Raw genomic sequence first — 51,455 nt, 5'->3', positions numbered from 1 at the left:
ACCCTCTGTGATCTTACTTCTTATATCCCACAGAAAAAAACACAGTTGATGTCTACTCATGGCGCCATCTACCGGACAGTGAGACAAACAATGAGAAAATTGATACGTATATATTTATGATGACAATAGAGGGTTGTTTAAATGGCAAGACCAATTATGTCTGAATATATTATACAACACCGGCGACATTTTCGAACGGCGACATTTTGGCCGCGACATTTTGTCCCGCGACATTACGGTGGCGACATTTTGACCCCAAACCCATTAAAGCACTGTTGAAAGAAGAAAAAAAATTTTTCTGCATGATACCAAAAGAATGCCATCTTGAAATTTTGAATAAATGTTGCTAACAAAAGTAACATATTTTTTTCAAGAAAATTAAAAATTTCGATTTTGAATTTTTACAAATTAAAAAAAACTTTTTTAATAAAAAAATTATAAAAAAATTTTTTTAGCAACTGGGCTTTGTTATATATTTTTGAAAACCTCATAAAAGACTGAACAAAACAGCACCAATTGTAAACTTCTAAGTCAAATAGTACTCTAATAATAGCCCTCTTAAGATTTTAATCAATGCAAAATTTTAAATTCCTCCAAAATTTAAAAAATGTATAACTTTGCAAAGAATTGTTGAAAAAAATTGAAACTTCAGTTTTTTCAACCTGGAGGTAAGTATAATAAACAGACAAAAAATCATAACAATCCAAAACATTGACCTTCAAAATTTATTTTTTATTGGTTAATTTGATATGGAATGACCCATTGAAGTCTTTACCTCTCTACTTTGCTTAGAACTGCAAAAAAAAAAAGATTAATTCTCCATCAAATTACAGCAACTAAACGAAAATACGCTACACTTTCTGATTAAAGTGAGGTATTTCAAGGCTACAATGGCGCCTCTTCATCAATGCAAGAAGCTCTCCAACACAACCAAAAGTCGTGAGAGAACTAACAGCCACATAGACACCAGTATTTATTCTAAAGAGGGCCAACCTTTCTATTAGAGAAAAAAAACAGTGATTGATTCCATTAAAAAAGGAGGAAAGAAAAAAATATTGTCAAGGAGTTTGGTATTCCACGCGAACATCACTTATTCGACAATTCTTAAAGATACTGTTCTCAAGAATTTCGATTATAAACAAGGGGATCAGAAAAATTAAAGCCCGTAAAGATAGAAAAAAAATCGAAAAAAACCAAGATGCTTTACTGGAGTTAAATCATTCCCCTTGGATTATGAAGTGAACACAAAATCAGGGGTGAGTGACTTGTTTGAAAAATGGCTGAAAAATTTGGACCGTAAAATGTCTTGTCAAAAGCGCAAGATTGTCATATTTATTGACTACTGTACAGCCCATTTAAGCTCAATTACACAAAGTTGCACTCTATAAAACTAGAGTTCCTGTTGCCAAATACAGGACATTATTGGAAGAGATACTAAAAACAGAGACGAAACACCTCAGCTGTAGTTTTAGGTATTAGCTCTCGTGTATTCGTATGCAGCCTAGCAGTTGGTGCAATTTGCCCATTGTTATTCTGTTTAAGGGATTTTCGGTACTTATACAATGTCATTTTAATTTTTTGGTTTTTTAACCATAAGATTTTTTATTTCTTTAACACGCTATTATATATTTAAACATGTATGTATATTATATATACATAACGTTTTAAAGAAACGAACAATGTAAATTGAACCAAAATTATTCGTATTTTTGAAAATATTTTTTTATCTATTACATATAGATTAAAATATAGTCTAATTTTATGACATTTGATAAATGTCTGAAAAACATATTTCTTTGTAATGTTCAATTTTTCTCAAAAAAATATAATAATTTCTTTTTTTTTTTTGGCCAACCCGTTGTTGATTGAATTGCATTACATCATTGGCATTAACCAACTAGCTAATATTATCATAAACTGAAACATTTACAAACCAAACAAATTAAATTAATTAATAAATAAGGAAACAAAACTCACTGCGATGAAATGTTAAATTCTTTTCACATGTTATCACCATAAACTCACTTCAACAATTTCTTTGCTTTGCAGGCTTTGCGCAGTCCTTTTAAATGTTACAAAGTTACAGTTAAAATAATGCATTCATTAGAGGAAACGTAGATTTGATTTTGTAAAATTAGATTTTTTTTGCGGAATATGTGTCAACAATTTCTGCATTACTTTAATATCCATTTATACTAAGGTAAACTATGGCGTAAGAAATTAAGAATCGATATATTCGATATCGTAGTTTCGTTTTTGATTAACAAGATTTCTAAGCTGTGAGATTCAGACATGGTTAGAGAATTATTTTGAATTTCGGACTATAGTAAACTCAATTTTATGTATTATCACATTCCTTCTTTAGTGTTTATAAATTGCTTAGTTCTCTCAAAAATATACTTAATTACCAAGCTTGACTTGTTTCAGACTGAAAACAAATTGTTCTAAACCTTTTCCAAACTTGTAAAAGCACGATTTATTTCTGTCTATTCTTGACATTTGCCAAGTTGGATTCCCTAGTAGCAATTTTTTATTATGATTCAAAAACTTTATTCTGCTGTTTTGTAGTTATGGCTGATAGAAGAAAGCTTCAAGGTTAGTTTATTAAAGTTTTAATTGCAATTAATATGCAGTTATGTTCTTGTGTGTATCATTTTTCTATCATAAAGAGACCTAAAATTATTTTATAATTAAATTTCAACTAAAAAATTTTTGAAACGTAGTTCCTGCATCAAAATTTCACTGAATTCCAAAGTGCTACAGTTTTTTCAGCTTTGAATTTTTAAATTTTAGCATTTAAAGTTGGTGTGAAGGATGAATGTTAACTTTTTGTATAGCCAAAAATTAACACTTTTCCTTCAACAAAATGTGATTTTTCCGCATAAGGTGACTAAATGAATTGAATTAGTAAAATGATAAGTTTTCATCATCAGTTGAAGCAAGGTTAGTCTGGGCACATTAGCTGGGTTACTACTTTTCGTTTTTTATCACATCAAATGAACAGTTAGAATTTATACCATAGGTTTCATTACATTTTTCTTATCATCTCAAATTTTATTAAAAATTTTCAATGCATTGATTTCTTTTAGATTAGTTTTTTAACAGAACTATGTAAAAAGCAAACCAATGCCAGGGTACATTGCTTAGCAAAGCAAACAACTTAGGTTTCAATTTTAGTGATAAGAAGTATCAAATGTTGTAACAAAGTTTTTATAGTTATTAATTATTTTTTGTGTTTAGTTTAGAATGAAAAACATTAAGTTTAATGATCAATTTAACATATTAAATTAGCTGTATTTGATACGGCATCTCTAATTTTAAAAGTATAAGTAATCACCATTAGCAGATGTCTACACTGCCCCCCTTCTCTCCTACACAATTACTTAATATTTATTAAAAAAATAGTGCCTTAAAGCGAGCAAAAGACGTATTAAGTGACATCTATAGCTGTAAAAGTCGATTACTTATTGAGCAAACACTGGATTCTCAAAGTAAATAACACATAATGTCACTTTTATGCACATTCACATCATCAACATTTGGTGGGAAAAAGAGCAGTTTTTTCCTCCATTGTGTCTCATGAAAGGAATTACAAATTACAATTTATCTTTTTTAAGTCACTAATTATAAATAATGTACTATATTGCTTTTCCAATTTCAAATTTTACCATTGTGCGTTGATCAATTTTTAATTAGTTGCTACCTTAGTTGCTTTACTTAGATGCTAGGATCATCTATATTTTTGCAAAAATCAGCATAACTTGGATCTTCATTAACTTAACTGGCAGCTATTACTAGAATATTTCTTTTCTAAATAGCCAAAATATATATATATATATATATATATATATATATATTTACAATGGAACTAAAAACAAATTTTTGCTATTCATAGAAAAATGTTTTTGAAAAAAATTTTTAAAGGTAAATCATAAGCTGAAAGAAGTCTGAAATTTGCATAGTGTGAAAATTCTTGTTACCAAAGCTAAGTTATTGAAATATTATACTTAATATTTGTGTACTTTTGCGTAGTGTACTTCTGCTCTCATTTTAAATACATATTTTTAAATTTATTTTAGAAAATTATTGAAAACCTGATAATTTCCACAATTCAATTGTCGTACACTTTAAACATTTTGGTCAGAATAATTAGTACTGATATGTATTTAGGAGAAATTGAAAGATGTCTGAAAAAAGTATCTGAAGGTGTGGAAACATTTGAAGATACTTGGCAGAAGGTAAGGTTTTGGTACATTTATAGCAAATCTTTTTCATTTCAAATTAAGTTTTAAAATGTTTTCTTACAATAAGCTTTTAAAATATTATCTTGTATTTTAAACAAATAATTTATTTATTTCACAAATGCCGGGTACATTGGCCATTAGGCCATAAAACCGTGGGCTCTCCAATATTTCTCGACAACACAATTAAAATTAGTGCAGAGCAGTCGTCCAGATGAGTAGCGTCCATGACTTGTCCAGAGTTGCATAAAGTGCAGGTCGGGGAATCCTTCAGTTGAAAGCGGAACAAATAGGCATTAAGACAATCGTGCCCTGTTAAAAGTCTAAAAGCAGCCACAGCAGTAGCTCGAGGAGAATTTGGGATACAGTGAGACTCAATGCACAGTCTCCCCCAGGGTTAACCTTCAGCAGCCCGGGAAGCAACACAACGAAACGCATCCCTATACACCCTCTTGATCTCCAATCAAGCAGAGTGGGGCGGCAAGAGTCCACGAGACCTTTGGAGAACATTGCATTCCTTCTTGGCCAAGAAGTCGACTTTCTCATTTCCGGTCAGACCACAGTGGGATGGTACCCACTGAAAAGCCACAGTTTTCTCAATATCCCTCAGGAGTTTTTTACAGCTCTGAATACAAGACCCCTTACTTTCATGGTTATTACTAGACAAAGCCTGTAAAGCAGAAGTCTAGTCTGAAAGTATTTCTGCTTTTTGGAATGGATACAGATGTGAAGCAAGTTGTTGTAATGCCACTTGAATGGCTTCAAGTTCTCCATCGAAATAGGTTGTGAAAGATCCAACATGTTGATAAAAAGAAAAATAGTCACAAAATATTCCAGCGCCGGCACCCCGGGAAAAATTCAACAGGGACCCATCAGTATAGATGTGAAGCCATTCGTCAGGAGGGAAACAAGTGTTAATTGTTTCCAAGGCAATAGCGCAAAGTTCAGTAGGATTTAGGTCGCGTTTTTTTGCGTCCAGAACCAAGTCTAGTCTGACATCGAATTCCAAATGGCTCAGTGGGTTCGCGAAAGACAGAAGTTCAATGGGAGCATCATTAATGTCATTGTATTGGGAGTTCTCACGAACACATAGAATGAAACCTCTCTGGGTCTTTAGATTACGAATTACACAATGACTGGAATCTCTCCAGCAATTGTTTGAGAGTCTAGTTAATCTATTATATAGAATGGCTGCATTCCTCTATTAAATTAGTCATTGGTTGTTGGTTACAAAGTAATTGCATGGAAAGCACAGGAGTAGTTGTGAACAAATAATTTAATTTTAGCTTTTTGCATTGTAAAAATTTATTTAAAATGTCATTTTTTAGTTCCTTTAAATTCCAGTGCCTGGACGACCAAACCTCGCTCGGCTTTAAAAGATTTTTTTTGTCAACTCGTGTTTTTCTAAGATTCAATACGTTTTCAAATATACTTGAAAAGCATCATGTTAACGAAATATTAATGTTTTCGCCAGTTATTGTATATGCTTCCGAGAAACGAGAGATATACATGTAAACACTTCATCAGCATCATAATCATTTCAGCTATAAGAAGCTTACTACTGAATATAGACTTCCCCTCCCCCACAGACCTAGGGAAACTCTGAGCTGGTTGTCTATAAATATTTAATGCACGTAGCATAGACTCTTTAAATAATTTTCTTATTTATAACTTGAAATGTGTGCTAAAAAAACCTCTTGGAATAAATGAATTTAAAAAAAACCTTATCAAATCTTGTAATTAATTCATCTCATCTAGATTTATTAAAAATCTTGTAATTTATTCCAATGATCATTGATCATGTTAGTAAGTTACATTGTCGTTTCTGTATTAATATGCATCCATTTTTGTGCTTTTTTACTTCCTTTTACAAAAAAGGAAGTATTGTATTTATAAAAAAATTTTCACTCAAAAATGGACCTTAATTTTCATTTTGCTCACCCTCAAATGAATGTTGAGTTTTATTTTCCACCCGACCACATGTGCATATATACCTAAGAACGTTTAGACACCCGAAATATCCATTTTGACGATTCCTGAGTTAGTTACAACAAGTTTTCTCGTGATGTCTGTATGTGCGTATGTATGTCGCATAACTCAAGGACGGTACGTCCTAGAAAGTTGAAATTTGGTAGGTAGACTCCTAGTGGGGTCTAGTTGTGCACCTTCCCTTTTGGTTGCATTCGGGTGTTTCTAAAGGAGTCTTTTGCCCCTTTTTGGTGGAAAATCACTGTTAATTTCGATGTAAACTTAAGTGGTGTTATAATTTGGCGGAAACTTGGCAATATATCACCATTATTTTGGTCGCCAAGCGACAAATTTGGCGATTTTTTTTTTCTTTTTGAATCTGGTTTCAATTTGGCCATTGTGGGTGATAATTAGACAGTATACTATTGAATCAGATTAAAAATGCCAATAATGGGGAAATTACATTAAATTGGAGTAAAAGGAAGTCCTTTGATGCACACATCAGCTCATTTTATGTTTTATGTTCAGCTTATTTTTAACTAGTTCTAGAGGACATTAATTTTCAACAAAAATATTTAATTAATATTATTAAATTATATATAGTGTTATATTTTTGAATGCAAATTTTTTATTAGATTATAAAAAGTTTGGCAGATTCAAAATATCTGCCGTGTCTTGATTTTGTTTAAAATTTTGTTTTTTTTTTTTATTGTGTTACAAAACTTTTTTTATAGCTACTAACAAAGTTTTAAGCATATTGATGTGGTTTCTACCACATCAATATGCTTAAAACTTTGATTTTGATTTTTAATTGGATTCTGAAAGAATTGAAGTTTTTGGCAATTAAAATTTGAAAACTCTTTATTAAAGAGTTTTCAAATTTTACCTTTCAACCCTTGATGTGTAGTTGTTAGATTTCATTTAAAACTTGAATGTCAAGCTTTATGTTTATTGGACTCGGTTTGGAATATTAGACTAGGTTTTTTCCTTTCTTTTTCTGAGGAGCTGGACGATTTGTTTTGGGCCTTCACTAGCTCAGACCTTTCGAACATGCCAAAGCAAAGGCACCAGTTTGGTTGCCAGGCCCTTCTGCCCCTTAAAACTTATTGTTACGTTTTTCTATATTTAATGTGCAGAAAAAGGTATTGGATTCGTGAAAATTTTTGAATTTTGACGAATTTGCATGTTTTGAGGTTGCGGTTTTTTATTTCTTGTGACTGCTATATCTGAAGAAGTAATGAATGGATTTAATTGAAAATTGGTCGTCAATAGCTCCAAGATGGGTGGTGCAAAAGGACATTCTTTCTTGTGCATTGCGCTGCAATAACTCAAAAAATAATGCTATGGTTTTGGAGGAATTAAGAATAAATATGAACCTACATGGAAATAAGAGCTGATTCAATTTTGGCACCCATCGCTCCAAGGGGGCTTTTTTTTAGTCACCTTTTGTGAATGTTGTGCAGCTAAATTAAATCAAGAATGTGAAAGGTAAGTCATGGTAGAAGTTTTCCCTTTCAATTGTCAGAAAAACCTTTCACACGATTTAGCTGCTGCTGAAAACCAGAGAAATCTCAATGATTTAAAATTTTATCTGTTGTCAGCTCCTATTTGTTAACAAATAAAATGCTTGTTATTAATTTAAGTAAGGATTTTTAAATAATTTTCAGTTTTCATTCTTTGATTCTGCTTTTGCCAGTAACAAAACTTAGTATAAGCAATTATACAAAAGAGTCAAGAACTCGTAAGAAAAATGTAGAAGAAAGTTTTGTAATGACCATAAAATACAAATTTTTTGTCTGAACTCAACACAATCATTTGGTTTATGTTTTCAATTTCGATACTCGGATGTTAAAAGAAAAATATTTTTTTTAATAATTTTTCTTTTAAAAGCTCATCATCAACCCCCATACTATTCCCATTAATATGTCAATCTCTCACTTTATAGCGATCGCCCTCCAAGATTTGCATTATTAGAATTATGCAATGAATAATGTGCAACAAATGATTTTTAAAAGATTTTTTATTTAATCTATTTTTTTCCTAGGTTTACAGTGCAACAAATGCAAATCAAAAAGAGAAATATGAAGCAGATCTCAAAAAGGAAATTAAAAAGCTTCAGGTTAGTTAAATGCAATTAGCAACAACAATTTTAAAAATAAGGCGGATCATGGGACACCCGTCTTGAAAGTGATATCTAAAATCCATACCTGAAATATAAATACTGAAATCCCTTTTTATTTTAAATTGAAATTATTTAATCAAATGTTAAAAAGAAGTTCATCAAAAAAAAAAAAAAAAAAAAAAAAAATCATTTTCTTGCCTTTTTTTTTTTTTTTTTTGAATTTTTTCAGTCCAGACAAAAACATCGTCTCCTGATGGCCCAAGAATATCTAAGGCTCATTTTTTATAACTACAGGATTTGTTTCTTTTTTCTTTAGAACCTTTTGGAGCATTTATAATTGTGAGGTATGTTTAAAACGTTCATTTGTAGATATGTGGTGAACATTTTTTCCTTTGTTTAAGCCAAGAAACTGGATACAAAACATCCAGCGCAGGTGCGACAATTTTATCTCATTGTTAAGACCTAATTTAAAACTTAAAATACAAGTAAACCTTCAGCTTGTACTGAAATTAATCGGAAACAATGTGACTGTAATCAACTCTAATATTTGTGTATGTTTTGAAAAACAGAAAAAAATTAGTAAACATTTTTTAAACATGCTCTTTTAATGTTTTTCTTGGCCTGTAATGTAATTTTCAACCATTTCATTTTTTTTCTTTCTTTTTCTTTACAATGATTCCATATTTTATGTCATCCGATATTTTAATTACTTATTTTTAAATCATGTTAATAATTGAACATATATTTTGAAAATCTTATATGGCTGTTGAAGATTTTAATATTTTATTTGAGAAAGCAACAAGGCATAGTTTCCAAATATTCACAAGCCTCTTCAAATTTTGGCACCACTGCTAGTACAGGGCATAAAACTGGTCAGTAAAAGTCTGTAAATATCAGTATTCTTCAACTTAGTCTGTTTTTGTTGGTATTTTCGGAATTAGTTGGTATTTTTGTGCAAATCTACTAAGAAATTCATCTTACAAAAAGAAAAATAAATAAATCAGCATCTTTATTTTTCCTATTTTCCATTTAACTTTGAAAAATGCTAAAAACGTAAGAAATCGGGAGCACAACAATCTAAGTTTACCAACCTGGTACAGTGCATTACTTGAAAAGAATCCTTTGTTATTCTTTTATTGGAAAAAAATGGGAATCTTCTTTTTTTTTTTGACAAACGTAGCTTTTTTTAGGATACTTTCCACAATGTTTTTCATAAAAAAAATTAACTTGTGAATATAAAGCTTAATAGTATAAAAGGAATGCTTAATATTGTAAAAGTCTTACATCAATTAATCTTGCAAAATACACATTTGGAAGAAAGATATTAAAATGGGGAAATATGTATCTGTTGGTATGTCTGTTCCCCCTCCCCCCGCAAATTCCATAACTTTGGAGTCAAAAGAGTAGGTATATGTTGAAAGCTTTTTTTTTTTTTCAAGAAATTTAAAAAGCTTATATTTAATTATTGAAATGTATCTCCACGTAGACTTTAAGTATGTTTGAATAGAGCAAAGAATTTGGGCGGTCAATTTGAAGACGCTAGTGGTTAGGGTCCATAGAATGTTTTCATATACGATCAGCTAACCGGTAGCTCTATTAGAACTTTCCTGACATGTCACATGAGCAACCAGGTTAACTAGTTGCTCTTTTCAAGCATACCTGTAACAACGTTGATAAAATTTTGAGATTGATTTGCTGAAGCAAATAGTACAGAGTAAAATTAGACCAAAAAATGGCCAAACCCAAAAATCCAAAAAAAAAAAAAAAAAGTTTAAACCCGTTGCAAATTTATATAACTGTTTAGAGTGCTGGAGTGATATCTAAAACTAAATCCCTGTGCAGCTCAAAAAAAGTCTAAATTGACTGATTTTTCCCACCTTCTTCTTAATTGCTTTACTTCAGCTTTTCTTCAATCTTTTGCCATCACCGTAGGGGTTGATAAACCGAAATTGACAGCAATGCTGCAAGTCTGTACCCTCTAAGTCAGTGGAGGTTCTCAGTTGCAAACACCAAGCTGCCTCTCTTTTACGCAGCCGGTTATGTGAATTACGCATCTGGTTATGTGAATTACACTAAATATGAACACATATATTTGAAACACTGTCTGAAATTTTTGAGTACATTATGCGATTAAAAAATTTTAATAAAGGTCCAATCAAGTTTCCCAGTGACCCAACGCAGTGACCAATTTTGGTGGTCCAGAACCTGTAGTGATTCAACAATGGAACAAGTCTTGATGAGAGCGATGAGCAATACAACGGTAGAATGCTAAATATTTACGCCTTTAGTCTCCCAGTTTGGAGATCACAATCCATTTCTAAAGCCACCAGAAGTTTCTTCCCTCTCTACCGGTATTGACTAAAGTTGGTAGTGGTATTGCTCACTGATACTGGTTGGTCGCTAATTATAAGGTGAGTTGAGGCCTTTAACATTGGGGTAGTAACATAAAATGATATTGGTGACAAAAAATTTTGTGGCATTTCTTTATAAAGGAAGCATGCGGTTAAGTCTCTAGCTTCTGCTACAAGAGTAGTTGCTATCTGCAAAGATGTGTAAACCAGTGGTGATGTGTAAACCATTCGGTGTAAATCCTTTACACCGAAGAGTAGGGGATACAGTAAGGGTGGAATAAACAAATTGCTGAAAACTTCTAGTAACAGTTATGGGCTGATTCTCCATCAGTATTTGATGATTCTGGTTTCATAAGGAAAGAAATCCTGTATCATTAAAGTTTTATTACTTGAAGCAAAAGATCCATTCACCATCACAAAACAAACAGCTGGTATCATATATGTTAGAGATAGAAGATACCTTCTCCATCGTGTTTTTTCGGTAATGATCTGCAAGCTTCTAGGAAATATGCCAGCAATGCTGTGTATATGTCACTTATAAATATGAAAAAGCTAGTGTCGTTTTTGATGGGCACAAAGAAGGAGGAAGCACCACCGAAATATCATCTGCGTCCTATTACAACAGCCAAGCCTTCTGCTCTAGATGTCTCTGTACCTCATATCTCGTGCTTGCTCTGAGGGATTCATTGAAAATAGTGGATGTTTAAAAAGTCTGAAAGTAGGCTGAAGTGCTCAACTATGTGTACAAACTGTGTTAAACATAGCTGCAACAATAACGATTTCACCAAGGATCTGGATACCAAAAAAGATCTTAATAACGAAGTCTGTGTGTTACAAACTTATGAGAAATAATTTGAAAATTCCAGTTCTGATGGAGAGTACATCTCAATCTGATCACGTATTTGGGGCATGCATGCATATATAATACAAACTAAAAATTTTGATTTCAAATACTGCAAAAAAGCAATATATCAAAAGGAAAAAAAAAAAACCAGTTCAGCGTATTTTTTTTTTTTTTGACCATTAAATCAAATGTGTCACTAGTGAAGGGGGGGAGGGGTTTATCTTTAAGTATATTATTTCGCTTTGGGAGGTGAGCCACTGTTCCTGTGGGATGGACAGTCCTGATTTAATGTATTTTAAATTTGCATGAAATTCTTCTGCTTGAAATGAAAAGCAAGGGGGGGGGGGGGGTGTTATTTTATTGGGGGAGGGGGTGCTGTAGTTTTGGGAGGAGGTGAACCTTCTTTTTTGGAGGATGGACACACTTGATTTCTAACTTTAACTTTGCATGAAATAATATTTACACTTGAAATGTATGGAGGGAAGTTCGAGGGCACTGCTTCATTTTGCGGGGGGGGGGGGGGGGGGGGGGGGGCTCTGTAGCATTGTGGGTTGTGTCATTCCTCTTAGTGGTGAAGACCTTCAATTTAATGCTTTTAAATTTAGTATGACATAATATTCCGGCTTGAAATGCACTCTAAAAGTTCCGAATATATACCCAAAATAGCAATTTTTACAAGCTCCCTATTCCAAAACCCGACGCACAATGGGGGTGGGACTTTGTGTACATACAAAGGGTAAGGGGTTGGGGGTAGGGGGGGTAATTGGGAGGGTAATAAACACTTTGCAATTGGTTTAAAATTTCTTTTTTTGGATGTTTGGATCCGACCCCTATTTTTACTGTACTAAAAATGAAGTAAATTCAAATCATGAGAAAGCTGTAAATGATTCTTTTTTGAAAAATAAGTGAGCTTATGGATGAGAAAATGTCTGACAAAAGCTGAAGGCCCTTTTGTTGGATGTGCAAAAGAAGTAAGCTTATGTCAGTCTATAAGCTCAACTGTTTCACACTAAAAAATAAATAAAATGGTTCGTCATTACCAGGGGTGCGGAGTCGGAATTAAAATGGCCTACTCCCACTACTGGATTTTGAAACTCCGACTCCGGCTTTTTTATTTATTTATTTATTTTTTCAAATCCCCCCTCATGGGAAGGGGGTAAAAATCCATAAACAAATATTCAAATATTATAAATCCTTTTTATGAAATTTTCGCGATGTATTTTATTGTAAACCTAAGATGCATAGAAGTTAGAAATTCAATTTGAAAATCAAATTGCAGAAAGTTCGAAAAAAAATCAAGCCAGCTGGTTGTCACAATGACAGTTATTTTCTTATTAGTAGGCCCTATTACATGTTAAAAAAAATGTTTGGTTGTCAGTTTTTTAAAAAATGCAAGCAGAGTCTGAAAATTAAAGAAAAGAAGCCCGGAGTCGGCATGTTTTCGAACGACTCCAACTCCTTTACCCCCAAATCAGTCCAACTGACTCCGACTCCACAGCCCTCGTTATTACCCCAAAATATCTGTCTGGAGTTTCCTTCAAATTTGTGCGCAATGATCATATTTTTATCTGCTATGGACCTTGATTCTATTTATTGCGAGTGACATGAATACAAGGGTGGATCTAGAAATGTCTCAAGAAGGGGGTGATTTTTTTTTCTTTTTTTTTAACCTTGCCTCTTATGGTGTATCTGATTGACACCTGCTTGGGGGGGGGGGTGCTAACACATTATTTTTATTTAAAGAGACTAAAATATTGAGAGTTCGCAATGAAGATTCCCCACGCTATTCTTTTTCTTTTCCGTTCAATTTCTTAATAATTCCGAGGAAATGTTTCGAAACCTGCTCTCTCTATCATCCTTGACGGTCCATTCCTTCTTGTATACCTAACCGAGATGTCTAAAATCACGTTTTTAAAACGTAAATTTTCAAAAATGCCGGGGGAAGTCCTCCAAACTCCTCCTTCTAAAATCACCAAAGATGAAAAGTGTCTTAGATTCGAACCTGGTTCCTTTCCATAACGGCACATGAAGAGTGGCCTACTCTTTCGTTTTAGGACCTCAATTCAGAAAAATTGCTGGTCCAGGGTTCCTCAAGGATACAAGGGAGGGGCGATCGCCCCTCCCTTGTATCCGTCCTTGCATGAATACCAATTATAAAAAAGCATTAAGATCTGTTACTTTTTTCTTTTTCTCCCTTTACTTTTTACTTTTCGAGGTAATAAGATTGTTAAATATGTGCAGTGAAGTATTAGTATATCCACCTGAAAGCTGTGCGATTTTTTGCTTTATGTTCAACATGAATTTTAATATTCGTCTAGGCAGGCTTTAAGTCGGAGTGTTATGTCTGCCCAAAAAAATCTCTATCCTTGACCAAAAACTATGATAGACCCCAAAAAGTGAGAGGAATCTCCCCAAACATTTCAATAGTGTAGAGTTTATCCTTATCCAGAGTTACAAGTAAATGGATTGAGTGAAGCCTTTTTATGTTTTCGCATCAGATCTCTTTATTTTATGTTACGCTCTCTGATGTTCACATGTTTTGGTTCTGAAAAATTGAAAAGAAAGACAAAAATGCTTTAGAAAAAATTAAAATGATGCTTATGCGATGTGTGCATTTTTCTTAGAAGATATAAACATATTACAAATAGAGAGCACGGTCTACAATGTAAGCCCTTCCCCACCCCCTTGTAGGCACCTTGTTTATGGGTCTTTGGAAACTAAATTCAATATAATGTACCTGAAATATGTGTATATTTTGAAATAGTTTTAAAAAATTTAAGAGGAGGGTTTGAACCCTGCACCCCCCCCCCCCTTGCATATAACCTTGGTTGGATTATGTTTTGCTTATGTGTATTTTTTGGTTATATGCATTAGTATTCACTTGTTATTATCAGGGTTATTTCATATATTTAGATAATGAGAGTTAAAGGAACATGGTACTTTCTTTAAATGCTTTTCCAAATTATTGTCTTTGTCTTCTTTTTAGTCCTGTAATTTTTAAATTGTTTTCTCTTTCTTTAATGCTTTTTGTTTATTTTAGAGGTTACGAGACCAAATCAAGACTTGGTTAACATCAAGTGATATAAAAGATAAAAGAAGCTTACAGGATGCTAGGAAACTCATTGAAACTGTAAGATTATAAATATGTATATGTGTGTGTGTGTGAAGTCATTCTTATTCTGTACTGACCGAAACTTGGACCAATTAATTAGCTTTGCATTGTTGTTAATTTGGTTTTTGGCGTTTGGAACAAACAAGTTGGGAAGGGTTACTAAATCTATGTTTCATAACAAATACATCCTTTTTTAGAAATATGTTTTTGTTTTATTTATTCCTGTGTTAATTTATTATCTACGGAAGATGCTGTTCTATTATGCAATCATATAACATAAGGGTCTCCAATCTTTTTTTATTCAAGAGCCGCATTTTAAATTTTTGGATGTGAGGCAGTCAAACAATCCAACAATATTTCAGCTCAGATGGTCTAGTTGACATTAGCTCTTCCCCACGCACCCATATTTCTTTAATTAAGCACTCTGGTGTTTTTAAAGATTTTTTGAGCATAGTTTTTTAAAAACAATGCTTAAAAAGAAATTTGTTATAAAGAAAAAAAGCACTCATTGTGTAAGCTTTCTGCAGACCAGACAAGATCTGTTAGCGGTGAGATGTAGTCAGTGGGCTGAAGATTGAAGGCTCCAGATATAATGCATTAAAATAACTTTTTAGCAACTGAATGTTAAATTAGTTGAATTTTTAGCATTTAATGTTGTCTAAATTAATTTTTGATTGTATTATTAAGAAGGGATCTAATTTACGGAACAATGGAATGATAATTAAATGTACTATTAGTAAATCATTAAAGTATTGATATTGATACAGTAGTGGATCCAGACGATCCTTTTGGGAGGGGCAAATTACTAATTCATTATGGGGGGGGGGGGATTGGTGTGACTAATAAAAAAAATTTTAAAAAAAATTAAAAACTGAAGCATGATTTTTTTCCGAATAATGTATATGATTGATTCAAAGAGCTAGAATGATAGTTAAAAGTGTTTCAAGTACAAAGAATAAAAAATTGAAAATTTAAAAAAAAGAAAAAAAAGGGGGGGGGGGGATTTCTGTTAGTACTTTGCATCCATTATCCAAGTTAAACCCCTCAACTTTTGATTCATTTGAGGACTCATGACGTATTTTCAGTAGCCATTTAGGCTTTCAATTGCACTTTCACCTTACAAAAGAAACGTTACAGTATCAAGATGGAATCTCTTTTTATCAGTTTTTGTTCTGAACATAATGAAATAAAAAAATTGCATTTTAAATAAAATTTCAAGATAGTTATGGACTTGTTTGTCGATTGAGCTGTTTAATATTCTGGCATAAGTAGGTGTTTTGCGGGCTCTACCATGAATTTTTTTTAAAGGAACTCATTTTTAGACACTTTTTGGTGGTTAATAAGAAGGGAGGTTTGGGGGTTCCTTTCTGGAAAATTTTTGAAAATTAAGGGTATATTTTTGAAAATTAAGGGTATATTTTGTTTGCCATTTTTGGTGCCTTGAAGTTTCCTTTCAAGCCAGGAAAGGTGGCTTGATTGGCAAAAATTCCTGGATGAGATTCAGGAATTTTCACCAATCCTTTTTTGTTATTACAGCTCTAAAAATGCGATTTTAGAGATTTTTAATGATGCTAAAAACAAGGGAGTTTAGGTGCTTTCCCCCGGAAATTTTTTTGGAATTGAAATCCTAAAAACGCAATTATAGGCTATCTTTGATGACAAAGCAGAAGACATGGGGTTCAGAACTTTTTCCCAGAGATGTTTTTGACGTCGAAGTTACAAAAACGCAGTTTTAGACGATCTTTGAATGATGTTAAAAGATGAGGAAAGAAATTCTTGAGGGCTCCTCTCCGGAATTTTCAAAATTGAGGTCTTGAAAACGTTGTTGTAGGCCATTTTTTATGATGTTGGGGGAAGGAACGGGTTTTAGAACTTTCCACCAGAAATTGTTCGAAATTACAGTTTTGAAAATGATTGTTGAACATCTTTGAGTGTTAAGGGAATGGATGGGATCAGATGCTGTCCCTCAACTTTTGAAGATTCAAAACGCAATGTTAGAGGATCTTCATTGATGATAGGGGATGGGATCGGGCTCATGAGCTCATCCCCGGAGTTTTTTCGGAATTGAAGTCCTAAAAACAGAATTGAAAGCTCTCTTTAAAGACATTATACAAAGGAATGATGTTCAAAACTCACCCCGGGGAAACATGTTGATATTAATGTTTCGATTTAGGATTTTTTTGTGATGCTAGAAAAAGGGGAGGTTTTGTAGTCTCCCTGCGGAACTTTTTTGGAACTGTTGTCTTCAAAACGCGATTGTAGGATTACTTTGGTAACATTAGGTAAAGGAACGGGATTCAAGGAATCTTCCACGGCTATTTTTTTTTTAAATTGAAGCTCCAAAATTTCAAAACTTTTGACAATATTCGATGACATTGGAGAGCTCCCCTGGAAACTTTTTTACATAAAGTCGTAAAAATACAGTTATAGGCGATTTTTTTTTGTGATGTGCTGGAGTTGTAGGAGGGAGAGGTTTGGTGGTCTTCTCCTTTAATTTTTTGAATTTACAAGCCTTTGGGGGGGGGGGACTCCTCCCCCCCACTGTGGATTTGCAACTATATTGATATGTATTTTTAAAATATTGATAACTTTTTTGTCTGTTAAATGTTTATTAGAGTCTTAAAATGTTTCTTGAAATTATAACTGCATTTGCTAAGATACTGTTTCTCCTGTATTTGTAGCAAATGGAGAGGTTTAAAGTGGTTGAAAGAGAAACAAAAACGAAAGCATATTCAAAAGAGGGTTTGGGTGCAGCACAAAAACTAGATCCTGCCCAAAAGGAGAGAGATGAAATTACTTGTTGGCTTACTGTAAGAATAAAATTTTAATTGCAATTGTAGTTTTTGCGTGAAATTTAAAAGAGTAAAACACATGCACATAATCACAGAATTAGAAGAGTTTGTTCATTTATCTAATGTTTTTTTAAATGTATATTTGTATAACAGACTGTTTGCATTTGTATGTTTAATTATTCCCCCCCCCCCCGCTTCCTGAGCTCTAATTCTCCCCCTTCCTTATTCTTTAATTATTTTTTCTTTTTGCCCTATTTTTACCTATTTCACCCTTCAGCCTCTCATTTCACGTTTTGTGTTGATTTTTCTTCCTTGATTTTCCTCATCAAAATTTCTTCATGTTTCAATCTTGAAAATAAAGAATAAGTAGTTTATGCTGAAACGCAACAACTGCTCCAAAATGCATTTTTATGTTCAGTTGCAGCAAGAAAAAAGACAGTTTTCTCAGAATTTGTGCAATTTTTAATTTGGCTCATATTTTCCCTCTTGTTGTACTGTAAAGCAACAATAATGTTTTTTGTGTAATTGTATTTGTACTGCACTGTAAAAGCTTGCATTGTTTGATTCCCTCTTGTTTTCTTTAGTAAAATTTGCCTTCTCTAAATTTGCCACCCTAGAACTATTCTGCCTGTGTAAAAATTCGACTCTGGTTGCGTGGTGTGACTTCTATGTATTAAAACTGTTGTTATACTTTTTAATTCATTTATATAATTATGTATGAAGGCCAGTGCAAAAACCTTTATGTCATATATAACTTTAATATTTTTCTGTATTATTCATTTTTAAGCTGTTTTGTGATAACATTTCCTATAAATTATGTTTGGAAGGGTTTTATACTTTCTTACTAATTTATATAATCTTGTCTGCAAATTTAAATTTTTATTATTATTATTATTTTTTTTTTTTTTTCAGTCTTGTATAGAATGTTTAAACATACAAGTGGATAAGTTTGAATCTGAGATAGACACCATCAATTTTAGCTTAAAAAAGAAGAAGAATGATAAAGAGGTGCTTATTTTTACTGAAACATCCTTATGTAGTTAATAGAAGGATTGAACCAAAACTGTTTGTTACTTTCATATTATGTAATTTATTGTGGTTTGTTCTCAGTGTTTGTTAGCATTATTCAGGTTGAGACATTTTTCACTGGATTTTCGTAAATATTTCATGAAATGATAAATTTTACTGTCTTATATTTTTGAGTAATTTCTATAAGTCTAATGTATATGACCGATGTGGGCAGTTTAATTGTATTTTAATTGGCTCTGCAGAAGAGTCTTTATATTAATGATAAGATTGATAACTAAAACTTCATTAGTTAGCCATGGAAAGTCTTTATTTAAGAGTAAAATGTTTAATAGCAAAAATCTCAGTTCTAAAAGAGGGAAATGTGCAGTACTCTTTACTTTTAGAAGTTAAAAATTTTAAGTGCTGTAGATTCTTACGTTCTTTAACCCATTATTTTGTGAGAAAAACATACCAGATTTACTTCCTATTGCCGTTGCTTTTCGCAGATGCAGATATAGTTATGAGCTGTATTGAAAAAAAAGGGGGGGGGGGGCATTTTTTAAAATCTGACAAGTGTGAACTTAAAAAAAATAAAATTATGGTTCTCTTGGGAAAATTTATGTTCAAATGGCTAATGAAATATTTGTTAATTTATTAACTACAGAAGATGCTGTTAAAGAAAATGAAAAATTTTAAGTACAGAAATAAAATTAAATGGATAGGAATTTAAAAGTCCCTGGTCTTGTTAACCAATAGCTGCAAACCTCTGCACGCTTATAGTGGTTCATTCTTGTGTCCTGGAAAATTAAAAAGTAACTAAGGACAAAAGTTTGTGAAACAAAAATAGTATGACAAAAAGGAATCAATCACCATTTTAAGTTAATCTATAAAGCAAAGTAAATTTCTATACAAACATTATTTTAACCGAATCTTATCTGCTCCCCTACTTTTTTTACCTTTTCATTTTGACTTTTCACTACTCAGCTGCAAAAGCGTTCATTCTTTACCCCCTTTTCTGTTACGGTCAGCTGGGGAGGATGCTGAGGCTTAACCTGTTACTGGACACTGTGTGCAGACTTCAGCAAACAAGTTAATATCAACATCCTATAACATTGTGTTCTTTTGCTTCCTTCTGCTAAGATACCGAAAACAATCTCTAGCATGCACGGAAAAATTCTAATTTGTAAGTTTAAGAAAATATACCGATTCACAAGCCATCAATTTTTTGTCAGGGTCTGATTAATGCACAGTCCTGTGGGTCCGTGGACTGGGCACCATAATTTTAAGGGCACCAAAGGAGGGTGAATTTATTTCTACCCTTTTTTTTTAAACTTGTACTTTGATAACCTGCAGGTTTTATTGTGAGTGGGGCACCAAATTGAACTAAGACCTGGGTACCACTTTGGCTTGATCGGACCCTACTTATAAATACTTTTCAAGTTCTGGGAGGAAAAAAAATAGCCAAAGAACCATCCATGAGCCGTGACACACTTCAAATCCAAAGGCTGTTATTTTTCAAACTTCATTTGGAAAGGAAAATACATGCCTTCAAATGTTTTTTTTCATGAAAACATGCATTTATGCAGTTTTAGGGAAAACTAATTAAACCGCCACCCTCGACTTTCGCCATCTTTCGGTCCGTCACTAAGGTTGGTGGTTTAAAGAGGGTCGACTGTAGATATTATTGTAAAGGCTGTACAATGCGTAATTTTCATTCCTTAACTTTAATTTTCATGTAGAATAATACTCATTTTAGTTACAATGTGACAAAAATGAATATTTCTTCAAAATATGGCGTGTGACAAATGTAACCATGACAAACAAAACTGAAGTTATGTTCATTACAGTGAAGATTCGTTTAGTTTTTTAGGCCGTTACGTGTCGAAAAATATTAATAAGTAAGCACTGATACTTTGTTTTAAAATTATCACCTCTATTAACAAATTTTCAATATGAATTAAATAAATGCATTTTTGTTGACTTTGTGCAAAATTTATTTTTTTCTCCTCTGTTTTGAAGTGAATTTTTTTATGGGAGAGCTTTGAATTTCTGATTCCCAACCTTCTTGTGTGACGGAAGTGACATAGTTGTTTTTTAATTGTTGCGAGAAATAATGTAAAATGATATTATTTGTAAATTTAGTTTTGTTAATAAAATTAACAATTTAATTTTAAGGCCTAAGTAAACATATATTTGTGGATTTTGGTCACTTTAAACGTTTCATATAATGCAGGTTTTTGAGGATTTCTTTGATTCAAGTCAAGTTAACAGTTTAAGAGCAAAATCCACATTGCTAAGGTTTAGCCTTGAATTTACTTTGTTCACTTTTACTACCAAAATTAACTTTATTATTACTATTATTTTTTATTGTTTTTGGCAACAATTAAAAAGCGGATTTCGAATAATTTTTAGTTTTCTTACTTTTTATAATTTATTTTCTTCATTAAAATATGCAATCATGTTGTGAATATGCCTGAGTTAGACGCAGAAAGAACAAGAGCTTGGCAGGAGAGAAAATGTCTGGGTGAAATGGCAGTTAAGAATGTAAAAAAAGGAAAATATAAAAGTTTTACTTCTATCTTGGGCTTTTACAACGTACTTTTTTTTTTTTAATCACACAACAGCGGAACTTCTTTTTCCAGAAAATTATCAAGAAATGTTATCTTTTTTACGAAAACAAAATCCATTGCAAGGATTGTTTTTTCAAGAAGGCTTCTTCCAGGAACTTTTTGACTTTCATTTTGGCCACATTAATTCCAATTTTATTATTATTTAGCAAGATAACATATAAAAGCTTATTTTTTCCTGGGACTATTTGGAAGAGCATGCTTTTTAAATCTTTCTGTAAACTTAGCATGTTGAGAAAGGCGAAGTTGCATTGGATTACAACTCTATACAAAGTTAGCTCACTAGCTTCTCTGCAATTGATTCTCATCTCCTGACTTCTCATTTTTGATTACTCAGTCTTGATTTTTTTTTTTTTTTTTTTGCCGTAATACTTACATACACTTTGCTGCTTTTGTCCTGTCATTTTCTCATTGTCAACCTGCCATTCTTGCTCTGCTTTAATTTTTATTTATTTATTTTTATTTATTTATTTTTTTTTTTTGAGCTGCTGTTTTTCCCATAAAATACAACCCAAGAAAATTCCACAAATATGTTAAAAAATCGAGTTAATTGTAGCAAAAATCGCAAAATATTTCATAGTGACATTTAAAAAACTAAATTGTTTCAAAGCATACATCTTATTTATTTCTTATTGAACTAAATTTTCGAAAGCTACAGCGTTTGTTTCAAGCGATTATGTTCTTAACAATCAATTTGTTATTGTTTGTCACGCTGATAACTAATTGTTTAAATAATTTAATAAAAATTATGTTTTAAATGCATTCTAGGTAACTCTTGGGAGCAGAATAAAGCAAAATTTTTCTTTTTATAGTCCTATAAAAAGTGTGGAAGGGAAAATATGTTTTGTGACAAACATAACAGGCCATTTAATGCAGAATTCAAATTAGGCTAAACGAGAAAGAAAAAAAATTAAATAAACTGAAATCTCAAAATGTAAGCAATGACTGAAAAAAAGAACATTTGCATCAAATGTATGCTTAAAAAATTGCCGGTCGCGTTTCTTGAATGCTTAAAAGTTAAAATTTACATTTTATTGTTAAAGATCTTCAAGCAGTAATTATTCTACGCACGGCATCCATCTTGATAAACCTTTTACGAGATTCAAAAATTAAGAATGTTATCTCTAAAATTATGTATAATACATTAATATTGATTGAGTTTGAAATTTTGGCCTATAGGTTGGCATTTTCGTGGAATAACTCCTATATCATTTTCATAGTTGTAGTTAAATTTATTGGAGGAAATTTTTGGATTTATCTCATTTTGCCTAATATAATTATTGTGAAAATATTATTTCTATCGTATTTGGTCGGTCCTCTTAAAATTCAAAATACTATCAAGTAGTCGTCAGTTGTGAAAAGGTTGAGAGCCACTGGTTTAAGCCAAATACTATCTATGTGCACTATTATTGTATGGTATCTTAATGTTCTCTTGTTTTATCAGAATGTAAAATTCAATCTTATTGAGTAATTGTTTAATTTTGTAATAATTTGAAACCAAATTTGTTAAAATTAATAATAGTATTTTTAATACATTCCAATGCTTCTGTTCTCATCTTGCTTAGGAGCTGTACTAGCAGTTTTTAGAATGTATCTAACTTAATGTTAATGCTTCAGTACTACGATTCATATCCATTTTGAAATATTTTTGTTATTTTTATTTTATAAAATATATTTATGCCTTTTTTTTAGAAGTTGGATCGACTGGATGAATTAAAAGTTCGGAATGGGAAACATAAATTTCATATCAATCAACTTGAAACACTTTTGAGGATGCTAGACAATGGAACTGTAGAAGTAGATCAGATCAAAAAGATAAAAGATGATGTGGAATATTACAGAGACTGTTCACAAGATCCTGATTTTCAAGAAAATGAATTCATTTATGATGATTTGAACTTAGAAGACCTGGATGATTATTTAGCAAAACAGCAAGCAGCATGTAAGTAAAAAAATCTTCTCAACTAGCTCTTTCAAGTTTACTGTTTTTCTAGATTTGCTTTTCATTGAAATTGAAGAGTGATAAAAGTATTGTTACTTTTATTATTACTTTTGTACATAAATTGCACTTATGTCATCTATTTTGTAACTTCGAGCTATATTTCTACCAAATTTGAAATAGAATTGTCTGGAAAGTTTGTATCCAAGAAAAAAATTTAATATTTTTAATTCAATCTTTTGTTCTCGTTATTGCTGTTTTATTACTTTGTTAATCTGGTGGTTTCTTTTCTTTTTGTTCCAACAGTACAACGTTCAACAAATAAATGTGAGACATAAGACACAAAAACCCTTTTCATTGAAAATCCTTTTTGAGCACCTCTTGTTGCAAATATGTTAATGACCTATTAATGGATTAATTTTTCAAATTTTCCTGAACTTAGTAAAAACATCAATCTCAATTCCTTAATACTAAAAAAAAACTTATTTTTAACACAAAATTTTTAGTTTGGATATAACTGTTAAAATTGATTCCTATTGCGATGCTATGATTTATGATAAAGGACATGAATTTCAATTTTGAAACAATATGTTATAGTTACAAAACTGTAGAAATATATAATTGTTTCCGTTCTTTCAAAGATAACAAAACATAAACACTGTAAATAAAAGGGTAAACTTTCTCTCAACAGTTAAAAAAAGATGATGATTCTTAAAATTTTAGATAAGAAAATGGGAATAAAACATCACTGGTCCCATGGACCAGCAAAATCTTCTGCTGGTCGGATGGATGTTTTTGCGATTCCAGACCAGTGGACCACTGTCAATTTTTTCCCAAGTGTGTGTGTGTGTATATATATATATATATATATATATATATATATATATATATATTACATGTGGGTCATTCTTAAAAAGGTGTAACTTTTCTACCACACTCCTTTTACAGAAAAAAACTTTAAGGAAAGATTCATTTAACAATGCTTTTTAATTTCATCAAAAATATATCTATTTATCTATTTAAACCTGCCAACAAGTTTTTGATAATGTTTTTATTTTACAATATTTTTGGTACACAACATGTGAATTCTCACCTCCGTACATAAATATATACTTTTAATTAAACAAAACATTAAACAACATAAACACACACCTGGTGTGACTGTTTATGTTGTTTAATAACTTGTTTAATTAAAAGTATATATTTATGTATTTATTATTCCTTTCACAAGTGTCTCAAATACTAATAGTTTAAGTTTATTTAATTTTTTAATATTGTATTTTAGTTTGTTTTTTAGGATAAGTAGTAATGTCACACAAAAAATGCTCATTTCCATTACCCAAACACCATTCTTCATTAATATGTGGCAGTAGTGACATCAAATTTTATTTTCCATGATATAAGGGAACCCCTTGTTTATTTTCAGCCATAGTTGAAGTTGTGAGATTTTTTGTCGAAAAACAAGGAGATAGATTTTGCTGTAAAAACAGTGTGGTGCCCGTGTGGGTTCGGATCCCATCCTCGTCGCCAACTAACTGTGGTGACCGTCATATAATTGAAGAGGCAATGTTACTGGATAGCACAAATATGATAGAAACACTTAATTTACTTTATTCGAATATACACGTATTTACAGTATTAAACATGGCGCTTCTCTGTGTTCCGGAAGCACAACATAGAAGTTAAAGTACATAGAGAAGGCGCGACACTAGCGCCGCCAAATAGAGAAGAGGAGAGTCCTCACAGTGGTTATTCTGACTTCTCACCTCCGTGAACTCAAATTTCAGGGACGTAAATTAATGTTAAAAAAAAGAAGTGAACATGTTTTTATAGGCTTGACATGTGCAGATTGTAGCAACGAAGAAAAAAAAATATTTCCCTGAATCCATTAGGCCTCCATTATCCATTAGGCCTATATTAATGGAAAATTCCTCACCTCCATGACAGATTATATCAATGTCAATTTTTGTGAGGAGAAAAAAAATTATGAAGGTTAAATACATCAATCATAGGCATTCTACCATAATTATAAATTGCCAGTATGTTCTTAAATTCACTAAATACTATTTTTAACATACATTTGAACTAAAACGATATCTACTAATTAAGCCGTACTTTAATTAAGAGAGCTTAATATTAAATTCCCACTAATCATTAAAATAGCTCATTGTTTGCACAATTAACAAAATTACTACTTTAATATTAAATTGGCCTCAATTTTTAAGCATTCAAGAAAAAATTCTTTTTTTCTTTATTTCCGTGAACAAGGCATTTTTTAATTTTTTTTATTTATGAGTGAAATAAATGGAACTTAGCTGGGCCATTGTTTAAGGTTACTTCTAGTAGGTAACACTTTCATGTAAGAATGAAAAAAAAAGAAAACAAAAGCTTTCAAAATTGAAAAATATTTTTGTTCAAAAATTAAGTTTTCTGGAGACCCCATATATAAGACTCATATACCTATATATGACATGTTTTTCCTTTTTAGATCAGCAAACTCAACTTGATTTAAAGAATGCGTTGCTAGATGAAGAAAGCTCAGCTGCTCTATCAAATACTCCTACATCCACCTGCTCTAACTCACCAAGTCACAGTCCATGTTTAGGAAACCATACTTTGATCGAAGTAAAAAATTTATTAAAACTAATTGTAACAATAGTTCTTACTTTTCTCTTTTATAATCTGAAATGTTGTTCTTGATTTGCTTCTTTGCAGTGCTGTAGTCCGGGGGGGGGGGGGGATTCGAGAAGACATGAGTCCCCAAATATTTGGTTTTATATTGTAAACATAATGTAAATTAGTTTTACACCATCCACTTTTTAGTGAGCTTCCCCAAATAGTTTTTCCAAATGTAAAACTGCTTCTAAGTATATTAAAAGCAGGGTTGGTAAAAAAACCAGTTTTTTTCAAAAAAACCAAAAAAACCGGGTTTTTTTGGTTTAAACCATGTTTTTTTTTTTGGTTTAAACCGGGTTTTTTTTTTGGTTTAAATACTATTTGCGAGAAAAACAATTAATTTTCGGAAGGTAATTAAGGTTCCATGTAATTAACAGTTATTCAATATTCACATTATATCTAATTTCTTGATTAATTAAAGAGATAAGAACAAAATCTTGTAACTAAATTAAATAATTAAAATAGCTTTCTGCGGGGAAATATTGATTGAAATGTTTGACTTGATTAACATAATAGTATGCATGTATATGTAGACCCTTTATGATACGAAATACTTCAAGAAGTGGTTGTGATGCGGGTTAAGATAAAAGATAATGAAGATCAAGAAAAAAACTTTATAAAACCAACATAATATGAATAATTATCGAATAAAGGTAAAAGTTATATTTTTAAACATAACCTTTTCAAAAGAACAATTTTCATATTTTTTCTTTCTGATCTTACATAATGCTGATTTTTATATACACAATGTCGCAAATATTGAAGTAAAGCAAAATGTACAACAGTACATGATTGAACAGTCAAAAAATCGATTGCTGTTGTACTGACAAAGTTTTAAAAAAAAGTGCTGCTCTATATTCGACTCCGTTCTTATTTTGGAAAGACTTGGAAAAGATATCGACTATCGCTAAAACAAAGAACCAAATCAAAAATACAAAAATTGGTGTAACATGGCTTAAATTACAGCTTATTTACTGGCATACATGTTGCATCCAGCATTGAAGTTTAAAAAATATTAAATGCAAACTCTTTAGAACAAACAAATGTGTAGCAAATTCTATTTCAAGAAATTTTTTTAGCCAAACACGTCATATACGTGAAGTATAAACTTTTTTTTTTAATTTGATTCAAAAAATATTATTTGTGTTCACCTGCAGAACAAATCGTAATTTTTAGGTGCAAACAATTAAGTTAGACTGTTGATTACCTTACGAGTCAAAGTTAGAATTCCAGGAAAGTGCAAATAAATGGGCAAAAATGTAACACCTCTGCAACAGGAGTGAGCAATATAATGGATTGCATCTACAATAAAAGATTCAATCCTTAGTAAATCTTAACTAATCCTGCAAATTAAGCATAATGATGGAAGTTGACTGAAATCTGCTTTATGGCACATATATGAAATAAAAAATATATTAATATTTTTTTTCGATTAAAGCTTGTAATACATTTTGAAGAAGCAACTTTGCAATTTTTGTATTTATCTCTGCAACTTAGCTAGGAACTTTGCATAAATGGAATTTTACATTTTTCAATATGTGTGGGGAAATCAATGTAAACCTGTAAAATGGATTTTTTTTTTTTGACTTTTTTTTTAAAACAGACTTGTATGTAGACATGTATAAGTATCTTCAAACAGATACTTATACATGACATCTGTTGGCCTGAGCCGGAAGGGGGCCCAAAATTTTTTTAATGAGAGGTGAAATATATATAGGGTGTTAGGGGATAATCAATATGGAGGAAACCTGGGAATTTTGTCCTATGAGATCTAATCTTCATTTTTATCGATGTCCCCCCCCCCCCCAAAAAAAAAAAAAATTAAAATGACGCTAGCAATAAAAAAAGTTGCAACCCAAAAAAACTTCCGCACCCACCATTTTTAACTCTCCATAGTTCCCAATAAAAAAATTCCTTGGGTGAACAGGAATTATGCACACACTCCACAGGGAAGATGACAATTTACTGCTTCTGAAGCACAAGCCTGAAGATGGGAGTGTCATCGGGTTTTTTTTTTGATCGGAAAGTCTTTTCAGCTATGTGTGAAACTTAGTCTCAATCTTTGGTCATTCACAAGATGGAAGTTGACATGATCCTTAAATGCCAAAGTTTCCTAACTCAAATCATAATTGAGTGTTTTCTTTAATTGCGTAGGCTCTGGGAAAACCTGGAATTGTCAGGGAAAAGGTAGGGAATTTGCCCCCCCCCCCCCCCAATTTTTTTTTCAAATTTTTTTCCCACGGAATTTTGTCCTATGAGATCTAATCTTCATTTTTATCGATTCCCCCCCCCCCACAAAAACAAAAAAATAAAATAAAATAAATAAAATGATGCTAGCAAAAGAAAGAATTGTTTTCATGCTACAAATTCAAAAAAATATTTCTTATTTTTTGGACGTAACCACCGTATTTAGTCATTCTCAAGATGGAAGTACACAAGACTTTTTAAGTGCCTAAGTTCCCAATAACGGCATTGGATGTTTATTGCAATGCAAAATATTGAAAACAACACTAAATGGGACTTTTTTTCTGGATAATTCATAGTTACCTTCTGGAAAATGCAAAATTTTATCTTAAGAACATTTTTCATTCTAATTGATTTAGACGCTTATGTGCTAGAAACTGACTATTTTGTCTTAATTGTAGTTTTTTAAGGGTTATTAATTTTTTATAACTACTTTTATGCTACAAATTCAAAAAATCCATTTCTTACCTTAAATTTTTCACTTAGTTGCCATATTTGGTCGTTTGTACGATGGAAGTACACATAAACTTCCAAAAACTGATTTGGATGTTTATCTCAATGTAAGCTATTGAAATTAACATAAAATGTGCAGCAAATTATGAAATTTTAAAAATTAATTTTCTAGAGAAGAAAAATTTAAATTTTAATGTAAGTATCTTTTAATATGCGAAAAAAAAAAGATGATTTTTGGCATTGGCCTATGATCGGCGGATGTTGATTTTTTATTTTGCATTATATGGTATACCGATCAATGGAATAAGTTAATCATATTTATACTGAAAAATAACTTTGTATTTTGCTCAATATTTTTTGTGTTATATACTAATAAGAAAATAAAAAGAAGAATTATAAACCAAAATCCAAAATCGGATGCGGAACGCTAATATTACGCATGGGACGTGACATCGAAGAACTGCTAAAATAAATTGAAAATACTTTGTTTTCAACAAGTAGTAAACCAAAAACAATCTTTTTGGTTTACAAACAAGTTTTTTTTTTTTTTCAATATTTTCAAATCTAAGATTTTTTTTTAATCTTAGGGGAAAGTTTTAGTTCTTCCGCATTGCTACTTTAAACAATTTTAATTACAGTAAAACCCCTCCTAATGAACACCCCTCAAGTGCAGACACCCATCTTATAGGGACATTTTTTAATTCCCCGATTCCAATGCGAATAACATTATTAAACCCCTGTCCTGCAGACACCCTCTATTGTGGACAAAAAAAAATTGTCCCGTTACTGTCCGCATTAGAGGGGTTTTACTGTATTTTAAAAATATTGCTTTTTAAAATTAATTTTGAATGAAGCGAGTAACCTGAATTTTTCTAAAAAAAACAACCTGGAAAACCTGGAAAAGTCGGGGAATTTTTGTTTTACCACAAGTGTATGAATTCTGACATATTTTCAGAACAAAAATCAAATACCTATGAACGATTTGTTTCGAAAAATTAAATTTAAACTCGGTTGTTTTTGTTTTATTTATTTGTTTGCTTATTTACCTTTTCTGTTATGCAAAAAAACAAAATTTTTTTTACTGTTTGTAGAAAGTACTGTATATCAATACAGAAAAGTCTTTGAGAAAGGACAATTTTTACTTCATTTCTTCCTCATTTTAGTTTTTTTGTGGTTTATCCGCAATTTTTATTATCCATGGCATATGTGCCACTGAATTCTGTGGGTAATCAAGAGTTTACTGTTTTATGAATTCCGATCAACAGCTAAGCAATTTTGAATTCCTTCATCCGAAAGAAATTCATCCTAGCAATATAATATACAGGAGACTTTTTATTGATGGGTCAAAAACTTCCATTGGTGTCGGTTCGGCCTACGTGGTATACTCTGGCAACACAATAATAAGTAGCTCAATGACTAGACTCGGGGAGAGCAACTCAGTTTTCCAAGCAGAACTCTACTCGCTCCTTAATTCAATATCATACGCTCATTCCGAACCTACTAATCAATTTCAAATATATTCTGATAGCTTATCATCAATCTTAGCAATAAAAAAAAAATCACCGCAATAACCTAGTGCAAATCATTCAAAAACAAATTTTGATTCACCCACTATTTCTTACTATACACTGGGTTAAAGGCCACTCAGGCAACATAGGGAACGAAGAGGCAGACCGCCTAGCTAGAAGGACTGCCGATTCCATAGATTTACAACCTGATCTGATGTTGCCCTTCCCCTAAATCTTATCTTAAATACTTGATTTTTACCCAATTGAAGGCGGACTGGCAGTACAGGTGGGATCACACGGAGACGGGCAGAGGGGTCTACTACGTATTCCCCACAATCAAGCTCTCTTTGCGTGTCTCACGTCGCTACAATACCGTCTTTTTAACAGGTCATGGACCACTCCCTCAATATCTCCATCGTTTTGGTCTCATAGAATCACCACTCTGCGTGTGTGGTGGGGTGGGTGATGCATATCATTATTTATTCCATTGTACACTGACAGATCGCCTGCATTTAGGATGTCCCCCAAATATCTCAATACAGTAAAGAATTAGACAGGCAATCACTGACCCACACAGCACGCGGAGAATGAATGAAATTTTCTAATTGTTGTCTTCAGAGGGATTTCTATTCCAAAGTACCACGTAGGCCCTTTTTCCTAGTATTCATTTCATAGTGTATTGACTACTTGTTATTTATGTTAAAATTTTAAAATATTCAAAATTCTGTATTCTGTTATTTGTATTCTGTATTATGTTACTTGTATTCCGTATTCTGTTACTGTTTTCTAAAATCTCTTGTCTGATACTTTGAAATTAAATAAGAAAGGTTGCAACTTCTCGATGGTCCCAAATCTGGGCAAGTCACTACTGTGATAGGAACAGGGGACCCTCGGGTGTGATGTGATGTTTTATAAATTGCTCCAAAAACCTTAGGACAAATCTTACAAATTTGGTATTTTTTCTAAAAATGCAGAAACATTTCATTTAGAAATAAATGATTTTAAAAACTTTTTAAGATATATTTTAATTTTTGATGTAATGTAAAATTTTTTGAAATTCTAGAACTCTGTTGCAAATTCAAATCCAGATTCCAGTTCTACTATTCAGAAACCTGCCTCTCCTACTAATACAATCAGGTAAGTACTGCCTTGCTTACTAAAACTTAGATCAATCATTCCAACTATATGTCATTCATTGTGAAAGGTATCTGATAAAGTAATGATTTTACTTTGCCTGATTATTTTAAGCCCTTTTGTAAATTTTTCTTCGGAAAAAAAAAAATACAAGTGCTCAGCAAATATCTGTCATTAGATATTTATCTTTAGAAAAGGAAGATGCTTCATCTTTGTACTGAAAGAAATAACTAAATGTAATGCAATTTGGCAAACAAATATGCATTTTAAAGATATGGAGATATACCACTTTTACAATGAATCACACATCTGTTTCTTAGATAAAATCAAATTTTATATGTGATGAACTTTTTGTTTAAAGGACAACTAAAGGAAAACTGAAATTCCTTGTGAAAAAATGACTTGAAAATTTTACATCGAAATTTGAGATCAACCATTGCAATAATTTGGTGTGAAATGTTAATGCACAGTGCATTGGTAATTTAAAAAGTGACTATGACATCTTTTTCAGACTAAATGTAGATACAAACAATTGTTTACAGTTAATTTGGCAGCTACTTTAAGAAATTACCGTATTTTCAGAAGTTATCGCCGCATCGAAATAATATTCTCAAGGAAATTTTTTTTAATGTATGCGCTGCAACCGCCAGAAGCACCGAACCCAACATTAAACAACTTAAAAGCACAATTAGGAGTAAAGAAAGCTGGAATGAAATGCAAATGAAAGAAATATTTTTTTATTAATGAATCTTATTATACTTTACTGTAAATATAATTTTCTTACTTTGGGAGGAGACATTCGTTGGTTATCTAGAGCGAGGGACGCAGACCCTTCTCCTCAATGCCTCGCCAATGTCAAACTCTCTGCCCCCAAGCAGCAGAAAAATATCGATCGACATAGAAACGACATAAGTCGTTGTTCGAATATCAAACAATAACAGATAACGTTCTTGGAACATATAGAACCACGTCAAAGTATATTTTTTGGCCGACTTGATTTATTCGACATTTGAATTCAATAAATCATTGTTAAAAGCTTTTATATAGTAACTTTGTTATTTATATAGAAATCAGAAGCAAAATAGAAAAGTGCAAACATCCAAAAACATTGTTTTATTTTAGAAAAATACAGGGTGTCCACCCTAAAAGTGGGCCAATAGCTAATTCTGAAACCGTTAAAGATAAGGGCATAGTTTCATTTTGAAAAAATCTGCGCAACAACTCAAAATTCATGAAATTTTTTTTCAAAAATTATTTTGAAAAAGTTACAAAATTTAACTTTTTATAATCCTCCAGTCCTAGCTATGCTATTTAGTAAAACCTTACAGGCACCCTAACATTTATAACTAAAAAAAAAGTCACTCTTCCACGACCAAAATTGACCGAGTTATGAAGTTTTAAAAAAATCACTATTTTTGAAGATATTATGACATTAGCAAGTGAGCTCTTAAGGCGAATTGACAAAGTGTGTTAACAGGTTTAAATTCATTTTGAGCCTTGTTATCGGAGGCAATATTAATGGTTAAAAAGACTTAGCAAGTGCTATTTATAAGCTAAAAGTCTGTTTAAAAGGCAGGGGGGGGGGGGTATTGAAATGGTTTGTGGGTTTGTTTTAAGAACCCTCTAATTTCCATCTCCCGAATATCATTAAGTAAATGGAGATTTTTTTAAAAATTCAAATCAAATATTATTTTTTAAACAATTATATTCTCTTTTTTTTTTTGTTTAAAAAAATATCTTTGTTTAATGTCAGGAGATTTTTTGCGCAATCACGAGTTGCTTATTGTCCTCAATTAACCAAAGTTGATGTTGCTCTATTTTTGCTGATTGCTATGACAATGGTTGTTTTTAATATTTATTTAGGGAGTAAAATTTTCGTCGTCATTGTTACAAATCATCTGTGGTTTGATTTTATTCATTTTTTCAAGGGAAAATCATTATATCATTTGCACAACATTTTTTCTTTCTTGGCCAGAAACTTTCTTTACAAACATTAAATGAAATGCATAGAAAGAAAAACATTTTTTCAGCATTACAAAATTATCGTCTGTCCTCTGAAATACCATGACAAAAGTTCTAAATAATTCAAATCTTTACAGTTTTCCTTTTCTTTTAAATGTACTATTTTTTTCCTTTATCAGTACTCTGTAAATTTAAATACAGTGACAACCTTTTGCATAAATTGAGATACAAAATATGTTTTTCAAACTCATATATGGAAATTAGATATTCTTGAAATAAGTAAGATTAAAAAAAGCTTTTAATCATAAATATTCCTCTGAGCTTATAAATAGTACTTGCAGAGTCTTTTCAACCATTAATATTGCCTCCTGATGACAAGAGCCCAAAATAAATTTAAACCTATTAACACACTTTGTCAATTCGCATACGTGCCCTTAAGAGCTATCTCCCCGACGACATCATAAAATTTTCGAAAATAGTGATTTTTCAAAACTTTATAACTTGATCAATTTTGGTTGTAGCAGAGTGATTTTTTTTAGTTGTAAATGGTATAGTGCGTCCGGAATGTTTTACTAAACATCATAGCTAGGACTGGGGGACTGTATAAAAAGTTAAATTTTGTAACTTTTTCAATATTTGATTTTTTGACAAAACATTCATGAATTTCGAGTGCTTGCGCAATTTAAAGATTTTTTTCAAAATGGAACTATATGCTTATCTCTAAAGGTTTATGAATTAGCTATTGGTCCACTTTAAGGGTGGACACCCTGTATATTGAAACACTGACATTTTTTTGACATGACTGACGTACTTTTTCAACGTTAATCATTATGTTGTGCCAAATGCCGGCAGCAGGATGATGTAGTGCCATCTATTGGCAGCATTTTCAAAGTCTTTTTTAAAACTTGGATTTTTTTACTGGGGGGGGGGGGGCTATCCGCCGCACCCATTACATGCGTCGCACCAGCAATTTTTTTTTCTTGTATGTGCCACGTTGCTTATTCCCGAAAATATGGTAGTGAAGTGACTTAAAAACTCAGAAGTATTTTTTTTCTTTTGTTAGCCGTAAGTTTTGATCAATATATCCGCCCCCCCTTCCCTTTTACTGTTTATTTTAAAGTTTTCGGTATTTTTTAAGCAATATAGTTTCAAAATGATTTTGAATCATTTTTAAAGAATTTTTATATATTTCAACATAATATTCAAGACATAATTAAGAATTTTTGAAATAAAATCGTTGGAAACTGAAGTTCAAATGTTCTCATAACTTGTTCATGTGATATTAAAAACACTTCATAAAATTATCAAAGAATTTCTGAATGCTAAACATCTGGACACTTTACATCTATTATTTTGCCCGCTTTGATATGATGAAGTATTAAAATTGATGATAGAAATGCATGACATATGTGAATGTTTTATTTTTTTCTTTTGGAAAAATAAAATATGTTTTTTTTTTTTTTAATGTTACAGTGTGTCATCAGATAATAGTAGTCCACTTTTTCCTCACTCAAATTTCCATAACAGTCAACCTGTGATAAATTCTCAAGCATCTTCAACACCATATGCAACTGCTGCCGCTGGAATGCCCAATAACCATTACAAAAGTGAGATTTTTGTTATACAAAAAGTGAAGGATCTGTTGCATTATTTCAAAGGTCTAAATGAAATATATTAAATAACTTGATTTTCCATTTGTTGTTTGATATCACATAATTAAAGTGGTAGTGTTACCCCAGAACAAAAAATTAATAAAATAAACAAGTTTTAGAGTACCATGTTTTTAAAATGAACTAAAAAGTATAAAATAATTTCTCAAAGCTTTAAGTAGATTTAAAGCCCTATACAATTTTGCAATTTCTTACAGATTTTTGGGAAACATTTTGCTGGATTGCTTTCTGGCGGTGTATTTTATGTTTTTCTGCTTTAACCCTGGCTAATGGGTGATAATTTACTGAATATACCATGCCTTGCCTCAATCTTCGAGTTGAACCGAACCATTGCTTCGGTTACTTGTCTAGTCTGTGCTAATTCTATATCAGCTACCAGTTTGTTTGGCACTCTTGGCTTCCTTAAGAGGTTTTCATCTCCAGCTCAGTCACTTTCCTATGCCTGCTGATGAGTGCTAATAAGCACGAAACTGCAGTCCTTGACTGGAAATGACTGAGCTGGCGGTGTATTTCATGTATAACAGTTTTATAGCTCTTGAAATAGTATAAATTGAGGTTTAAGTTTTTTCATTGATAATCTTTGTAGTTATATACACTCTCTTTATAACTCTTGTACTGTTTATAACTCTTGTAGTTATATACAGTCAAACCTGTTTATCTCGAATTTCACTGGTAGGAGAAAAATTTCGAGATAAAGAGGTTTCAAGATACAGAGGTTTTAAGAAACTAATTGAAATTCGGAATCTGATGATGAAAATTTGAATTTTATACTGCATTTTTATACTGCTTTGCATGCGAAAAAGATTAAGATTCTTTCGTATTAGTTTTGTTAGGTATTTATTCAACTATTTTATACCAAGTACTTTATTGCAAGTTTAAAGAATCATTTTGACAGCCGTGAAATTTTAAGCATACCTTTTTCAAACAAAATAGTCTTTTATTGTTTTTTATTGCCTGATTTTTTTTGATGCAACTATCCTCTTGAGGTTGGCAAATGGCTGAAAATCCATCATTGGAAAAAACTTCTTTTCTTTGTAGCACTAATCCATACTGGAACACCTTGGTCCTTGCATTGGGGGAACCATTTTAAAATGCACTCGTCCACATCCAGAAAAGCACATTTTCGAATATTATTCGGTTTTATTTGACTGAAACTTTTGCTCCACGGACATTCTGTTTTTAAGTATCGTTGAAAGCATGCTAGCTAAAATACTAAATTTGGCAGCATTTTCTTTTTTTCTTTTTTTCTTTTTTTTTTTTTGTTAATGGATTGCCATCCAAAAATTCTAGAATTTTCATTTTTTTCATCTTTTGAAAGAATCTTGAACTTTCTTTTTCACGCCTATCATAGGCTTTTAATTCGAATGACCTTTAACCACGAACTTGAAAAACTCACGCCACATGTCAAATCTATTAAGCCCACCCATCACCTCATTGTCCCAATCTCTGCCCTCTGCTCTGCTTCCAAGATAGTGCTTAAAACGACTGTCTTTTTGTTGGTCTTCACTTCCTAGAAAAACAGACTCTGGATGTGTTTCTCCCTTTTTTCCACTGCCCACTCTGCCCTTTAGGACAATGCTACTGTTTCTGTGATTAAGAAAAGTTGTTAATTGTATTGAAGATTACTGGGCTTTTAATCCGAAAATGTCAGCATTGCTGAAATTTGAGATATAGAGGTTTTCAGAATTTTTTTCAAGATGAACATGGGAAAATACATTGAATTTTGGCTGCAAATGTAGGGAAATTAAAAATATTTGAGATAGACAGATTTTCAAGATAAGCAGGTTTGAGATAAACAGGTTCGACTGTATTCGACTAGAATATGAGGCGACATTCGCCTCATGTTTTTCCTTTCAAAATTCACAAGTATTTTGATAGCTATTAAAAACTCATAGTCAAATTTTCCAGACAATCTGTAAGAAATTCTGAAATTGCATATTACTTTAAATCTACATGAAGCTTAGATAAATTATTTTATACTTTTTAGTTCATTTTGAAAACGTGATTTATAACTTTTTTATTTTATTATTTACTTTCTGCTTTTTAGTATTTTGAGTTTGAAATGTTCCATTCAATTTTACGTACTTTGTTCAGACAGTGACTGAGATGATTAAATTGACGATGACTGAGTTTGGATAAATTTATTCAGTCGATAAAATAAACAGCACCATAAATAACATTGTAACTCTAAAATACATAGAGAATTATTTAAATTAATAACCTAAGTTCAATGCAAGCAGATTATTTTTTATGTGGAAATATAAAAAATATATCATACATTAATTTCTCTGAGAATGAACCGGAAACGCATAGACTATTACAAAAATATACCAGAAATGAGCTAAGCAGAAATAAAAACACATATCTATTAAAAAGTTGCAGTTCAACCTAACATTTTATTTACATTGGAAGTTGGCCACAATTTTGAAATATCCCTTACATATACAAATTGCTATGATTATGTATATTGATTTAAACATTTTAGGCAAATTTTAATAAAAACTTTCTTCAACAATAAACCTGAACAGCAGTGAATTTTTAATTGAAAGATCACCTACATTTTTGCATGAAATTAGTTAAAAACAATTATAATTTGTATTCTAATTATCTTTCATTGTTAGAAAAAAAAATCTGATGCAGAAAAATCGGTGGTTCTTATGGATATTAAATTTTAGTTTGTGTGTACATTTTTTGGGTTCATATTAGAGGATTTAGGCAAAAATGAAAATTAGAATTGGAACAATAAACTAATAATCAATGATTAATTAATTTGATTACAGAACCCTGCATTGTCATCAGGTCTGAGGTTACAAACAAAATTTCAGAGGAATCTGATCACAGGAAGTGGGTGAAAATTGAGTTTCAAGATTCCATCTGAACAGACCAGACACCATCGAAATCAATTTAACAAAAATATAGTAAAAAGGGACAGGCACTTCAATTTAATGAAAAGGACATTTTCTGAGAAGAATTTTTAAAAAGAAAAATTTGTTTCATTCATGATTTTGTATACTATGTACAAACAAAAACAAAGCACTTTTCAATAGTGAGTATATCCTTAAACTGCGAACAGCTTTTTGATGTGTAGTCGAACTAATTATGCTAAAAATTGAGAGAATTCAAATTCATATTTAAACTTAAGTGTAATCAATCAGTAGATAAATCAGTATCTTGCTTGACAAAATGCAACCATTAATATCCTTAAAAGAATTACAGAATCCTTCACAGACCATGTATATTCTTTACAGAAAAATTTTACATCTAAGAGCATGAGAAAATTTGAGCTCAATACAAATAAAAAGAATGTTGCACAAAATTATATGGCAAAGTTTTATTGTTATAATTTTAGAACAAAAGCAACAATCAATAAAAATTGTAACTAAAACTGAACCATCTATTCTAATGAAACGCGAACATAGTTAGCACAGGATTTGAGCTTTTTATTTATTCCCAAATGGCAACAGTAAAATGTAAACTGCCATTAAAAGTTTGAGAGTTTGGTATGATAATATTAGTTTTCGCTTCTTTCTTCAACCTTCATGTCACTTTTTAATGGAGCTCAGAATAGAACAAGAAATGCTCAGAAGAGAACATGCTGTATGATTGAAGCTTCATATAATAATAGTTAATTGAAATAAATTATGTAATACAACTAATTAAATATTTTTGAAAACGATATATGATTGTAAAAATGGAGAGTGGGGGGTGGAGAAAGAAATGAAGGAACAGACTTTTGAATTATTTATTTTATTTATTTTTTTTTGCTGCAAAGTCAAGTCATTTTAGTAAATAACACAGTTTAAGTGTAATGTCAAGGAATACTTTTTATTTAGAGTTGAACTGAAATTTAAAGGCTTAATTTATTTATATGTATAAACTTTTTACTGATACTTAAAAGATTGAATTTTTCCCTTTTAATTTTTGTAGTGTCCAATAATCATGAAAACGCTTGGTCATCTTCAAACTCTGTTGATGAAGAATTTGCTAATGATGTAAATACAAAAACTTTTCATTGTTCCAATTCAACATCCGATGTAACGCATAACAATACCAGCCATTCATCTAAATCATCTGCACCTGTAAGTAATTCTTGGACTGATTCCAACTATCGATATAGATTTCAAGATGGGGAGTCTTCTTCAGAATTGTCATGTGAAAATGGTGATCAACCAGTGTTTAGTAACAGTGATAGTCAGCTGCATTCTGTTTCTAGTGTTCGGAAAAGTGCAAATTCCTCTTTAAACTGCCAAAATGATTCATCAAGGTCATCATTTGGTTCATCAACAACATTAAATGCTTCGTCAAATTCTGTGGTAAATATCTGCTTTTTTTGTGTTTTGTTTTCGATTATTCAAAAAGCATTTTATGAAAATATCAGTTCTCATTTAGCATAAAAAAATGATAATTATTGGTGTGTTTATATTCATGAATGTATTTTTATATAATTCTTTGTTATTATTATTATTTGTAAATATATTTCAATACTGCATTAATGATGCAGAATTCTTCTTCTATAGCTCTAAGTGCAATAAAAGTTAAAATGTATGAAATTCATACAACCAATTCTTTATATTAGCAACTTTATATAAAGGGCAAAACTGGGGAGATTCTTTAACTCTAGGGGGTAGTAATAATTTCATTACTAACGTTTTTTAAACTCTAAGTGCTAAATGATAATTGTAAAATTTATTGAAGTTAATAATCCTAAATACAGTAGTTAATGTATTATATTTTTAAAAAATAGTTCCTAAAAATAATTAGCCTGCCTTTGGAGATGGAGATTGACAGATGATTTTTATTACTCCCTTTTACTTGTCTTCATTTGATTGCCCTGTGGCTGGTGGCAACCACTTACTTTGCCCATTAACTTTATAATTTGAAGGCATCCTGAATTTGGCAGATAATTTTTTTTTAATGCTTTTAATGCTTATTTTGAAAAAGTTAAAAATTAGTTAAAATTTTAAAGAGTATGTTTGCCTATACACGAAACTTTTGAAAAAGTTATATATTCAGTAAAATCCCTCTAATGCGGATACTAACGGGACAGATTTTTTTGTCTGCAATAGAGAGGTGTCCGCAAGACAGGGGTTTAATAATGCTATTTGCATTGGAACTGGGGAATTAAAAATTGTCCGCATTGAGGGGTGTCCGTTAGGAGGGGTTTTACTACATAAGCAAACACATAAGTTATCAGCGACTCATTAAATATAGTATAAATATTTTTATCTTTTTTTTAGATCTTGGATGATGCACAATCCACTTTAAAAAACCTTGCTGAGAGAGCTGTTTTAAATTCTGGTATCAATAATCACATTCATAATCTGCAGTTTTCAGCTATACAAAGCAAAGGTAATTTTTATGCCAATATTGACTACTTAAAAGTGTTTTTTAATCTGTAGAGTCGCCGTCACATCGGTGACACATAAAGTAAGATTGTTTTTAGAAAGTTGATACAATGTATATTGATATCTAAAGATGAAATTTTTCCGTTTTTTGCCAGAACTCCGGATTTCAATATTGGTTTTGTAAAGTTATCCTCCTCAGAGAAATCCTATATTTCTTATAAATATTTTGATTTTTCTTATTTTTTTTGCTTATGTTTTTATTCCCTCCATACCCCTCCTCTGGATCTTCATCCACCACAATTTCCATCATCAACATATGTTTTGGAAACATGCCAATGTAAAAACACATGTCTCGCTGAAAATTGTGTGCCTTTTTTGAGAATAGTTTGAATTAGAAAAATGTAAGAGAATCTTTCATGTAAAACTACTAAATAAACTTAAAAAAAAATGCTCTTCTGTTTTCAACTATTATTCTTTTATATCCTGCTGAAAAAATAATAAAAAAAAGATGATTTTTGAATGTTCCACTGGATGCAGGGCCGCGCCGTCCCTATGTGCAAGGTCGTGCAGCGCACGACGGCGCCAGAGTCAAACTAGTATGTTGTGGCCATCACGAAACTTTCTTCTATATTTTTCTTTTTTTTTCTGATCCCACCCCAATGCTTGACAAGGAAGCAATATTCCCAACAAAAACAAAATTACACATGTAAAAAATTGACGACCATCTCAATGTCTGAATTATTGCAAAAGCAAAGCAAAGAGCGAAAATTGAAAGTTATTTTAAAAGCCTTGCTTGAATTAATTACAAATGTTTTATTTGTTAACGAACATAAGATGGCAACAGCTAAAATTTTTAAATCATTGAGATAATATTTCCGATCATTTCCATACAATTAAAATCACGAGAAATACGCAGACCACAATCTGTTACGATTTATCTTTCTTATTGTTGCATTAATAAAACTATTTTTATTCGCAAAAAAAAAAAAAAAATCAACACCTCTGGAAGCGATTGGCGTCAAAATTGAACCAAAGCCTGTTTACATATGGATTCACATATATTCCAAATTTCAACCAAAACGTAGCATTACTTCTTGAGATAGGGCACTCACAATAGAAAAAAGAACGAGCGATTGCGCTACTCCCTTTTTAGCTGTTGACACCAAAATAAAATCAGCTCTTATACCCACTAGAGGCTATTTGCTGATAAATTTTTCTTTCATTCCGTTCATTATTTCTTGAGATACAGCAGTCACAATTGACGACAAAAAACGTTCTATAGCTCAACCCTGTTTGAGTTATTGACACCAAAATTGAATCAGCAACCTGTTCCTGTTAATGGCAACATATGTACCAAATTTTGTTTGATTCCGCCAGCTACTTCCTGAGGAATAGCAAGCACGCGTAACTCAAAAAAAGTCCCATTGATCCACCCCCCTTGGAGGAATTTGCGCCAAAAACCAATGGGCACAAGTTTACATAGGGGCACATATGTGTACCAAATTTCATTCGATTTCATGCGGTAGTTTTTGCTGTAGAGTGGCCACAAAAAACTGGTGACACACACACACGGACACACACACAGACAGACAGACATTTTCCAAAAATAGTCGAAATGGACTCAGCACACCTCAAAACATTCGAATCCTTCGAAATTCGGAAATTTGCACGAATCCAATACTTTCTTCTATATATTAGATATAGAAGAAAGTAAAAAGGTGCCGAGCTCTACCAATCAAAAATGCTCCAAATGAGTGGAAAAAAATCTCCAGCCAAAAAATTAAAATTGAACTTTTCATTATATCTAATAGTGATGGTGAAATTATACTGCTCATTAAAACAAGCAATCCTCCTCCCTGCCTTTCTAAAAGGAAAAATATTGTCTTGTTGTGTCCAAACATGCTATTCAAAAGTGCAATCTTTTACACTAAAAACACATGATGCTAATTTATGCATACATGAGCATTTTTCTTCATATGTGGAGCCTTGGTTATTTGGGTATGACAATTTCACAAGATTGAGCATACGAAGCGCAAGAAGTTTGCACTATTCCCCATTTTGATTCTTGCTGTGAATATGTCGTATTATAATTTATGCACCTCCAGAATGCCGAGTTGAATGTTTTTCAAAAATATTCTTTATTATTGCAGAGAAAAAGAAATGCATCTTAGGAAAACAGTGATTTTGATAAGAAAAAAATAATGATGTTGGGGAAAAACTTAAGTTTTTTTTCGAAAAGAAATCTTTGAATTAAAAATTTTCAGTAGTTACAGCTAATTGTTCAGCAACTCCGCCCTCCGTTCTCTTTCTTTTCTTTTTTCCTTATTATTTTTCTTTTTTCTAGTTCGTTTGAAAGTAAGATTGTCTTCAAAATGCTACTCATCCGATTCTCTCCCTTTCCCGCTGTGAAAAGCATTATGGAGCATCTCAAATTTCATTTCCAGATCTTCAATTTCGCAAAATTTCCGCAAGTCCTCGCAAGTCCTGGAATACCAAACAACATTGCTTAAAACTGCATTTGAAAATCACCTAAAATTGTACTTTTGGAGCTTTAATTTCGAAAGATTGCCGGCCCTAATGTTACCAAATATTGTCTAACAATCGCATTTTTAAGACTTCAATATCAGAAAACATTCAGGCAAGGGTCTCCGAACTACCTACCTTTAATACCATTAAAATTTAGGTTTTTAAAACATGACTTGCATAAAATTTAAGTGAAACAGCCTCTGAACTTCTACTAATATCATAGAATTTTGCTTAAGTTTTTAGGGCTTTAATTTTGAAAAATTTTCCAGGGGGAGCTCCAAAATCTCCTTCTTGTAAAAATCTTCAAATTTGTCTACAATTACGTTTTTGGAAGTTCAATTTCAAAAAATTGGTGGGGAGAGGGGAATTGATTTCTATGTTTTACAAAAAAAAAAAAATCGGGTAGAATCCGAGAGTTCCATACCTTATTCTAACGTCAATAAATATGGCCTATAATCGCGTTTTAAGGCTTCAACTTCTACAAATTTCCACGGAGCCCCTTGTACCGTTCTCCCCCATAACAGCACCAAAGACCGTCTAAAATTGCGTTTTTAAAACTACAAATTTCAAAATTTTTAAAAGAGAACTTTTTTTTTCAATGTACCCCCCTAAAACTGTTTTCTAGTTGAACCACTTAAGCAGTGGTTTGTCATGTTTTGACAAGCATAACTGTTTTATTAATTATTTATCACTTAGAGTTTAGGTACATACTCACAGTCGCCTTAATTTTGATATTTCAAAATATTTTTCTTTATCCAAAATGCATCATAAGCATATCAGAGGAGCTGCTGAACTCTAAATAATAGTTTCGAGATATGAAGTAAAAACATACACCATATTCCAAAATTAAATATTCACACATTATTTTTCAAATAAATTAAATGCCAGACTTTTTAATTTTTTTCCTTATATATTTGTTTACAAAACCTCTTTCCAGGTGTTAACTATATTTCCCCGAACGCCAGATCATAAAGGCGCTCAAAAGACATTTGCATGACGGCGCGGATCAGGCTTGGCGCTGCCCTGACTGGATTTTTTTTTCATTAGATGGATGGATTATAATAGCGTGGTTGCTGGGCGAGTTTGGCGATAAACAATACAGTTGCGGCACTGTTTTTACATTTGAAAGATATTATTTGATGTCTTTTTTTGTTTATTTGGCAAAATATTTTAAATTGCAGTAAAAACCACTTCATATGCTAAATAGTTTTAAAGCAACTGTAAATCTAATTTAATGATTTGACAAAAAGTTTTAAATTCCAAAGAAACTGTAATAGGTTTTTTTTTTTTTTTTTTGAAAAAGTGTGTAATCATTTTATACAAAGAAAAATGATAATTTCATATTAGAGGGGGGAGGGGGCGTCAGTTTTTTTTTTATTCAATGCACTTCTGCTATATTTTTAGCACGGGCATTGCTGTGCGGGTACTGTTAGTATTAATATACATTCCTTTTTGCGAAAATTGCAACACCATGAATGAAGCATCATAGTTGAATGAAATTTAAGACACAGTTGAGTGGTAATGGTGCAAATAAATGATTACATTTTCAAACCAAACAAACAATAAAAAGAGATAGAAATTAGTATTTTGTGTGGCCATTACGCGCCGCAATAAGGGCTGCTACATAACTCGGCATGGAGTGAAACAAAGTTTGAATATCTGCCTGCGGAAGAGTGTTCCATATTGTTTGTATGCTGCTGTTACGCTTCACACGAGCAGCTACTGCACGATACGACAATCCAGCTTCACAAAGGCCGATGATTCTGCCTCGCTAAAACTCCAAAATTTGCTCAATTTTCGTAAGAAGAGGCATAGTAGAGATTCAGTTAACGTTTACTCTAGCATATAACCACCAATAATCATACAGTCGTCTATTTATATTCGGTTCGATCCGCCGTCCAGAGGGCGCTGCTCATCATATGCATGCGCTACCAGTAGGCAATTCTAATCATTTGCATATCATGCCCTACTTTACATTTCCTGCAATTTTCAGCTCACTCTGGTAAATCCTTCGTGGTGTTGCAATTTTCACAAACAGTAGTGTATTTTGAGCACTAAATATTTTAGACCCTTAACGATTTAGCCAGAATGAAAGGATGATTGCCCAAAATTTGGGGACTGTATGGAAGTCAGCGTCAAACATTTACTTTCACTTCAAATGATTTTGCTAAATAAACGAAAGCATATTATGCAGCAAATTTATAAAACAGTGGTACTCCATAGTTCTTAAAATCGACTGCAAACTATAGCATTCATCTATTTCAGACTTGAAATTTTGAATGTTGACCATTAAATTTAGTCTTGAAAATTTCGGAGCAAAAGTTTGCTTTAAGTACTGCTAGTTATCCTAGCTGTAAAAATGTGCTTCAATGTTTGCATTTTACTCAATATAATTTTGTAACAATATGAACTTCATCACAGGGTTGGCAAGTTTTTGCCAGGGGCGGAAAAAACCATGGAAAAAACCACGGTTTTTACCGCCCGGCAAAAATAGGTTTTTGCCAGTTTTTGCCAAAGTGGCAAAAATTGATTTTGTGTTAATAACTTAATTACAGTTTTTTTTCCTTTTATATAAAAGTAAAAGCATGGAAAGATTTTGATAAAATTTTAATTTAATTATTTTTATAGCCTTTGGTGGCTGTTTAAATAAATTTGGCAGCAGTATTAATCAATCCATCTCTACATTTTTTGTGAAATTCACATTTTTACGCCAAGATTGACGCCTTCAGCAGATATCTACCTTTACGATCTATCTCTAAAATTTCTCATCCATCTCTATTTATTTTAACCTCCCAGCTCATTTCCTAATAAAAATAAAGATCACTCAAAAAACCGCTTTTTTATTTAAGTAGAGCAAAAAAAAAAGTTATCTCCAAAATTCCCCGTAGTGTGCCAAAAGTAACAAAATAAAGTAAGTGACAAAGGGAAAAAAAAAAAAATCTCGCTGTTTTTAGTGACTTAAATGAGCACAACTATGAAATGTAACGTAATATAGGTACAACAAAACGTCTAGCTTGGGGGGGGGGGGGAGAGAATGAAAAAAGAAATAAATGCAATCTATCTATGCATATCTATACATATAATAAAATAAGTTGTTTGTGTGTGTGTGTGTGTGGCACGCATCCTAGGAAAACGGTAAGGCCTAGAAAGATGAAATTTGGTATACTGGTGCAGTTTTTGCTGAAGATGTGCACCTCGGGCTTCGATTTTTGATATTTTAATTCGAAAAAAAGTTATTTAATGTTTCATGCGTTTTTTTTGCACTTTTTAGTACTTTTTACCTCACAGACCCCAACCAATCGCACCACACAAATATTTTTTGTACTATAGTGTAGAAAATTTAATTTTAAATAGGATGAAGGAAAAAATTTTGAAGATAGAGCAATTTTTGTATTTTTTATAAATTTTTAAAAAGACCTTTATTTCACATTTTTTTCTGGGTTTAGTTTTTTTCGAAACCCATCCTGCAAAAAGTATTGAGCCCTTAATTCCAAAATTTTAGTTGGTAATAGTAAAAACATTCCGCCCCCTTCAGAAGAAAAAAGTTTTTAAAAATATGCAAAAGTTTTTTTTTACAATTTTTTAAATGCAGAACAGGATGGGACCTGTAAGCATTGCTGGCTGAGTTCCGCACTTCCTAATCACGTGACCTAACTGAAATCGTTTGCTTTCTCTTCATTTTTTTTTTTTTAAATGTTCAGAGATTTCTTAGATCTTTATTTTTCCAACTTTTTTTTTTTCTGGACTGTTTGCTATATTTATTTTTGGTCAAATATTTTTGCGCATTTTAATTCAATAAAATCGGTGATTTTTTTTAAACTTTTGCAAGCGCTGCTTTTTGGACACTACAGGGAACATAGAGCCTTTTTTTACGTGTAATTTTAAGCAAATAAATAAAGCCCGCGGTTTTTTTTGCATGATTTTTGTAGGGATTGGTGGTTATGTTTGGTAGATAGAGAGATGATATTAAGTGGGCAAAAAACGTTTTTTTTTTTACATATAAAGGATTGTTAATTACTATCAGAGGTAGATATGCTTGGATCGTATAGATAGATAGATAGAGAGAAAGAAAGGTGGACAAATATAGAGGTGGATACAGTAGATGGACAGTAAGAAATAGAGGAACTTCAACGGGGGATCAATAGCCCCCCCCCCCCACACACACCATGACTTTGAAAAAACAATGCTTTCACATAAAAGTGGAAATGCTTTTTGTTATTTTCCCACAAAATTTGCATGAAGAGTATGCCTTTTGTACCTCCCCTCCCCTTCCCTGAAAAATATTCCAAAGGACATAACGGGAGATAGATCTAGAAAATACTTTATTCAACACAAATTTTTTTTAAGCAGCCGCCGATGGCGGCAACCTTGGCGTAAAAAGGCGAATGTTAATATTGATGTATAGAGAAAAAGATTGATTAATACCATCCACAATTTTTTTTAAAGCAGCCGTCGAAGAAGTCAACATTTGCGTAAAAAGGTGAATGATAATATTGTTATATAGAGAAAAAACATTGATTAATACCGTCGCTAAATTGTCTAAGCAGCTGCCGCTGGCGGCAACCCTTTCGCAAAAAAGCGAATTGCGTAAAAAGGCGGACCAGCTGATCGCCGCAGGCGGCTAGTATATATATATAGTTAGAATTCAATCTTTTTATTAATTTACTAAGCTTAAGTAAACATTCTTTCTTTGTTTTAGCATTGAAGGAATTGGCTCATTCTGAAAAAATTGTTTTAGCAAGCATTTAAAATCTTAAGTTTTGCAATCCCAACATTTCTTTTTTATTTATTTTTCACCTTATGAATTAGAAGTAACATGGAGAGACATAACTAAAATATTAAAGTGCATTATTTATATTATATTGTCACTATTTCTTGATTAACAATATAATGCTACTTAATTTGCAATTAGGTTTTTGCCGTTTTTTCCATTTTTGCCATGGTTTCTTCCACTGTCCCGGCAAAAATACCTTTTTACCGGCAAAAAACCCAACCCTGCTTCATCAGGTACAAAAGTTAATGTTCTATTATTATCTTATTTTTCAAAATTTCTTGAGTCCTTTTTTTTTTAAAAAAAAACATGTAAAACAATTGAGAATTCCTTCTAATTTTGATTTCTTAGTTTGAGTCTTATATTTTAAAGTAATGTCATCATCAGAACATGCTTATATTTTTTAATGCAATTTTTCTTTTATATGTTTTATTTTAGGCACTCAAATAACGCACAATGTTTTAGGAAACAATGTTAATGATGTGTACAATGATACTTCCTTGCCATCTTCATCTAACTTATCACCTACAATATGTTCTGAAATTAATATATCTCAAATATTTGGTGAAATACCTCAAAATTATTTTTCTCCTGAGCATGCTCAGAGTTTACGTATCCTGGATTCAGCCTATAAGCATTTACCCCTTCCAATGGATTCTCAAAAACACAGGTAAGAAAAATCATCTTTATATTGGTTGAGGTAACTGTTTATATTGTGCAAGGGTCTCAGTCCCCCTAAAATTCCTAAATTTCTTTTAAAAAAATTTCATCTCCTAAAATTGTACTAATGTTTTGTTGGTGTTCCTAATTTTTTTTTTTTTTTTTTTGAAAATTTCACTGTGGTTCCTTTAGGAGAATTTAAGTGGTCTTTTAGGAAAAGACCCTTGTTTTACGTATTTACACTGTATTTTTCATTCCAGAATAGACCTTTCACAAAATTCTTCCTCTGAAAAAACAAACCATTTAATGTTAAAAACAGATGTCTTTCAACTCTCATGAATGAAACATTCAATGCATTTTGCACATTTTAACTGTTTCTAATTCTCCTATCCCGATCATTTACGAATTTTGAAATCCGATTGCATCCTATTCTTTAAAACTCGCTCTTTTTAATTTACTCTGTAATTTCACCAGTTTGACATCAATTATTTTATTCTTACCATTACTTTGGACCTTGCTGAGTTTTCTTTTGTCTGTAGAAGACTTGTAAACTCATCAGTTTCTCAAGTTCATTCGAAAATGTCAAATCTGTTGCTCTGTTGCACTTAAATTGATTCAAACCATTAGCATTCTTAAATGTTAGCATTAATTTTTATCGGGTTGTATCTTTGGTTCATAAAGATGTTGAAAAATTAAATTGATCTAAAATGTTGATAAGGGTGGTTGCGATAGAATCCAGAAATCAGGGAATCCGGCAGATGTAGTAAACTTAAGCAAATGTCGTAAAATGCTGTGAGTAGCACTAAGTCAAGGATTTATTTTCATTACTTTATTTAAAATTTTGTTACGTCAATATTATAATTATTAATTGTTTCAACAGTTCTTAAAAAATTTTGCTCAACTATTTTTTCATTGGTATTTTCATACTTTTTCTGCTTTAAAAATACATTAACTTATCACATCTTATTTCTTGATATGTTTTTACCTGGTATGTATAAAATTGCAGCTCACTCTTTATTTAATACTGAGAACTGTTTATACTACTGGGTCCTTCCATGTCAAATCAACCAATCACTCAAAATGACCATCTCAGATTTTCATGAAACTTTCAGGGATTATACTGTTTGACATTCTAAATTCAGATCTACTTTTAAAAAAAATCTATCTTTTTTGGTTAATGAGTTATTAATTTTTTTAATGTGTAAAAACTCACGTTTTTTTACTCATCTGTTGTGCTTAAAAATGCTACAATTTTAGTCCTATGGGGTCAATACAGTTGGTTAACAGCTCATTTGAAAGAGAATTGCATGAGCTTTAATTTGACATGCAACTTGCATATTTCTCTTTAATTTTTAATAACTTTTTTTAATTTTAAAATTTAAAATTTTAATATTTAAAGTTAGTATCCTTTAAAAATTTTGAAAAAAATATATGTTTTTTAATGTTTTAATAAATACATCCTAAAAATTTCAGAGTGGGGACATGATGGGATCAGCAGTTATAGCAAATAATGCAATGACACTTTTTTTGTATATATATATATATATATATATATATATTATATATTTTTTTAGATTTTTTTCTTTTACTTTTTTAAAATCACATTTTTTAAAATTAATCTCTTACTTTTTAAAATTACTTTTATTTTAAATTTTCTTCCCCCCCATCAATTATATGAATGGTCTAAAGACAATATTAAAAATATCGATTTCGTATATTCAACAGAAAAAGAATTAGCATTTCTGAAAACAAGGTTTGAAGAAGCCATAACAGTGAAAGGAACTCGACAGTTCCGCAATTACAGACCAAAAAACAAAAGCACAGTTTTTGTTAAATATTACTCCTTTTCACACCACACAAAAGAAGAGATAGTAAGCAAACATGATGATGCTGATGATTTGGACTTGAATAATATAGTTGGTTTTGTAACATGTGTATATAATAATGAATGGTGGCTAGGTTGTGTTTTAGGAATTGAAAATTAGGAGGTTAAAGTAAGTTTTTACAACCTCATGGACCTTCTCCATCCTTTAAGTACCCTCATATTCCTGATGTATTGGTTGTAAATAAAACGGAAATACTAACCAAAGTTGACCCTACAACACAAACTGGAAGGGTTTATAATCTCTCAGAATCTGAAAGTTCAAAGTCGAGTAAAAAGCTACTTTTCAAACTGAAGAGATGAAAGACTTACCACCACTACGCCACAAGGTATTTTTATGTATCGAATTCTACTTTGTGTTTATACATTTCAAAATTACATCCTCGAAGTTTCTGTGCTAGTTCTGTTTACTGAACTGCAAAAGAATAAAAGATAACCAAAATTTAAGATTTTTTTTGAAATTTAAAGGTTTTTTTAATTAATTGAACTATTCATAGTTTTACTACAAAATGTTTATAATATTATTAAAAAAAACTAAAACATGTATATTTTGAAATAAGTTTAAATTGTTAAAAATAGTTTTGTGCATTTAAAAAAGTATTTTTTATTTATTTATTGTTTTTTTAATTTTTAAACAAATGCTAAGTAGCACCATTGCATTATTTGCTATAACTGCTGATCCCATCATGTCCCCACTCTGAAATTTGTAGGATAAATCAACTAAAACATATTAAAAAACATATATTTTTTTCAAAATTTTTAAAGGACACTAACTTTAAAAAAATTAAAATTTTAAATTTTAAAATTAAAAAAGTTATTAAAAATTAAAGAGAAATATGCAAGTTGCACGTCAAATTAAAGCTCATGCAATTCTCTTTAAAATGAGCTATTAACCAACTGTATTGGCCCCATATAACTAAAATTGTAGCATTTTTAAGCGCAACAGATGAACAAAAAAAACGTATTTTTTTTTACAGATTTAAAAGATTAATAACTCATTAACCAAAAAGAGATTAATTTTTTTAAAAAGTAGATCTGAATTTAGAATGTCAAACAGTATAATCCCTGAAATTTTCATGAAAATCTGAGATGGTAAATTTGAAAATAATTTTTTTTAGTTGATTTGACATGGAATGACCCTACTTAAAAAATCGCAACATTTTTGGGGGGAGGGGTGGCACAGTTGAAAAGCAAGTATGTAGGCTTTGATAATAAATAGAAATTTTTAGAACAACACCCATTTCAAACCAAATAATTGTTTTTGTGAATCTGAAGAACTTTATGCATAGGAAACTTTTTCAAGAATCGAAGAAGTAAAAAAAAAAAAGTAATTATAATAAACAATTTAAAGTGTTTTTTAAAAGCAAAAAATTAAAAGATTTCAAGTAAATATGCATTATGAGCAGTTAGTAGAATTACTGAATAAAATATGAAAATTATTTTACATGTTGATTTTCCCATGTTGACTGGCATTGGAAATTCAATGTTTCATATTTACCATCCCTTTTTTAAGGTATTGTTGATAGCTAAAAGCAGTGAAGGATTATCATAAATCACACAAGAAATACACGAATTGAATAGGGCCAAATTTTCTTTTAACCTTAGGCCTACAGTTAAAAA

At 31.4% G+C, this 51,455-nt stretch overlaps 1 protein-coding gene across 1 annotated transcript; it reads left to right on the top strand.

Annotated features, from left to right (window-relative positions):
* Positions 1 to 2,339: 2,339 nt before the first annotated feature.
* LOC129232722 (CCR4-NOT transcription complex subunit 3-like) lies at positions 2,340 to 47,963 on the top strand (the record flags this gene model as incomplete). The annotated part of the gene is made up of 13 exons (XM_054866836.1): positions 2,340 to 2,595; positions 4,171 to 4,238; positions 8,254 to 8,328; positions 14,567 to 14,656; positions 17,320 to 17,448; positions 18,343 to 18,438; positions 22,758 to 23,007; positions 25,493 to 25,629; positions 30,949 to 31,022; positions 34,455 to 34,588; positions 38,579 to 38,964; positions 39,889 to 40,000; positions 47,732 to 47,963. Coding segments are annotated over exons 1-13 (1,808 nt in total), but the record flags the coding sequence as incomplete, so codon positions are not given.
* Between the last annotated feature and the right edge of the window lie 3,492 nt (positions 47,964 to 51,455).

This window comes from Uloborus diversus, unplaced genomic scaffold (assembly GCF_026930045.1).
Source record: "Uloborus diversus isolate 005 unplaced genomic scaffold, Udiv.v.3.1 scaffold_1326, whole genome shotgun sequence".
Taxonomy (NCBI): Eukaryota; Metazoa; Arthropoda; class Arachnida; order Araneae; family Uloboridae; genus Uloborus; species Uloborus diversus.
Note: the sequence above shows the minus strand (reverse complement) of the source record. Positions and strands in the feature narration are given on the sequence as shown.